Source organism: Girardinichthys multiradiatus, chromosome 7 (assembly GCF_021462225.1).
Source record: "Girardinichthys multiradiatus isolate DD_20200921_A chromosome 7, DD_fGirMul_XY1, whole genome shotgun sequence".
In the NCBI taxonomy this organism is placed as follows: domain Eukaryota; kingdom Metazoa; phylum Chordata; class Actinopteri; order Cyprinodontiformes; family Goodeidae; genus Girardinichthys; species Girardinichthys multiradiatus.
Window position 1 is genome coordinate 25,586,065 of NC_061800.1, and position 56,001 is coordinate 25,642,065.

The following is a 56,001-nucleotide window of genomic DNA, read 5'->3' on the forward strand; positions in this document are numbered from 1 at the left end:
CCATCACAGAAGCTGCAGCGTGCAGACAAATTAGAGGTACTGAAGATCAGAGAAGTGTGATTTAATTTAAAAACATATTAATACTTCTGGGGCTCATAACGGGCTACAGCTAAACTCATTTGACTATCTCAATAACTGCTTTCAGGTGTGCCGAGAGTTTCTGCGGGGTAACTGCTCGAGAGGGGAGACCGATTGCCGCTTTGCTCATCCCACTGACAGCCCAATGATTGACACCACCGATAATACAGTCACTGTTTGCATGGACTACATCAAGAGCCGCTGCTCCAGGGAGAAGTGCAAGTATTTTCACCCGCCAACACACTTGCAGGCCAAAATCAAATCCAGTCAACAACAAGTCAGTCAGATGGGGATGGCAGCCCAGGCCACAGCTGCAGGCATGGTAAGACAGAGCCTTATCCTTTTTGTGACTCTAAAGTACTCAGGTGCATCAGTCACTTCCACACTGTGAGCGCATTGGCTGTGTCTAAGCCAGTGTGACCCGATAGTTCATACCTAGAAAATCTGAATTGAAAATCTCTTTGCGTTTGATTTATGGGGCTCCTGGTCAGAAATATGCTGCTTCATTGTAAACATCTTCTAGTATGCCATCATACAGCCCCAGCTGCACAATTTACACCACATTCTGCTAACTGCAAAATATGTTGACATACAAAACAGGACAAAAAGGAATCAGTGAAATATGTTTATATAAAAGGACAGCCAACATTTAAACACAGAACAAATCACAGGTAAGCGAAAAATCCTTGAAAAACCAAAAATGTAGGTAGATAAGGGTAAATATGTGGACATTGCAGCGCACCAAAATACTCTTTATGTTCATATGGGACCAGTTAGGTCAAAATGCAGTGATGGGGAAGTTTTGCTTTTAGTAGATGTTTGTTGAATGTGTGTCATAAAAGATGTGCAGCATAGCCAATTAAGCTGAAATATCATTACATACATGTTATATAACTAAAATTAGTATGTTTAAAAGACGGAAATAAAACCTCTAAGATATTCCAGCTACTTGTATTGTAAACCATCTACTGTTAATTGAAGCTTAGATTTTTCGCATCAGACATTTTGAATGAATAATTATATGCATAACTACGAACTTCAGAAAATGTTATGATTTTATGTGATAGACCAACTCAAAATGGTGCATAATTATAAAGTGAAAGTAAAAGGATATGTTTTCACGTTTTTTATAAAAATAAAAATTAGTAGCGTGCATTTGCATTTTTTACACTGTCAGGATTTACTATCTTGCAAAATGTGCCAATTTTACTATGGCAGACTGTGCTGATTTCTTTATTAAACGTATGCTTTGCTAATGAATTAAGAAATTTCTATTTTTTCACAACCAGCACATCATAAATCTAAAGAAAAATCAAGTTGGAAAGTTGCCAATCCTTTTACTGAAAAAAACTAATGTTTCTGTCACACAAACATGAATAGTCTTTACCTTGGCTTATACACATTCAGAGAGCAGTGTTTTCTAGTCCTAAAGAAGTATCGCTTTAACTGCAGAAGATACTGTGAAACCATGATTGGATATAATAACAGCTTTCTGGTATAATAACAGCTACTGTGTTTAAATTTAGAGCACTACGTGTTTCCACAAAGCCATTTGCTAGGTCTTAGTGAAGTCATGTAGCGTATAGTAGATCTCAAAAGTAAAAGTTAAAGCAAACTCGTTTAAAAATGCCAGGTTGTTTTAATGCAACAAAATGTGTCAAAACCTTTACCTTCATTCATCTTAAAAATAAACAAATCAGAAAATAATCATGAAAAATAAAATCTCTGTAAAAAAAACCTGGTTTCACAAATTTCAGCAAATTATTGTTTGAAGCACACTTTGGTTGAATTTTGTTATTTACTTTTCTTGAGATCACACCTGCCATATAGAGTAATATAGAGAATCTGACCAGTTACAGAGAATTAAACGGATCTATTTGTATGAAGGCATACGTCAGTAGAAAATCTTTTTACAAAGCAAGACACTGGCGATTGTTTCTGCTTGCTTTGGTTCAACGTCATCATTAAATTTACCTTTTAAATGTTCAGAATTAAATGTGTTAATTGACTCTCCACATCGGTTTTATTGTCTTCTCTGGGTTCATTTTTTACTCTCAAAAGCAGTTGCATATTTTTCATGTACTAGTTATGTTAAGGAGGCATCCATCATTCCTCCCTAAGTTTGCAGTAAATGCAGTAAATGGAGCTCCACTCTGTGTTTTATGATGCTGGATGAATGTTTCATCTGTTGATTTGTGGCACTTCTTTTGGGCTGGCTCTCATAAAACCAAGTCATCTTTCATTTAACAGTGAACATTTTCAGTGCCTGCTGTGTTTTTTCATTTATATCCCTTTCTCAGAGCCATAAGATTGGCATTTTGAGTCTAAAATTCTATTATACCTGCAAAGCTCCTCTAATTTTACTCCATTTCGATTATATTAACCTCATCTGAGCTCATCTTAATATATCAAGTACTCACTGTGCATTTTGAGGGTATATGTACACTACACATCATCTTTGTTTGCGAAATCTATTTATTAACAAAATTTTGACTTGCAGTTTTTTTAATCATTTATTCACCTTATATATACATTTTTGTTACTGTGCATGAATATTTATGTGGTATACTGCATTCAGATTATTTTGTTTTTGTTTCCCCCCTCCTCTCACCTATCCACAATGCTGTCCTCCATGATGCACCTCTTCTTGCTGTTACCTGTATGTTAATGCGCTTGAACCCCATTGGCCCACTGCCATCATGTGCTCGCTGCCTGCTATTAAAAGACTCAGTCGACCGCCAAAGCAATGAAGCGACCCCTCGAGGCAGCTCTAGACCTGGTACTTTTCACCTTTTGCTTTGCATGTAGCTGTTGTGTCATAAGAAACAATTTTTTTTATTATTTGTGTCATTTGTGGTTTACAGCTTCTTCATGTAGCATCTTATATGTTGCACAGCCACCATCAGTAAATGCTTATATAGCCAAATTTCTTCTACATTTTGGTTAATATGTTAACCACTTCATATCTTGAAGCTATAACTGGTTGTTTTTCCCCATCATTTGTCAGTAGTAAATTGTTTTGAATATAAATGTTAAAATGTTTAGCAGTTTAAGAGCAAGCACAAAGTTGAACAGAAGGTGTGAGGATTTAGAGGCTTTCATTTCTCTTTGTGTCACTTTTCAGGCCTTTCCACCCAGCGTCCTGCAGCCCCTACCAAAGAGACCAGCCCTTGAGAAGAGCAGCTGGGCCAGCTCTCTCCTTTCACCCAGTTTATTGTACTACCAGCAGGCTTTGGCCAATACACAATTACAGCAGGCTACAGCAGCATTTTATCCCACAGGTGAGCTTTTCACCAAAGACATTAATACAGCTTTTATTTATATGTTTAAAATTAGTTTTAAGTATTATTATTTTTTATGTAAGGCAGAGTGACAAAGTTAGTTTCAGCCAGGTTTGAGGTACTGATGTCATTTAAGAAGTTGCTGGTTTGCTTTATTTCAGTACAAAAATCCTTCATGGTGTGTAGACAAGGTCTCTCTGCCATAGCACCGTTGCCATGGTTATTTCGACACATGGTGGGTGCCTTCCGGTTATTTGTACTACTTTGCGTATGTATTTATGGGCGGGAACCAGGCAATTCATGGCCTACGTGCAGCTGTGCCCTATTCACTGCAAATCGGGATGTATGAAGGCAACATTGCTGTAAAAGGTCTACGCATGTTTCGTACATCTGATTTTTTTTGTGCACCTCAGGTTTCAGAGTTTCTCCCTACCACAAACTTTTAGTATGAAAGCTGCGGACTCTTTTGTACATGAGGCCCCTAGACATAAAAATATAAAATGTTCTTAACGGTATGTCAAAATCTAGAAGCAGTTAGGAAACATTCAGTCCATAAAAACCCACTTAACATTAGAATGGATTTAGCAGCCAAGTGCAGCTTATCAAATGACCTAATCCAATGTCGTATAAAATTAGATGTTTTGTTATATAGTTCCCCTGGATCAGTCATGTACATTGTGTGTTAGTGCACTGCCAAGGAGAACCAAATGATGCTGCCCCTCCATCTGGAAAGGTCATAAATGTTCATCACAGTTGGCAGTCATCCCAGGAGTTCATGTGGCAATTAAAGTCCATTATAACCAAGAGATGTACATTCCAGGCATGCCTTCTGATCAGTTCAGGACTGGACATGGCACATTGGGTTTACGATTTGTTTTAATTTAATTTTTTAACCGTGTCCTGTTCGGCAGAGTAGCGCTCAGAATTGTTGTCTGAGGTGCCAAGAAGAAGCCCAACAGATTTACTTTCACAAGTGGAGCAATACAGCTAACGCTTTAAAGCTCTGCTTGGTATTTATTAAATAAACTTTATTAGAAACTGCTTTGAGATTATTTCAATTGTTAAGGCACGGAGACAGAAACAAAAAGGAAAAAATAAGAATCACGAAAGAGAGAGAGGTGAGGCAAAAAGGAAAAGGGAAGAGAAGAAGAAAAGAAGAGGAAAGAAAGACGGATGAAGAGATTACAAGATAACACCCTGCTTGCTTCTACACCTGCAGAAACATACAAAATCACAGCTTTTCTACCGAAAAGTGCACGGTACTTATGAATGCAAGATGTATTTAGTGGTAAATGCGGCTTAATATAGAACATTTGTGTGTCTGTTAACACTTGAATCTAAACACCAGTGGGTCTGAGTGTGAGCATGCTTGTGTATACAAGGTTTCTCCATTAAAATATGCAATAGCGAGTGTGAGGAGCCACAGACCTGCCCCCCTGGACCTGAGATAGACACGGAGGAGATCTGAACCACAGAAATCTAAAGGCCCCCAGAGCACGGGAACCCCAGGAGAACCACCGCCGGGACTACTGCAACCCCCCCAAAGAAGAGCAGGAGAGAGTCCCAGGGGAACCACTCAGCAGCCACAGTGCAGAAACCCCAGGGAGCTGCAGCTGGAACAATTGGGTTTACAATTTAGCTTCAAAACAGACCAAGACCCTGTAGCAGTTAAAAAAGGACCTAAAGGATAGTATTATCTTGAACCGCTGAATAAATACACAGTTTAGATGACAGTAACCTGTAATGAGTCCTTTTTCTTTTTTCTTGTTTCATATTGGTCTACAGGTTTTTACTATTTCTTGAAGTCTCTTTGCACAATTTCACATAACCTGGGCTGTTTTATTGGTAACATAGGACAAGTAATAGCAGGTTTGCAATACAGAAGCACCATTTTTCCCTGGTTGCTTAGGGAACAGTGCCATCAACAGTCATCAAAGTTCATTTTATAAAAATCTGGTTTTAGCTATATATATGATGAAAGAATTAAAACAGCATTCAGTTCTTACAGTATACAGGTATTGTAACTGCTTCTAAAAATAAATATACTCATTATTTCACTAATAATAACTGATTTTTACACTTATATATATTTTAAAGATATTTTTTGGCACTAGTGGCCTTTATTTTTTATTTTTTGACAGTAGGCAGACACTAAAGAGGGATAGAGAGAGGAGGAGATATTCGGCAAATGTCACCGGGTCCGGGACTCGAACCCGGGACGGCCGCTTCGAGGACTGTAGTTTCTATGTAGCCTATATGGTCGCGCGTTTAACCCCTACACCATCAGCGCCGCGCCCAACACACTTATATATATTATTGCTATCTTTAACTTTTATTTATAGGTTTTTTCAGTTTTGATTTATGGGCTTAAACAAAAACAGTTGACACTCGCTAGATTTATTAGTAGATTTAAAGGGTTTTTTGGAGAGAATGTTACACCTTGTTATGTTGCTCTTTAGAGAGCAGCAACACTGGGAGCACAACAACCTAATACTACCTGGTTAATCAGTCAGGCTATCTGCTCAGGTCACCTGTAGTCGGCTGTATAACAGACCTGCCGCTTGAAGTTTGCCAAATTGATTTTAAACATAGCTTTATCCCAATAAAGGTTCCTTCAGTTTCTGCGCCATGAGTATCTGTGTTTTTATGGAACTGTAAATATGTCCTAACATCTCAGCTTGTGTTTCTTGTACGCGAGGCAAGCTCCACTCTTTTTGTTTGAGCCAGCTAAACAGCAGTGCACAGCGATATGTTGGGGAGATGCTCCACTGCTCTGAGCTAATTTTGTTATGTTCTCTGGAATTTAACTACAGGAACTTTAAACCGCAGGAACAATATGATAGACCTCTTTAGTAGTTCAGAAAGCGTAACCTTTCAAAAACCTCAGTGTACCTTGATTCCATTAACCTGCCCACCTCTAATCTCAAAACAAGGATCTTACTGCTGCGTTCAGTTTGGATTCTGAACCCCAATCTGGTAATTGGGTCACTCCCTAGCTAAGCCAGTTTTTGTTGCTGGCTGGAAAACCATTAGAAGCTGCTCATTGTTATGTTGCTAACTACTAGTAGCAATTCAGCATATTTTGTCCATCCTATGGATTTAAACAGTATTGTATTTCCCGACTTGGAACTCATTATGTTTGAGGAAATGGAGAACTAAGCAGTAGAATGGCTGGGGTGTTATGTTAATAAATGTACATACAGAACCTTTTTTTTTAACAAAGTTTTATTTCAAGGAAGCCTGAAATATAATTTAAATGTTGGAAGTGAGATGACCGTAAATGTATTTGAGTGTTGTGTTTGCAGCATGATAAATGCTGAGCTTATAGTGGCTGCAAAAATAAAATGTATTATCTGTGCTTTCTTGTTTGTCTACTAAGGTGTACTTAAGGTGTATTTGTGTTTGCTAAGCCAGTATAAACTGATGTTAACGAGTTGGTCATACTAAATTTGTTCTTCCCGTTTTGTAATCACACAGGTTCTGTCTTTTGCATGACTCCTGCTAACAACATTGGTATGTTCCCTCCTCATCTTCTTCAGACTATGTTTTACATTCAATAGATCACAAATAAATATGATGACGTTTTGAAGTTTTAGAGAACCCAAACTTAAAAAAGTCATTGTTATTCTAAATATGAATGCTTGTGGCACAATTGTGTCATTTTCTGATCATGAAGCCTTGGGTATAAAATGTCCTGTTTTATTCCAAATATTTAATGTTCAAATGTCATCAGCTTAACAAATTCTTCGAAAGCTTAGGAAATTTGATCAGCATCCCTGACATTTAATTACATTTTGAAATCTTTTTATTATCTGTAGTCTTGTGGGATGTCAATTTCTGGGCAAATTTCCTAATTAGCGTTCTTATTAGCGCTCCTTTTATGTTCTCCCTTGCTGTCTTGCTTTGCTGTGTGATCACATGCCATCTGCTGGTCTAACCCGACGATGGCTTTGCTGCTACTGTCATTGTATATTTGCTTGGCTAGAGTACGAGAAACATTGCTATGGTTACCATAACGCTCCACCTCCCTTTTCATTGCTTCCATGGTTCCCCTCCTGAAAAAGTCCCCATGATGTACAGTGCTACGCCTGCTACTGTCTCTGCAGCAGCCACTCCTGCCACAAGTGTCCCCTACGCAGCAACAGCACCAGCCAATCAGGTTTGCTCCTTTTTAAAGCTTTCTGTGGTAAATCCTTGAGCTCTGTATCAGTGCTTCATCTTTTAAATCAGGGGAGTTGCTTCATCAGCGTTGGGGTGCCATGCTTGCTTTACAGCCATAAAGCTTCGTGTACCTGTAGATCTTCAACAGAACTGCTAGGCTGCATTTCATTCCTTTTCCCTTATTACAAACAACAGTTCTTAAGAAGTCTTCAACCTGCAAAAAACAGTGTTGTGTTTATTTTTTATTGCATGTTTTGTGCTTTTTTCATTGTCCCCTTTTCAAGTCTAAATAGTTGCCCAGGTTCTTATATTGCGGGTCTTATAATGTGTTTGACTGAGATTGTTTTTATGACTCATGCAGTCATTTTGGTGAAGAGTGAAAGCCAAAAAGAATATTAACAGTATATTCGGCTTAAACTTCTCTTAAACTCAGTCTTTTTTAATGTGCAGTTACAGGCAGAGATTGACATACACTCATCAACGGCATGGATGTCATAATTTCTTGGCTTTTAATGATACATTTTAACAATTTTTTGTCTAGGTTAGACTGATAACCCAACATATACCTTATTATTAATTAAAAACAAGATATTGGAGGACAAGCTTGAATTTTACAGGATTTATTTCTCTACAAAAAGCATATTGTGCATCATACAAACAGGCTCAGATATATACATACGCCCCCACTGATATTGTGCTTTATCAGTTTCTGTCGCCATGAGGATGGTCCTGTCGTAAGTATGGCAGACCAATCTTTTCATCAGATGGGAAGGCCTCAGAAACTAGTTTTGATGTGTGTTTGGAATCATTGTCCTGTGTTCAAGTTTCACTCATTTGACCCAAACTGTCAGGCACAGATGAAAGGAACTTTGTTTTACTATAGAAGAACAACACAGGAACTACCAAAAATTAATCTGATATTAAGCTAGATATTAAGCTGAGCTAGAATATGCTGGAACACGAGTGTCCCTGTCCACATTGAAGGAAGTTTTAACTTCACATAGATTGAGAGGGTGCTGACTAACAAATACGCAATTAAACATCAACACCTTCAAACTCAACACAAATTTGCAGCTGCCCACACAGAATGCCTTGTGAAGAAAGGTTTCATTGGTAAACGAGACAAAGATTTAACTATTTGGTCACTATAATATGAAGCGTGTTTGGAGGTGTCATTCTGAGGTTTCACACCCAAGACAGCTATCCTGTCAAGCATGGTGGTGGCAGCATCATCCTGAGGGTCTGTTTCAGTGCCAGTAGTACTGGTGCATTGTACAAATTGAAGGAAATGGGAAAGAAGGATATCTACTTCTTCAACTTTGCCTAAATGGGTAAAGCAGGTGAATGGGGCCATGTCGGGCCTTGTTCTAAATGTTTTTAAAAACAGGTCAATGCCAGGAAGCCAGCTATTTTAAAGACGCCATTAAATCAGAATGTAAAATTCATGTCCATGATGAGTGTATGTAAACTTTTGTACAGCACTGAATGTAGGGTGATGTAATAATTGTTTACATCTTGTCATGAACATCTAACATATGTATCTCTGTAAACAGATCATGCAACTGAACAAAAGATTGAGTTTAAATTGCACCTGACAACCCTGATCCTAAAATGTTGGGAGGTTGTAAAAAAAAGTACTTTTAGGATCGTTTGAACATGTAACATGTGCAATGGAAATTATTTTTAGTTTATTTGATAGGAATAACAAAAACAGTAGCTGGTGTTGGGTGATGGGCTTAACTGTCATCATGTAGAAAGTCAGGATAGCATTTGTTGAAGCTTTGCAAGAGGAACCTACTGTATTTCTTACTGCCTCTGCTAATGTAAACTGTAGCTAGCTATGCCCAAATTATTCATCTAAGCCACTTTCAAAATAGGTAAAGCTTAATGTGTAGCACCAAATAAAATTTATACTCAATGTAACGTCTGTGTTGCTGTTTGCTAATACTTACACGAATGATGGCCAGGGAGAAAAATCATGTTTTAAGTAGCCTTAACGTTTTTCCCTAAGATGTCATTCATCAGCTTTTATTTGCTGTGGCTGCAGGTGGAGAGCTGAACTGAGGCCTGAGCACCATTTTATATTCTGTCTAAAAGTCCAAGCTTAATTTACAGCACCTTGCAGAAGTATACATACCCTTTGAACTTTTTTTTTACATTTTATCACATCACAACCACAAACTTCAAAGTAATTAATTGGAATTGTGATAGACCAGCACAAAGAAATATATTATTGTCATCCCACAGTGACACGTGCTGGAGGGATCCTTTTCCTCAGCAGAGACATGAAAGCTGGTTTGGGTTCATGGAAAGATGGATAGATCTAAATTCAGGGAAATGCTTGAAGACTGGGTCAGAACTATATCTTCCAGCAGGACTGTTTGCTGAGAAAAACAAAGCACTTTGGAGGATGCTACTTTTATCCCCATTCCTAACTCCCTCACCTTCCAACCGTTTATTTACTGATAATAAAATATTTTACAATGGTTTGAGGTGTTAATTCTATACATTTTTCTTCTTTCCTTTTCTCACAATCTTTTTTGATTCCATTTGACTAAAAATTCTTAGTGCAGTGAAGTTTGCGAATAAAAACACTGAAAATAATTTCCTTTAATCTTGCATCTGTTGCAGTTTAAAGCTCCCAGCTTTATGAAATAGAGTTTTCTTTATTTTGATTTAGGGAACAGACGTACTTGGTGCAAAATGAATGTTATCAAATGAATGTTGATAAACATTTAAAATGTGTTGCTCTGCAAAAAAAAAAAAAAGCTAATGTCAAGACCTGTTTTGTGAAACTATTCTTCTGCTTTTGAAACAGATCATCCTCAAGTAACCATCAGAAACAGAGGTCACTGCCACGTTGCAGCTGTTAAAGGTCCCGAACAGCCTCCCTACAAACATTCTGCTAACATCACACACCGCATACAACAACCTGCATGTTAATAATGTTGCTACTGAAATGCTCAAGTATGACGGTTACTTTGCATCATAAAGCTTTGTTGTTAGTGCACGCTTTTATGCCTCTGTTAAAATGCATGTTCAATATTTCCCCCCTTATACCAGTTCTCATGAAGTCAAGGGTAAAAGTATTGTCTATTTATACACTTTGTACAAGAACCTGCTCTGTTAAAGAGGCATTTCTGAAGAAATGCAACCAGGAGAGTCACAAAGCTGACAACACAGTGTAAATACAATAGAAGCACGTTCTTGTGAACTATTCTAAACACAAAGATTATAAATCTTACCTATAAACCATTTAAGTATGTATATATTTATGGTTCAAAACATTCAGGTTGGTGACAGAAATGTCAGTTGGGTCCTATATTGCAGATTGCTTTTACCTTCTTGAATGTGTTATTTAATTAAAGTTTTTTTTATAACGATTTCATAGTGCCAGATTTAATTGTATTTAACAAACTAGTAGAAAGCACTTATTCTAGCTTTTAACCTCATGTTATATTGTGTAATATGATAGCTGGCTTATGGACATCCCTTTAAAAAGCTCAGAGAGATGCCAGAAAACTGGATCAGTGCCCCACCTTCTGGTGTGCCTTTGCATTGCATAGACAGGTTCTATGCTGAGAGGAAATGCTGTATAATCCATCTGATGTCAAATGATCTCTCATGAGCCACAGTAATAGACCCATTAACAAAACTTTATGTACTTTCAACAATATAAACTTCATATTACAAGTCAGATGTTTAGAAGATACGGTGTAAAAGTAGCTATAGGTATAAAAGACAGCTGAGATTACAACTGCTAATATTTAAACTAAAGGTGTTGTGTGAACATTTTCACTGTCACTGCTTTGTTTGAATGTTCCAAGTGCCTAAACAAGTGTAGGTAGAACTGCTTAATACAGTCCATACTTTCCCAGAACGTAGAGGTTACATTTAGAAACGTTCCTGGAACTTACCAGGCCCTTTCCAGAACTTACCAGGAACTTTCGTAGACTTTCATAGAACTTTTGGTCACTTTTCCAGGACTTACTGTGTACTTTTAGAAATGGAGCTAAATTATGAGGTGATTTGTAACTTTTCTGGAACTTACCAGGTTCTATATAAGTTTTACAAAGTACAATGTAAGTACCTAGATACCAGTCACCTCACTATACACTCTGCTTCTTTAAAGTACCGAGTAAGATCCAGGAAAACAACTAGTAGGTTATATAAAAGTTCCATTAAACTAAGTGGTAAATTCTATGAAACTTCTAGGAAAGTACTTGGTAAGTTCAATTTAGGTACCAGAAAAGAGAACTTGGTAAGTTCTGGGAAAGTAGTGGACACCTAGTATATTCCAGAAAGGATCCGGGAAAATTTTGGGAAAATACCTGGTAAGTTCTAGAAGACCTTCAGAAAAATGTGTGTCAAGTTTCAGGAAAGGTTGGTAAAACGATCTCAAAGTTCCTGACAGGTAACCTCTACTCCCAGGGAGGTGGAGGCTGTGCTGCGTGGTGCTACTGAATCAACAACATCTGAAAATCTTTAAAAAGTTTTGCGTGGAAACCACTTCAGTAATGTACTAATTAAGTCACTGTTTAAGATAGATTTCCATGTGTAGGTTGCAGTGCCATGTCAGGGCATTTTCTTTAAATCCAGATAAGATTTAGTCCTTGAATACATTTCTCACCAGTGTTAAAGCAGGTATGTACTGTGCATAGGACTTCATATCCAGGTTTTACCAGATTTAAAATGATAATTTTAAAAACTATATTAAAATACTTTATGGTATGATAGAATTTCAGAAGAAAATATAGTTTTGGTGAAATGTATTTGTGTGGTTAAACCATCACAGCAGCCAGACTTGACTATTGTTTCTGTTAAAACAAGCATTTCTGTCTTGTATATTTGTATTTTCTTAGACATCTTTTAGTTCTGTATCTTGCAAACCTTAACACTTCATTAGTTGATATTAAAAAAAGTACACATTAATATTTTGATAGTTTAGGACACTTAAAATGTATTCTATTATATTTTATGATGAATGTAATTTATTAGGCTGACTTTGGATCTGTTCAGTTCCTTTAAAAACCTCAACTCATAGTTTTAGCCTATTAAAAAATAGATGAATCAGGATACAGAAGAAACTAAAAGCATTCAGTCCATGTCACTGCCTTGTTACCTGTAAGAGACAACGAATGTCTGTGTAAGCAAGGCTTGTGAGTTGCTTGTTATGTGCAGAGGTGCATTGCACCAGTTGTACAAAGATGTAATGCTAAAACAGTTTGTAGTGTAATACTATTCAAATTATTTGTACAGCACTTTCTTTTAAAATGTTACAGAGTGCTTCTTCACATGAGTAAGTTTGACGAACTGGTTCAGAAAGATATTTATAAGATTAAAACAATAACAAACTTCAGTGTATTTTACGGGTGTTCATTTGATAAAGGAACAGTACCGCATTATTAAGTGGACAGAAAAAGAAAACATGGTTTTGATTTTTTTTTTTACAAATGAAAATCAAAAAAGTATGGAAAGCATTTGTTTTCATCTTTTTGTACTCTGAAGTAGAACATTAGCCCTGAGAAGCTGCAGAGACCCCAGTGGGAGAATCTGCTGTCAGCACATCTACTAGTCTTTATGGATGAAAAGTGGAAAGACATAACAAGTACAGTTTGCAGTTTGTTACAAGCCAAGCAAACATCTGTAATAAGGTGCTCTGGTAAGATGAGAGTAAAATTTAACTTTCTGGCTTACATGCAAAGTCGTATGTGTTACGCCTCTGAGACAACAGAGGACGTTGTCACAGCGTTCTATCCACTGATTAATTTAGGGGTGAGCCATCTTCCAGGCTCAAAGGGGTGAAAGATCGACTGAAGGTCAATCTGTGTGACCAGCTCGCCTGCAGTTTTACAGCAAACCCACCTGGAATTGGGGCAGATCTTTCACGTCACATCATTTCTTGGTTTTAACACACGCCAGAAGGGTCATGCTGGAGTGGACTGAGATAGGACAGATTACTGGCCTTTATCCAAGGGTAAATAGGACAAAACTGATGAGGCATTCTTGCTCCAAAGTGTTTAACCACTTAGAACGTTTGATGATGTTGAACCATCATTTTGGAGTTTACACTCCATGCTGCCTTTGGTTCTGCTTTATTTTCGCAAAGTATATTCTTGACTTGATTGGTGATTTATGAACCGTGGTTATGCTGGTTTTTAAAATAAGTGGTTTTTTTGAAAGAAGATTCGAACTCATCACATTGCCCTGAACACACAATCTGCGTGTGAAACATTTTGATGGCAGCATCAAAAGAAAGAAACGCTGTTAGACACTGCACAGGTTTGAGACTGGTCACATTACAACAGGACGACTATCAACATACAGCACAAAGCTACAATTAAGTAGTTTATCGCAAAGTATATTCATGTGTTAAAATGTCCCAGTGAAAGTTCAAACCTAAATCTAATTCAAAATCTGATCCACGTAAATCCAAAAAAATACATTGAAGTTTGTAGTTGTAGAGCAGCAAAATGTTAAAAAAAAGTTAATACATTGGCAAGAAATTTAATTTGTAAATTTTTTTAAATTGTTACTAGACATTTATTTACAGCAGTCTATGGTGGACCTAAACACAAAAGCTTTCTGCATACATTGACTCCCAAATCAGCTATCCTGAGACTCTATCAGTGTCTTTAAAAGAAATACATGAAATAAGTAAAAATCTACCCTTCCCTCTTAAATGAGAATCACAAATCTTGTATAAGTCACTGTAACTAATAACCAAACTAGATTATAATGGTTTTTAAAACCCCTGATGTCACTAATCTTAATTAAATAGATGTTACACACTGCTCTACTTAATGCTGACATGTCGATAGTTCAGAAGACGTATTCAGTTTTAAAGTGCGATTGCTTTAAATTTGAGTTTATCACTAGCTACGGATATGACCTTTTTTTCCCTTTTATTTGGCCTTCAAATGTAAAGCATATTTCTGAATATTTGTCTTGTTTTTTCGTATTAAGAGCTTAGAAGGAACACACATTGAGATGTTTTAGTGTTGGATATTGAAGACGTGATGATTTGGACAGTAAGAATGTTCAGTCTTACTGAAAGGAACACCTCTTCAGCACTTTGTCAACTGTCAAATGACTGAGAAGATTTATTTGTTACCTTTGCCTTATCTTTGACCTATCCTGAGTTTATATTTGTTCTTAAACTATTGAGGTCAGTGAAATAAGTTTGACAGTTTTTGTTAATGTTGAATATGTTTAGAGTTTGAAAATGTAGTTGCAGAATGTATTACGAACCTAAATGCTGAATTGCGTGACGTTGATAGGATTGATCAGCTTGGCATTGTTTATGATTAAATTAAAGAGTTAGCCATCTCTTAAAGCAGCCATGCTGGTGCAATCGGGTTGCATCCTGGTGGGAGTTATTTGTGCATAATTATACATTTCATGTGGACAGTTTTGTTCATGTAAATTCAAAACTGTGTAAAATCTGAGATATTTCAAATAAATTTATGTCCTGTACATGCAATTGTGTGAAATCTTTTTTTTCTACATATATTGTAATGTTTGTGGCATTATATCATAACAAAAGTATCTACATTTTATTTGGAACTGAGTTTGGACTCCAAGTTCACCGTTGGCAATGTACAAAAAGCTTGCAACATACTTTTGAATCATACATTCACGTGTTTAAAATGAGCTGGTGAGTTAAATTATAACAAATTAGCATTAAAATTAAAAACAGGTTTTTAGTCTGCCTATGTGGTGTAATTTTTTGATGTTGACAATATTTTTAAGTTTCTAGATAGACTCACTTTGAATATAGTTTTTGATCTTTAAGCACCATGACATGCTCAGGTTTCCTGTTGTTTTGCTGCTTTGTTCAAAATTGTTATTAATCAAGGTAAAATGTACAGCTATCAAAAACAAGCTTTCAGGCGGACTTGCCTCTGGTGATGTCACATGAGGCAGGTATTTTTTTTTTTTTTTTTGAGAATGTCCATTTGTAATTTGATTTTTTTCTCTTTATTAACATGTTTTCCCACTTCTAAGGTGTTCTATTGGACTCCATACAGCTGCAGCGAAACATTTGAGCCATAAGGCAGAACGGCATGGATTTCAGGAAAATTTGGCAACAACAAAACTCTGAAAGTAGTTTGTAAAGAGGACCAGGGCAGACTGAAATGGTCAGATTTCATTATTAAAGATCTTCAGTGATCACTGTTTTAGAAATCTTATACTATGCTTTTAATCCATACTATAAGATTAAATTGAGTTTATCGGATCAGCTTAATTCTTGTGGCTTTAGAGATTCCATTGACCCAAATACATACAAGAAATATCTTTTTTTTCTTCACTTTGTTTTTTTCAACTTTGTATGTTGTGATAAAAATACAAATCCACACTTTATTACCCAAATCTGTTTTCATTGGTATTGTTGGCGAACAAAAACGCACCACTGGTGCATTTTCAGCACCACTGGCATTAGTGCTGAAAATACCTTTAAATATGAAGTTATATTGTGTTATTTGGGTTTATTTGATTATGTGGTTTCATGCTCCCATTTTGCCAGCAGGGAGGCCTCCAGAAAGTTTTGTAATTGGTGGCCAGATGGGGAACACTAATTATCTTGTAATGGCACACTAAAACCAGAATTCATAAAAGAACTTAAGAATTATTTGCTATAGTTTAGCCCACAATTATTCATGCCCCTGCCAAATTTAGGTTTAATGTAATCTTTTAATTTTACCCAACTAGTTTCTTTTGACTGGAAGTACTTGTAAAATGTCCTAATGACTCCTGATAGAGAATTGGTGGAGGGAGCTAAAGATTAGGGTAATGGCAAGGAGGCCTTCCAACCTTGGAATTGTCAAAATGCTGGTCATCAATTATAAGAAGGGTTTGATTGCTGTCATGCCATAAATAATTTTTCAACAGATTATTGAGAAGGGTATACATAATTTTCTAGATCCCATTTGCGGTTTAAAAAAGAATAACATTGTTTTGTTGTCTTTTTAAAAGATGCCTCATTTGCCATCAGAAAGAAATGGAAATAATTTGCAATCTAAATCTACCAATGGTATGAATAATTTTGGGTTAACTGTAGAACCCCCAACATAAAATATAACATCAATTAAATAGTTTTAAAACATGCTTGGTCCTTCCTGGGATTTTTGATAATAATTTAATAATTCATGTTTTTAAATATCTAAGGTAGGATTACCTAGGTTATCTAACAAAAATAATACTCTGTATAGTTTAGCTGTAGCATCTGCCTACACCTTTTGAAACATTTATTAATTAAATTTAAATGTATAAATGTACTTGAATGTTGATGGATTGTTGATTGAATTACTACTACTACTACTACTATCTATTAAATCTTTTTTATTTGAATTATCAGCACATTTTTCTGAATTTCAAAACATTGTCCCTGTCAGTTTTAGCTCCTTCAAATAACAAAAAGCTGTGTCGAAGTTTTGCCAGCATAACATGACCAACTTAAAAACATAAAAACATTAAAGACAAAATTGCAGCCCATCAAAGTTTTTCTCTCTTCATCGCATATTAATAATAACTTATTAAATATGTAAAGAAATTGATTGGGTGTACATTGCTCAATGCCTACCCCCCGCCCCCGGACCCCCCTTGTCGGCGCCTCTGTGTCAGAGGCAACAAAATGCAGCGTTACCATAGCAACACCATCCGGAGTCACCCCTGTGATTGGCTGAGCCCTCATTGGATGTCACCGAAGCAAACGAATGACGGGAATTTTAACACATGAGCGGAAACGACTCTGCCAAATCTCACTGGCTCGCTCATCGTGGCTCTCATTCAGACCCGAGTGAGGCGTATGAACCGCGGAGTCCGCCATTGGGCTGTTTCCTTGTCCGTCCGATGAGGGAGGGCCACTGTGTTTTTCGTTTTTTAGTTTGTTTTATTTTGTTTTTTATTCCCCTATTGCCTCGGTACGGAAGCCGAGCGGGGACCAGCTGGTTACACAGCGACCGCGGGTCTCCACCCGAGAGTATGGCGGCTGGAATCTGCTCCGGAAAGCGGTGAAGGGGGTGAGGGAGAAGCAGAGACATGCCAGAGATGGTGAAGAAAAAACAAAGAGACGCAAGTTCTATAATTAGGTGTAGCTGCAGTTTTAGTTTGTGTTGCTTTTCCCCACAGCTTGAGAATTTGTGCGTGTAGTTTATTCTAACACCCCACCTCCCCCGCGTCCTCGATGGACCAAGTTTGTTTTTTTCTGATGCACACACAGGGCACAAGCAGATGAAAACCCCGCACGGTCCACATCATCGGGCTATATTTTCATCCTCCCTGTGCGCGCTTTTTGAGGACAGCTCCAGTCCACGGATGCCAGCGTGTGGCCTGCCTGCGACGGGGAAGAATTTCCACAATGAAACCCTCCGAGTCTTTGTGCTCTGCATTAGTTGAGCAATGACAGCGCTATTGACGAGCCCGTTCAAAATGGGACGTGGATGGTGAGCGCAGTACCGTGCAGTGGGGGGAAAACATTTTGACTTTATTTCAATGACGCGCGAAGATTGATATCCCTGACCAGCTGATTAAAAACCCACGATGCGCGAGTATAAAGTGGTGGTCCTGGGAAGCGGTGGGGTCGGGAAATCAGCCCTCACCGTGCAGTTCGTCACCGGGACGTTCATCGAGAAGTACGACCCTACCATAGAGGATTTCTACCGCAAGGAGATCGAGGTGGATTCCTCGCCCTCGGTGCTGGAGATCCTGGACACCGCCGGTACCGAGCAGTTCGCCTCCATGCGGGATCTGTACATCAAGAACGGACAGGGGTTCATACTGGTCTACAGCCTGGTCAACCAGCAAAGCTTTCAGGACATAAAGCCCATGAGGGATCAGATCATAAGAGTGAAAAGGTTGGTACAATGTTAAAGCCACTTCCTAAACTCACTTTAGAGTTAGTTTCCCATGTATAAAACAACATGCCATTATCAGGTTTTGCTATTTATTTTTGCCATTTTGTTGCAAATCAAGGTATTTAATCAAAGTAAAGCCCAACCTCTCAGAAAAAGCTTAGATGACTCTAGTGACATCACATGAGGTCATGGTTCTCAAACCATGGTTACAAGTAGAATACCATTAGTGGTGGCTACCTTTAGTGTTACTAAGAACAAATTCCGGTATTCCGATATTTTGTTTTTATGACGGCCATTACTACATTTTACATGTGAGGCACCCATATTGGATTTTGAAGTCAAGTTGGTGAGAAATCTCAGGTATTCTGACTTGGAAATGTAACTTAATGTCAACGGTTCTATTCATTTTTCCAACTTGAAACTTATAAAATGTAAATTTCAGAGTATTAATGGAATGTGTATTTAAATCACAACCGTCATCCAATCATGCACTACCAATAGTTAGGAATTGTTTTTTTCTTGTTGTACTTTCATTGTAAAATGTCTTGACAACACTTTATGTATTTACTGAGGTGAAGCGTTTTACAAACATTTTGAGAACCACTGACAACTAGGCAACTGATCTATGTACTTTTCAGTTTGTTCACTTTTATTTTATTAGTTTTTTCTTTATTTTTTTAATCAAATTCCTCCTTTAAAAGGTATTTACATCTATTTTGTAATGCTGCAGCAAAACATTAGCAAATTTCATGCAGTGTAAGAACACTGCATGGATTTCAGCAAACTTTTGCAATAATTAAATACATGGAAATGTTTTGTGAAGAGGATAGAAGCAGACTGGAATGGCCAGATTTAACTATCATAGATTTTTAACAGTCAATTTCAGGCGAAGGTTTTATAAGAACCATTTGTGATTGTGCAATCTTCCTCTGTGGCTTTCCAATGCTAATCTCACACTCTTGGTCCCATAGGACTGCGTGTGATTGGCATTTAGCCCTTAGCTGACGAGCTAATGTTGACGCTGAAAATGCCGAAAAAATCTAAAATGTTATATGCTACAAAATTATCATTTTAATAATAGGAATTAAATCTTTTTGAATGTAAAAAATATACACGTCATTGCATTGCACCAATATATTGTTAAAATTAAGGCGTGAACTGGGTCCAGATTGAGAATGGGTGGCGTTTACTATTCCTATCATTCTAGTCAACACCAGAAGGCATAAGTAAGAAAGAAGTCCCACTGCTCAACAGTCAGAAAGTGAGAAATTGTTTGGTAAGCTAATTTAATATGAGTTCAGACTGCATGCAGGGAGGAAAATGCACAAGCAGAAGGAAAGATTCACACTTGTACCAGTTGAAGTTCTAAAGACGATTATCTCTCTAAAGACTATCATCACCCGTGTTTTTTAATTTTGGCATCCCTGGTAGCTTAATTGCAACTCAAATGTTTCAAAATCTACTTAAAAATCTGTCAAAAGTCACCTTTTATTTGAATGTTCAACTAACGCCAGCTAATCATCTCGATTCTTGTGCCTCTTGTGATGTCATAGACCCAAATACATACAAATCAGTATTTTGTAAAACTGAGCTTTGGAAATCCATGGTTCATTGGGGTTTTATTGCCAGTGTGCATTTATTGGTGATAAAATACACCACTGGATAGTATCTTTAAGTAAAAATGTTAAAGACAAAATTTCAAACCTAAAATGAATTTACAAGTAGGGCTCTTAAATTTGAGGTGGTCACTCTAGGATCTGTAATGGCATCAGGAAGCTGTTCCTATAGTTCAACTCACGCTTTTAATGTTTTTTGGACCCACCCACAGATCCTGTAGGCGGGTAAAAGTCCAAGCAGGACAAACATTGGTGTCAAGTCAATTCTCTAAACTTAACCCCCAAGGTGTTTTGGTGAAGTTTGTGCTCAAAATAACATGCCCAGATCTAATAGTTTTCTCAGCAATTACAAACTCTATATAAATAATCTTGGTATCAAATTAAAGATTCCAACAGAAGCGTAAATATCACAGTAGCTGCTATTTCTTCAGAGATAATAAGAATGGAACAGAGAAAAAAAATTATTTTCCCTTGCCAGACGTTTTTCTGTATATACACCTTTTAGAAATATCATGAATAAGGCTACAAACTTTTGCAAACCCTACATCCACTTGTGGACATTACCTGTGCAAAAATTGCAGCTGAGGTAAAGTAAAGCAAAGTTACAGAGCTCTTTTAGTAAAGACATACCTTGGCAAGTATGGCACATATTGGCACCATTTACAAAAAATTTTGATTTTACTTGCAAAACTTTTTTTTACATGTCTAAAATGGTTAATTCCTTTTTTAATTACTGACATTTATTTTCTATTTTTAGTAAAACACGAAGACCCGGGGCTCTCTTTCACTTCAATTGCAGTATATTCACTTACAAGCAGCTCTACGCAGAGAAATAACTCGAGTTTGGTTTGTCTGAATTGCACAAACAAGCTCTCCTTTTCATCCGTAGGGCCAGAAGAATCAGATTATACTATACACGTTCATGTCAGTCCCGCCAATCACTAGCTGTAAAAAGACAAAGACCTGTGACACAGACTGAGTGACTTTTACGTTCGTCCAATCAAGACGATCTATCCGAAACCAGGAGGCAGAAAATTTGCTAAAACCGCTTGCAAAGCATACTGGGATATGTAGTTACTCAATAAATACGAAAACAAAACTTTTGGGGAAGAAAAAGACAAAGGTAAGAAAGTTTTTAGATTATGTTTTTTAATCGTGATAATTCTGGACTTCTTTTGCTACTGGTCGAGTAAATCCTGGGTGGATTGTGACAAAACTTATATTTTCATAATCATTGAATCTGCAGTTTGACATGTAGTTCGAGTGTGTGGAAGTTGTGGGGCGTGCAGCTGAGACCGAGATTTGATGACATTATGTGGAGTTTTTACTTTCTGATTCAACTGCTGGTAGTTTTAACTGTGTTTGGTGTTTGTAATAATGGTTTATATCAGCTTTTAGCCAAGAGAGCAATAAACATATAAAAAAAGTAACATTCCTCCTCCAGTTGCCATTTAAAACAGCTTAACATTTCCATCTCTACCATTTGTTGGTTTAAAAACCTTTTGATGATATTCCAGAAAAAGCACTGGAATGACTGAAGTCTTCCCCAGCTGTATGGTGCAACACACTGCCAGAAAGAAGGCCGCTTGAGCTTTTCCTCGTGTATAAAAACAACAAATTTGTCTGTTTAGTAATATAGCTAACATTATTATAGTTATAAAAATCAATATTTAATATTATTTTTAAGGAAGATGGAATAATGTTTTCCTTTTCTGTTTTAAATGAAAGAAATTAGTTAGTGTGATACATGCGTGTTTAAAACTGTTGACTACTGTGATTTGGTGAACCCGTTGTTCTTACTGAAGGTTGTCATAGTACGAAAATCTCACTCTGGCCTATGCCTAATGTCCACTGTGCCAGATGCTGCAACTGATACCCAGCCAGGAATGCTGTAGAGTCGGTGCCACAGAGTAAGCACAGATTTCACTACTGTAAGGATGCATATAGCACTCGTTCTCATGCCAGGTTCTGCAGAGGAAAGCCCATGCCCAATCCCAGTTGGATGAGTAGATGATTCCAACATGAGGTCATCAGAGACAGCTGCTGATTGTCACTATGGAGATGATAGTGTTACTGTTGCTGCTTAGCTTTAACCCCCTGTACTGTGCAAACATTACTGTATGCTTATGGTGCATAATGTTGTAAAATCCCACTGATATCTTAAGTGTGAATTAGCTGCCTTGCTGTTTTTATTTGATCACTTTGTTAGTTTTAGTGTGCAGGCACCATTCACTTAACTGCCAAAAATGAAGGTTCATAAGACACTGGAGTTGTTAGTATGAAATAATCAAGGTATGATGACCTTAGAATTACCACGGTTTCACTTTAACTGTGTACTTGCACACAAATTCAAGACGAAAGGTTACAACATGATCTAATTGCTTTCATTTAAAACAGAAAGGCAATAATTGCTCCAAATGCTGCTAAAACCATAAAATACAATTATTGTTCAAGAAGACTAATGTTATTTATTTATTGTTATTTTGTATGAAGATTTTGTTATGATTCTGGCACGTCTGCTCTACCCTGTCTCCCTGGCTGCAATCAGCAAATTAGATGCACCTGGTGGCTGCTGCTGTGCAGTGCAATCTGTGGCATGCCATACACCTGTGTCTTCCCTAATATATACCGACTCTGACAAGCAGATGGTGCCAGATTTTTGAAAGCCATTGTGTGAGTAGATATCCAGCGTTCCTTCCTGTCTGATCATTGTTCTTGACCTTGCTTTGCCTTTTGGATTTATGCCTCTGCCTGCTCCCTGTCGGACTATTTGGAGTTTGGTTGTCGACCTTGTTTCCTGCATCTGCTTTATGCCTCTGCCTGCCCCTTGCCTGACGCCTCTTGTTCCGATCGTTGACCCTGTTTCTGTCCTTGGATTATTGAGCCAGCCTAGCCCTCGGATTATTCAGCCTGGAGTCACTTCTTACCTGTGCTGGGGAGATCACCGCCTGCCGCCCACTGAGGTTTCCCCTCTGGGTTTCAAGTTCCACTCAAGACAAAAGCAGGTTAGTGACTTTTCTGATCCCTGCAAAATCTGGAAAAACTACAAGTCACTAATCCCTCTTTCTGCCTCAGTGATTCTTGGAAGCTGTGAGGAGTGTTACCTGTGTGACGTTTTCCTGTGGCTGAATAAACCTTTTAAACTTTCAGTACTGTGTCTGGCTGAATCTTGGGTCCGCCTTTTTCTGATTTCATAGCGGATTTAAGTGACCGTATGGAATAAACTACTGCTAAATTTGGCTGTAGTTTACAAGTGCCTATTGCTTAAAACCTATTGCCCTTCTGCACTTCTGCTCTCTATTGAGTAACACTGCAAGTATTACCTGGCAGGTTAATTAGTCAGACTATCTGCTCTGGTAGCCAGCCTACAGGCATTTGCAGGCATGCTGCCCATAGTTTTCTTAAGTGTTAGCTTAATAAGACTGGGAAGTGGTGATTCTTTGTTTTGCACAGGTTGACTGTTTAACGACGTCTCTCTCCTGAGCTAAGCCATTGAAAGATTTTGTGTTTTTACATAGATTGTACTAAAGGCTTATCTTGTACTAAGCTTATCTTAGAATTTTTTTCTTTCTTAGAGAAGGGCATTAAGAGAGGTACTACTCCCATTAACTCTGTTTATTTTTTTTTTTAACATAGAAAGTACTCCTGGGGCAGTGTGTTTGTGTTTTTTTTTATAAGTCTGGTCTCATTAAAACGTCTTTAAACTGTAGTAGGAATGGTGTGATGGAATATTTTTAACAAATTTGCAATTGTAGCTATTTATTGCCTTACTATACTTTGATACCAGAAAATGTCTCATGCCAAAATAGAGCTCATTATTTTGAGCCTCATCATGTGGAGTTTGCAGATGAATCTGATGTGAGAATTGTAGTTTGTCATCTCTTATGACATCCTGTCAATATCTGATGCATGATGCTTTCAAAAAATGTAGCAGTCAACATAAATCTGCTTCTTTTTGTCACTTGGCTGGATTTAGACTTGGTGTGGTGTACTCCCCGAGCAACCCTGTTGCTTGAAAGAATGAGGTCAACATGGTTTCCCCATATGATTTAAAAATGGGAAAAGGTATGTTCAGCCTGCTACTATGTTTATATGTAAATATGTATACTTGCATGCTCACAATTCAACTGCAGTCAGGCTTTTGGTACGAACACTGTCTTGCGCTGTTTACTATCACTGAAGAATTTTCTGGAGCGAAAACATCACACCTCACACACGTCTTCTATCAGCTCATTTAACACCCCTGTGCTTTCCAGCAGTTAAAATATAAGCCTGGTGCATCAGTGCATTGTCTTGATTTCCATTATAAATATTTAACCCAGATTCTACATCGTATGCCTTTTTAACAGAGATTGTTCTCCGTAGTAGTATGGACATTTTCTGTTTAAATTGTGCAGAAAGAGTTTTAGGATTTATGTTTACAGACCTCAGCATCTGTCTAGCAGGATGCAGCAACCTTGCTTGCAACAAGCCTTGCAACAACATATTTCAGTGAGAGATTTTATTTAAGGATTTTAAAGGCTTTCTTGTGCTCTTGTTTTTTAATATACACTGGTTTAAACAATATATTACATTGAGCATAGTGTCATAAGTTTTAATGTCATAAAGATTGCAAATTTTTTTCTATTCTTAATCCTTTTACTTCTATACAGCTACAAAACACAACCTAATACAGACTAATCTCTTACTGAACAGGATTTCACAATTATGATAGATAGATAGATAGATAGATAGGCATGGAAGCCATCGAACCCTGCCAAAGAGGGTAATATTAATTTTTATTTGGAAAAAGAGGCCTTCTGGATATTTTACCTAAAGAGTTTACCTCCTACAGGTATGAATGAAGATCTATCCATTAATGAGTTTCTGTGACTGACCCCATTGTTACATTTATGTTTTTTAATTTTTTTTAAATGTCTTAATTTGATATTATAGAATCTATATGTAGAAATAAACTTGTAGTGGTGTGGCCTATTGCTGTTATCAAGTTGATAATTCTTATCATAATACTATTTTTTTGTGCTCTTATGGGTGCAATGTGTGTCTTTTGTTTCATTGAATTTACTGTGAAGTTGGTGAAGTTGTGCCAGAAACATTTGGATCTGAACATTGCATAAACTATGCCCCTTTGGTTCCGTAATCTCAGAGCATGCTGTGTAAGCACACACACACGACACATGATCTTGACAGACTGACTAAGATGTGAAAGTTCCTGTGAAAGTTCATTCTTAATGGAGGGGTTCGTGGTTGCATGTTTATTGCAGAACTATCATCTGACGGGCGGTCCACAATGTTATATAACTGCCCTGCATAAAACATGCAGCTTTAAGTAACTTTTTACCATTGCCTTTCTACGCATTGGATTCTTTGGGAGTGTCGCAATTTCAAGATGCCATTTATACTGCACATAGGTGCTACTGCTACAGAAGTTAAGTAAATAGGACGAGATGAATCCTGCAAGACTATTTCAAAAAGTTGCCTTCTGTTCTAACTTTTGCTATTCTGTAAAACACCATACAAACCATTGACAGTTTTAGGTAATATGACTTGGAGCTTTTGCTGAATATCCTGAGTTATAGAGGGTGAACTGGAGAGCAGAGAGTGTTGCTTCTCTGTTGCTGACCATCACATTGATCAGGAAACTCCCCAGCCGCACAGGCTTATGCCTATCTGACAGACAGGCGTCAACCCAGGAGACAGTAGATGCGCTGACCCATTCTGAGCAGCTTATCACTCAGCAGAGGAGGCTGAATGGTGTTGAAGGTATTGGAAAAATCAAAAAGGGTAATCCTCATAATGCCATCACCCCTATCCAGGTCAAAGTATGAACACAGCAGCTGATATGTCTACCCCTATATGGGGGTGAGAGGGATATAGATTGGTTAGGGGAGAATTTCAATCAGGTGTCTCTTGTTAGAAAGGCAAAATATTAGATTTAACTCATTTTCAGCCTAGAAACAATTATAAACCAGTATGTCTGGTAATGTTAAGCTTATTTCAAGACAGTGATCAAATATTCCTTTCAGTAGCAACGCCTGCTTCTTACCACCAGAATCACAGTGATAAATGAATAATTAGCAGCAAATGTTCTTGATGTTTTTAGTTTAAGTTTGCTGTTCTACAAGTTTGACTCACAGGATATTATAAAAACAGCAGATTACAGTTGTATTACATGGCATTCAAATCATCTCTACTCTGGGAACAGTCATTGGAACAAAATTCATAGAAATGTACTAGAATCACTAGTTAGATATTTGAACAACTTAAAGGCAGAATAACTTTAAAACATTTTTTTTCTCTTTTAGTAAACTAACTTCAAACTGTTGTCAATCACACATCTAAGCAGGAAGTTTAAAAAAATAAAACAGATTACCGACTAGCAGTTGATATATACAGTAGATACTACTTAAGTCTTTCTCGCTTGTTCTCTGCATTTGAATAGGCTAGCCCTGAATTTGAAAAAAAGATGAACCCAGAAAAACCAAAAACACTAAGGTGTCGCTATTGAAAGTAACCTGAAAGTAATAAAGTTATATTTCAGCACAGTTTTCAAAGACGTTTTTTTAACAATTTCCCACCAATTTGAGGTTTCTGGCATGAATGTGACTGTGACTAAATGTTTTCTGTCTTTGGCAATTTTGTACCTCTGCTCTATATCTGCCTCTCCGATGTTTAGGCTGTCCTTCTCTGAAATTCATTTGCAGTCCGTCAGCGCTGAATGGAGACAGCTGTAACGCCCAGCTGAATGCTTGCATTAGTTTAAACTATAAAAAGACATAGGTCTTTGCGTCACAGACTGAAAAAATGAGAATTTTCTTGACTGCATTAGAAATCACGAGAAATGTACCTCCTGAGCCAAATATTTCTGCAGTGATTAGAGGTATCTGTTTCAGACTGAGGTTCGCAGCCCCATTAGAAGTGTTTTTGAGCAAACTTCACTTGTTAGATTAGTCTTGTGTTTTTGTCTGTTGCTGCCAAAACACTGATGACCATTCACAACCGTATTGGCATTCGCTCAGGTCAGAGGCGCTGTAGTGTGTCACTCTCATTCTGAACCCTGTCAGCATCTATCAGTGTGTGCACATAACGGCACAGGCAGGGCTGTTTGCACAGAGGCCGTGAGAGCTCGTGATTACACCCTGGATTGCTTGTTTGCCAGGGACATCATCACTCCTTTCTCTAGCTACGGTTAAGGTTACACAAGGGATAAATTGTGATTGGTAACTTAACAGACCATGGCCGAGGACAGCATGGAAGACAGAGGTGAAACAGGGTACTATAATTAACCATTCTGTCCTGCGAAATCTCTTATATGTGCAGTTCATATGCTTGTTTTTTGACTTTGTAGTTACCTCTTAGATTGTGCAAAGTGGTTGTTTAAAGTTTTTTTCATGCACCAAATGCTTGAAAGAATCACTGTAAGAAGCATCAGTCACCTTTACTGTCTTAGGCTAGAATCTATGGAAGAAACAATGGTCTATAATAATTACAAGAAATTTGGCTTGGCATTCAGATACTTTGTTTTACAGAACTTTCCACACTTAATAATCTTTAATCTGTTAAAATAAATTCATCTTTTAATGCAGCAGCCTAATCTCACATTGAAAACCTCGGATTAATCTAACAATTTGGGCAAATTTTTACACAGTGGGAAAACAATCCCCTACGGTGAAAGCATTTTTTGACAGTGTTTCTGGTGCCACACTTGCTAGCACCCCCTAACAGTTCCTATAAAATAAATGCAACTGAAACATTTTTATGACCTCTATTTTAGTTGTGTATAGAAGCTTTTAATTAGTAGTCCACAACTTTCTGTTTCCTTGAGTTGCAAACATAACAGAAAGGAACATTTCACTTATGTACTCTTATGTGCAAAATGGGAAAGACAAGAAAGCGTGCCAGAAAACTAAGACAGATGTGTGTTGATTTTTTTATAAGTCATTAGCTAATGGGGCATGTTTAGCTACTAGCCTAGACTTGCCCAAAATCTACAGTACGAGTATAAATTCAAAGTTTAAAACAGCAGCCAAACAAGGCTCAACAAGAACCCAATTTTATTTTGCAACCACACACTGTGAGGAGGATGGTAGGAGAGGTAAGAAAAAAAAAAATCAAGACTCACGTTATGCCCTGTGTGACACATACTCTGACTGCCGATTTAGAGATCCCATAAACAAAGACTACCCACAACAAATCTACCAGTGTCTGATATTGTCTAGGAAAATTGTACAGTGTGACTGTTGCTGCGACCGATGTTTTTTACCCACCCATGAGTGTTTCTACTGCTGTCTCCTTTCCCCCACACTCCTCTCCCTCCTTCCAACATCTGACTGTAAAAATAAGTGTCATAACATCTTAAACCTGGCTACATGAATTAATGGACTGGTACATCTGTGGGATCTGTCTGACTCGATTGTGCTGCAGCAACAAGTCGTGCAGTCTGGCATAATCTATCCTGCAGTGTGACAGGAGTTACCGTCATATCTCGCTGCGACAGTGTGACACCTTCAAGTCCTGTATAATTTTTAGAATTAGATGGTGGGTGCCAGGCCTTAGAGAACTAGAGCCAAGAGTGTCATCTTGTTGTCCCGAAGTCTACATAATGACTACTAGAATGCTAACTACATGCCCATCAGCTGTTTGAAAAGCATGCCAAAAAAAAACTTTTTCTGTCTTATTATGACAATTGTAAATGTTCAGACTTACTAAATTCTCCTGGTGACTTTAACTGGAGCAGTGTTGTTTTTGGTCAGATGGGGCTAACACCAAGCTTTACTGCAGCAAACACTCCGTGTCTGGTGAAAAAAAGACATGCCCACTGAAAACCATGGTGGGGAACATGTGATGCTGTGACCTTTTTGCCCTGGGAACCAAACTGGGATGTATGGCATCACAACCCCTTTAAAATACCACGACATTAAAAAAAGGTGTCTTTAACATAAAACTAAAAAAATTGCACATGATGGGTCTTTCAGCAGGATAATGATCCAGAACTAAATCAACACAAGAACATAACCAAAATTAACCTTCTTCCATTGTCATCACGGTTTCTAGACCTGAACCTATATAAAACCTGTGGCATGAGCTGAGGAGGAGAGATCATAAGAGAAGACTAATGCTGCATTCCATTTGTACTTGGAGGATGCAATTTCCAACCTCCAAGTAGGAAATTTCAACTGGAACGCCTGCCAAAGTTGGAATTACAAGTTGGAAAGTCTGGGCAATGCGACCATACCCGACTTCCGCATTCAACATGGTTGCTACTCGCATCGATAGTAGTAAAACGTTCTTACAGTGACTGTTTTTAGCAGTTTATTATTTATGTAACATTTAGTCCGTTGTACACACACTACTTTTTAGTGTTTATAAGACAAGATGTTTCAGCGTCATGTATTTGCATGAAATACCACATAGAACAGTGTTATTGTCATTGTTATTGTTGTAAGACTGCTGTTACAGTTGCTAGCAATACGAACGGAAACAAACAGGATACTGGACCGCTACAACTCGGAGGTGACATAAACTCCAACATCCCAGTTCCAAATCCCGAGTTTAATGAAATGCAGCACTAGGAGTCTGGATGATTTAGAGATATTGTTCAAAGAGGAATGGTGAAATATCTTCCAATGAAAACAGTGGGCTGTAGTTTGAACACCACGTTGAAAACTCTTTTTCTGTTTCATTATGGAAGCAGTTTTGGATAGCATCAGAATGGCTCCAGGAAATACCAGAAACTGGAATGTAAACACAAGCCAATCCACCCTGAAAGCAAGAAGCACTTTAGCCATGCAGGGTACCTCTACTGGATGAACTGTGCCTAGAATTCATAGCGATAGTTAGGGAATAGGTCCTACTGACGATTATTTTCAGATTTTCTTTGCTTCACCACCACTGTGAAGCTGAGAGAATATTTTCCAGAATATTGCTACAAGAGGCATTCATACTCTTACCAAAGTTTCATTGCTTTGACAATCCAAGGACTTTTTTTCACCCCAGGCCATAAATTTGAATGCTCATATACTTTGATATGTGACATTTTAGTCAGACTCAGTGTGATATTTGGCTAATTCGGAGTTCAAAAGCTCAATTAAAATGCTGATCATGTCAGAAATTGTATGTGACATTGTAAGTGACAATTGACATTGTGAGTGGCTTTTGGGCCGTTATGACTCAGAGTCATTACAGTTAGCCTCTGTAGGCTCTAGGCTTGTTAAGCACTAGCTGAAAACTGAACTTTTGCAAGCACATATTAGCAGGAAGGCAATAAGATGTTACTCATCTATAACTGAGGTCCGATTTTATTAATTTCTGTCTTAGAGCAGAGTTAAAGTCATGCCGAGCTCGGTAAATTGAGCAACACAAATAGAACTGGAAGTGGAAAATGAGTTTAACAGTTCTCTGTAAACATAAAGGACCTTTCTGATATGGAATGTAAACATTTCCCTCGCTCTCAGCTGCTCGAGGCCACAATTTAGCACGAGATGAAGAGCCAGGCCAGCAGCAGGTCAGGGATTCTCCATCTCACTGCTTCCATGTGATCTATTGTATGATGAGTTACATTACAGCTCAAGTTGTTTCTTCCATCACATGTAAATGGTTTTACCACCTTCAAAGGGGACTGCAAACCAGAGAGATATGATGGTTTACAATAGAAAAAGCCCAATGCTTTCTGTGTAAAACTATTGATAATAACAGCTACAATAGAGAAAATGAAAACAAAATGGAAGGCTCACTGCATAGGCTACTTATTAGAGCTGTACGATACTAGGAAAATATGAAATTGCAATAATGTAAATAATATATTTGTTGTGATTGAACTACATTTCCTTTACTCTTTCAATTTGTTACCATCATCACAATTTCCCCACCTCTTTCCATGAGCTTTATCTTCCTAGTCACTAAAATCCATCTCCGATTTGGGCATCAACAGTAGTAAAAGTCCATCCAGCTGGTCTAAGGTGTTATTTGCATGCACACTGTAAATCACTGTAATCACTGTAAATGTGTATATCAGTGCAGCGGTTTCTTTAAGACACAGGAAATAATAAATTAACCAGTCAGGATGTTTTTTAATTAGAGCAGATTTGTTCAAAACAATTTTGGTCTGCTAATTGAGGAACTCTGCAGTAGGGAATATACAGGGGTTGTACAATGAAACTGAAACACCTGGTTTTGGACCACAATCATTTATTAGTGTGGAGGGATTTTAAGCCATTCTTCTTGCAGGATAGTGGCCAGGTCACTATGTGATACTGGTGGAGGAAAACGTTTCCTGACTCGCTCCTCCAAAACACCCCAAAGTGGCTCAATAATATTTAGATCTGGTGACTGTGCAGGCCATGGGAGATGTTCAACTTCACTTTCATGTTTATTAAACCAATCTTTCACCAGTCTTGCTGTGTGTATTGGTGCATTGTCATCCTGATACACGGTACCGCCATCAGGATACAATGTTTGAACCATTGGATGCACATGGTCCTCAAGAATGGTTCGGTAGTCCTTGGCAGTGACGCACCCATCTAGCACAAGTATTGGGCCAAGGGAATGCACATTTAATTCTTCCGTGATTTGGGCAGCCGTGGTTTTATGTTTTTTAGATACAATCCGGGTTAGCACCCGAACATCCCTTTCAGACAGCTTCCTCTTGCGTCCACAGTTAATCCTGTTGGATGTGGTTCGTCCTTCTTGGTGGCATGCTGACATTACCCTGGATACCGTGGCTCTTGATACATCACAAAGACTTGCTGTCTTGGTCACAGATGCGCCAGCAAGACGTGCACCAACAATTTGTCCTCTTTTGAACTCTGGTATGTCACCCATAATGTTGTGTGCATTTCAATATTTTGAGCAAAACTGTGCTCTTACCCTGCTAATTGAACCTTCATACTCTGCTCTTACTGGTGCAATGTGCAATCAATGAAGACTGGCTACCAGGCTGGTCCAATTTAGCCATGAAACCTCCCACACTAAAATGACAGGTGTTTCGGTTTCATTGTCCAACCCCTGTACATGGAGATTGCTGTTTAATAGGGTTAGCCATTCTAAAGATAGTTTAAACATCAGCTTTGTAATGATTTTGTCTTTGTTTTCAATATTAGTAAAATTCAGTTTAATGGTGACTGTCTTCTCCTAATATAAATAATTATTAAAATGTCATATCAAGGAGGCTAGAAAAATATATTCCTGTCATATTATTGTTCTTCAAGAGAAATCGAAATCGGCCAAACTCGGCTAGTTGGAGCTTTACAAAAACAGGAAATTGGCCACAGATTTCTGATTGGTGAATCTTTTATTCGAAGATATTGAAGCAGAGACTTTCTGAATGGAAACTATTAGGAAGAGAAATGAAGCGTTAAAACCGATGGAAGAATATCGTTGGACAGGCCGAAGGTGCAACAAAATTAGAGAATATCTAAAAACAAGATTAGTGTCCTAAATCAGACTCCAAACTTCTGAATAAGTAAGTTTTTGAGTTGGTTGAGACTTGACATTCTCAAATGTATATTTAATCTAGAATGGTGATAATTTCTTTCTGCAGTGCATTCCCTGAAGGGGTCAACAAAATCAGACTTGCAACATGACTTGACCGTTAACTCTCGTGACTTTAAACCCTTTTTGAACTTTACTCAGATATCCCAGATCCTGGCCCAAGAATAAAAAGCAGAAAACGTCTAATGTAACTCATGGAAGTTTTTGAGTGACTCTTACTAGTTTTAATTTTACAATTATTTGGCTGTAATTGTTTATTAGTATCCAGCGAATCTGAATGAAATACCAAATTCATGACTTATTGAAACAGAATATAATATTTCATTCAATCTTAATATATATATATATATATATATATATATATATATATACACTGCTCAAAAAAATAAAGGGAACACTTAAACAACACAATATAACTCCACTTAGGAAGCAACACTGATTGACAATCAATTTCACATGATGTTGTGTAAATGGAATAGACAACAGGGGGAAATCTTTGGCGATTAGCAAGACACTCAATAAAGGAGTGGTTCTGCAGGTGGAGACCACAGACCACTTCTCAGTACCGATGCTTTCTGGCTGATGTTTTGGTCACTTTTGAATGTTGGTGGTGTTTTCACACTCGTGGTAGCATGAGACGGACTCTACAACCCACACAAGTGGCTCAGGTAGTGCAGCTCATCCAGGATGGCACATCAATGCGAGCTGTGGCAAGAAGGTTTGCTGTGTCTGTCAGCGTAGTGTCCAGAGCCTGGAGGCGCTACCAGGAGACAGGCTACTACACCAGGAGACGTGGAGGAGGCCGTAGGCAATAACCCCGCAGCAGTACCGCTACCTCTGCCTTTGTGCAAGGAGGAACAGGAGGAGCACTGCCAGAGCCCTGCAAAATGACCTCCAGGAGGCCACAAATGTGCATATGTCTGCACAAACATTTAGAAACTGACTCCATGAAGATGGTATGAGGGCCCAACATCCACAAATGGGGGTTGTGCTCACAGCCCAACACCGTGCAGGACGCTTGGCATTTGCCAGAGAACACCAGGATTGGCAAATTCGCCACTGGCGCCCTGTGCTCTTCACAGATGAAAGCAGGTTCACATTGAGCACATGTGACAGAGTCTGGAGACATACTGGTCCTTCTCAAAATATTAGCATATTGTGATGAAATTCATTATTTTCCATAATGTCATGATGAAAATTTAACATTCATATATTTTAGATTCATTGCACACTAACTGAAATATTTCAGGTCTTTTATTGTCTTAATACAGATGATTTTGGCATACAGCTCATGAAAACCCAAAATTCCTATCTCACAAAATTAGCATATCATTAAAAGGGTCTCTAAACGAGCTATGAACCCAATCATCTGAATCAACGAGTTAACTCTAAATACCTGCAAAAGATTCCTGAGGCCTTTAAAACTCCCAGCCTGGTTCATCACTCAAAACCCCAATCATGGGTAAGACTGCCAACCTGACTGCTGTCCAGAAGGCCACTATTGACACCCTCAAGCAAGAGGGTAAGACACAGAAATAAATTTCTGAACGAATAGGCTGTTCCCAGAGTGCTGTATCAAGGCACCTCAGTGGGAAGTCTGTGGGAAGGAAAAAGTGTGGCAGAAAACGCTGCACAACGAGAAGAGGTGACCGGATCCTGAGGAAGATTGTGGAGAAGGGCCAATTCCAGACCTTGGGGGACCTGCGGAAGCAGTGGACTGAGTCTGGAGTAGAAACATCCAGAGCCACCGTGCACAGGCGTGTGCAGGAAATGGGCTACAGGTGCTGCATTCCCCAGACCTGGGCTACAGAGAAGCAGCACTGGACTGTTGCTCAGTGGTCCAAAGTACTTTTTTCGGATGAAAGCAAATTCTGCATGTCATTCAGAAATCAAGGTGCCAGAGTCTGGAGAAAGACTGGGGAGAAGGAAATGCCAAAATGCCAGAAGTCCAGTGTCAAGTACCCACAGTCAGTGATGGTCTGGGGTGCCGTGTCAGCTGCTGGTGTTGGTCCACTGTGTTTTATCAAGGGCAGGGTCAATGCAGCTAGCTATCAGGAGATTTTGGAGCACTTCATGTTTCCATCTGCTGAAAAGCTTTATGGAGATGAAGATTTCATTTTTCAGCACGACCTGGCACCTGCTCACAGTGCCAAAACCACTGGTAAATGGTTTACTGACCATGGTATCACTGTGCTCAATTGGCCTGCCAACTCTCCTGACCTGAACCCCATAGAGAATCTGTGGGATATTGTGAAGAGAACGTTCAGAGACTCAAGACCCAACACTCTGGATGAGCTAAAGGCCGCTATCGAAGCATCCTGGGCCTCCATAAGACCTCAGCAGTGCCACAGGCTGATTGCCTCCATGCCACGCCGCATTGAAGCAGTCATTTCTGCCAAAGGATTCCCAACCAAGTATTGAGTGCAAAACTGTACATGATTATTTGAAGGTTGACGTTTTTTGTATTAAAAACACTTTTCTTTTATTGGTCGAATGAAATATGCTAATTTTGTGAGATAGGAATTTTGGGTTTTCATGAGCTGTATGCCAAAATCATCCGTATTAAGACAATAAAAGACCTGAAATATTTCAGTTAGTGTGCAATGAATCTAAAATATATGAATGTTAAATTTTCATCATGACATTATGGAAAATAATGAACTTTATCACAATAAGCTAATACAGGTCCTTCTCAAAATATTTGCACCCTCCATGTGCTCACCAGAGGTAGCCTGACTGCCATTAGGTACTGAGATGAGATCCTCAGACTCCTTGTGAGACCATATGTTGGTGCGGTTGGCCCTGGGTTCCTCCTAATGCAGGACAATGCTAGACCTCATGTGGCTGGAGTGTGTCAGCAGTTCCTGCAAGATGAAGACATTGAAGCTATGGACTGGCCCGCCCGTTACCCAGACCTGAATCCGATTGAGCACATCTGGGACATCATGTCTCGCTCCATCCACCAACGTCACGTTGCACCACAGACTGTCCAGGAGTTGGCGGATGCTTTAGTCCAGGTCTGGGAGGAGATCCCTCAGGAGACCATCCACCGTCTCATCAGGAGCATGCCCAGGTGTTGTAGGGAGGTCATACAGACACGTGGAGGCCACACACAATACTGAGCCTCATTTTGACTTGTTTTAAGGACATTACATCAAAGTTCGATCAGCCTGTGGTGTGTTTTTCCACTTTAATTTTGTGGATGACTCCAAAACCAGGCCTCCATTGGTTAATACATTTGATTTCCATTGATTATTTTTGTGTGATTTTGTTGTCAGCACATTCAACTTTGTACAGAACAAAGTATTAAATGAGAATATTTCATTCATTCAGATCTAGGATGTGTTATTTGAGTGTTCCCTTTTTTTGAGCAGTGTATAACATTATTAGTTAAAGAGCAAATAATGGCTTGTTTACCAACTGAAACTCAAAGTTAGTCAGATTATTGAGTGACATTTGACAACAGACTGTTGCATTGCTGTAAGTCACTTTTAGAAGATACCCTATGCATACCGGGATGGACATCGTCAGCATTAATACTCTGGTTGGCAGTTTGCATTTCGATGATTCTTATGTGGTACTAAGAGTGGCAAGAAAATATCCCCCACACCATGACACCACAAAAGCCAGGAAGAACCCTTGATGCAAGGCAGGGTAGGGTCCATGCTTTTGTGTTGTTTACTTAAATTTTTGAGTGTACCATCTGAATTTTGTAGCTGAAATTGAAACTCAGACTGGACAGTGTTGCTCGATCTGTTTTTGACAAGTTTTGGTGAGTTTGTACAAATTTTGTAGCCTCAATATCTAGTTCTTAGCTAACAGGAGTGACACCAAGGGATGGTCTTCTCCTGCAGTAGCCCATCTGCTTCACGGTTAGTTTGTTGTGCCTTCAGAATATGTGGTCTGGAAACATTGTTCGTAACCAATGATTATTTGAGATACTGAGATGAACTGCCTTTCTAATATTGTTGAATATTGTAATTATGAGATATGCTGAGTATGCTGATGTCCTTTTCAGACATCTGAAGACATAAAGATTGAGGCCCAATTCTGTGACGATAACCCTAATATATGAGGGTGTGAATTGTTTAGATCTTCTTTTTTTTACCACTCGCTTGGTGTGAACAAATTTCCAGTAAAATTATACTTTGCATTTCAGATTTATTTGGTGATGTCCTTTTTAAGAGCATGAGCCCATGGCAGACAGCATGATTACCCCCATGGAGCTTAGAGTGTGCCATCGCTTTTACTGTTCTGTATCACATTCAAGGATATACTGTGTATGCTGTTTTTCAATTTCAGTGTCCATTTGTCCCATCCAGTTTGGTATTTGTTGGCCAGTGTTTTTCATTAGAGTTTAACTTGATTAAGGGAGATGCAGGGAATTTGTTTTAATAAGCTTTAGGAAATCCCTTAGAGGCTCTCTGCAGCTTCTAATCAACGCTTGTTTGAAAAAGCACAAACCTTTTAATCCTTTTCAGTAAGTGTCAGTAAAACCGAATTGGGCTCGATAAGGAATATTTTCCCTTACTTTATTCATTCTTATAATGTTGGCCAAGATTTGAAGCAGAAATGCTAATGTCTCTGAGCTCCACTACTCATCGGCTTGGCTTGTGTGAGATGGTCTGCATCATGCATTATAGATAAGATGTGTCTGGGTGTTTGCAGTCTGGGTGTTTTTCTGCCTTTTGGCATCAGGCTCCAAAGCTCAAAGCTAAAGTGTGACACATGCTGTTTTTGTCCCAGCACAAACACAACCGGCCTCGGTTATTCATCTGTTTTTTACTGTTTGAAAGAGTAGCCTTGCTGTAACATATAAAACCCTGTTGAGTCCAGGGACTGAGTGTTTGACACCCTTTGTGCTCACGCCTTGGGAGCCTCAGTATCCGTGGCAGCCATCATGTCAGACCCCTGAAACTGCTGGTTTTCTCCTCTGTTATTATGACTATATATACACACTCTTTTTATATACTGCATGTTTACTGTTTTGGTGCAGCCCAAAGGAGCTGCATGGGATGACAAAAAGACTGCACTGGCCTTAAACCAATAGCCTCAGCCAAGAACATTAGGGTGGAACATTTTAGTTTTAAGTCCTAATGCAAGGTGAGTGTTACATAAAAATTTTCAGGGCTTGTTTTATTCTTATATTCTTATATATGATTTGTATTAAAGCTGCACAATATATCACAAATGTCTCGCTATTATGCAGACTGCAACCTAGACTGCAATAAGTGTTAGCTAATTATTCTAGTACCTTGCATGCAGTCTCTCTGTGCCTCTAACATATTTGGTTACAATTGTTTAGGCAGCATTGGAAGTCAAAATGGTGATAAGACACTCAAGTCAACTATAACCTGCAAGGACTGCAATGGCCAGAGCGGGTCAGATCTAAATATAATTTTACAATTTACAAATTATAAACCTTGCCTGAAGGCTGAGAGAAAAGAAAAAGGACACATCAGCTTTCTGAATTACGCATTAACATCCTAAACCAGCTGAACACATAAAATCAGCTGTTCAGACGCACAAACATTTCCCCCAAAACACTCAAAACAAAACCACCAAGAAACAGGTGTTTTTGACCTCAGAGCTAATTTTGTGACACTAGTTACAGTTTATCCCAAGGGGAATCTGAGAACAGAGTCCAATGAAGACATGGACTTACAGGAAACCTTTATGTAGCTAATTTTCAAGGATAGCTTTAGCGGTGTGAAGATCAGCAAGTCAAAGACGCCCTTCACAACGTGGACTAACATTTGTCCTGGTCAATCTGATTGATTCCAGACAGCTCTAGATGCAAGTGTGGCCACACTAAAACATTTTGAGGACAATTTTACGCAGGCCATCTTTATAAGTGGCTATTAATGAGACAATTTAATTTGCATTTATTTTGCCTTTGGCGGGTCCCTTCAATTTGTACTTCCCCTGTGTCCTCTGGACACAATAAAAATAAGAAATAAATAAATATATCTTAAAGATTGTCACAGAAATATGAGGTATCAATATTCCCAATTTTCGAAATGAAATTTGGATTCTTAGATTAGCCCAAGGAAAACCATTGGTTTTTGTACTGTAGCCTGCAGTAGAAATAATGATTGACCAACAGAACAACAAGCTATTCGCTCATTAACTGAAACAAAGATACAACCAATTCCAAGACCTTTTTAAAGCCATTCTGCTGGTTTTAGATTAAAAGAAATTGTAATATGGCTGATGAATGCTTACTGACTTCTTTCTTTCTTTATGATTTTTTTATTTCAATACTCCTGATGGGTTGACTTGTTTACTTGTTTCGGGTTGGTGTGGAAGTATATGTTCTTTAAACCGCAGCATAGAACATCTAATTAAACAGGTTCCTCTGTTTGGGTGTCTTGAAGTTTCCTTGCATCTGAGAAATCAGTCTTTCAAGGTTTACACCAACTTTACTGTCAGGGATGCTATAAAGTCTGGAAAAGTTTGGAATGATATTCCACTATACTCCCGGTCTGGATAAGCATGGAAAAAGAAAATACCAGCTTGGTTGTTTCCTACTTTCATCTCTCCCTCCTATCTTTCCTTTCTTCCTTGGATTCTTACTTCTGTCTGTCCTTACATTTTCCCATCATGTCTCTCTTCTTTCCGTCATTCCTTCCTTTTGTCTTTCCATCTTTTCTTCTTGTCTTTTGCATCATGTGTCATTTCTTCTTTCCTTAATTGTGCCCCTACTCCCTCCCTTCCTTTTTTGCCTCATCTTTCCTTTCTTATACCCTGCCTTTCTTGCTTTCCATTCCATCTTTCTTTTGTTGTAACATTCCTTCTTTCCTTCCTGTCTTTCCGTCCTTGGGCCCTTCCTTCTTTCTTTCCGTGTATGTTTTATTTCTTTTTTTTTTATCTTGAGTCTTTTTTTTTCCCTTCGCTAGTTCTTCCATTTTTTCCTACTTGTGTCCTTTCCTTTTGTTTCTGGTACCCTTCCTTCCTTTCTTTCCTTCTTTGTGTCTTTCTTTTCCTTTTTTCTTTTTGGTGTCTAGTAAAGTCTGTTTACAGTAGAAATTTCTGTCATAAATTACGTTTTAAAATGAACATAAAGGACAGTAAATTTGGGAAAGTTGAATCTGGAAAAGTACACAGTTTTTGCTTGAAAACTTGTAGAAAAGTACTAGCTGAGATTATGTTTGACAAATGTTTTCTTCCCATCATCCTGGTGGATTTATCAGTAAATGTGCTTGGGCTTTGAAGAAAGTAAGACAAACGTCTCCAGATTTTACACCAATTTTATTTACGTGAAACCAAAAATTGTGATAAACATGCTGCCCGCTTTATTTTTTTGCAGCAAAGACTAGATTGATTTTTTGAGATAAGCTAAACTAAAACAATAGTCCTGACCTGTTTCAAGATTTTAATGCTGCTGCAAACTCAGTCATTTGTAATCCTGGAACAAACCAAGTGTTTGGATCTACCCATTGATTTTCAGCATGATCTTTACAACAGACAAATGTTAATGTCTCCAATAGGTCTGTAATTATAGCCAATTTTATGCCTGGTGAGTGTGACAACCTGTTAATATGTATATAGATGTTTCTCAAAGCTGTTTCACACTGAGATAAAAATATTTTTATTGAAGGCAAGCTATCTACTTAAAAAACTCATTTTTCAAACAATGTAATGCTAATTCAAGGGAAGCTGACTGAGATCTCCATGAAAATTAGACATTTGACATCAGTTCTGTCAGGTGCAGCAGAGAGATTTCTGCTTGAAAATGCTGACTTTTACATTCTTTTTCCTTCGGGTTTTTTTATTTTGTTCCTTCATGCGCTGCTGCAACAAAACAAATTTCCCTCTGAACTACGATAGACAACTTTATTATTTGGTTCTTTTGTAGTTTATGATTTGAATTAATGTTGTTTGAATATAGAAATAGTTTATAATTAGTTCCAAATCCTAATTGTTTTGAAGTATTTAATTCATTTTCTAACTGTGCGGTGATTTTACATGGTTTGTAACATATCAGCCAAGTAATTGCTAGTTTGCTATAAAAATAATGTCTCAGATGGTAAGAAGGGTGTTAACCTTTTTTCCTCTGAAAGATTTGAACCGCAAATGGCTTTACTACCGTGGTAGCGATACATTACGTTGCAAAAGTACTGACACTTCTTGCACCATTTTTTTGCATTTCGTTACATTACAACCACAAATTAAATGCGTTTTACTGGGATTTTATGTGATAGACCAACAAAAAGTAGTAAATAATTGTGAAATGAGAAATAAACATCATTATATTTTTTTACATTTAAAAGTCTGAAAAGTATGGCATGCCTTTTAATCAGCCTCTCTTAGTCAATACTTTGCAGAGCCCCATTTCACAAAAAATACAGTTCCAATTTTTTTGGCTTCTTCTCCAGCTTTGCGAGCTAGAAACTGAAATTCATGCCAGTTTTTCTTTGCAAAATAGCTTATAGCTCAGATAGATTGGGTGGAAAGATGGAGAACAGATATTTTTAGTCTTGCCACAGATTCTCAATTGGATGAAGGTCTGAAGTGGAACTGGGCTGTTCTAACATATGGATAAGCTTTAATCTAAATCATTCGTCTGTTGCTCTTAAAGTATGTTTAGGGTTGTTGTCCTGCTAGAAAGTGAACCTCCACCCGAGAGTCAAATCTTCTGCAGCCTCTGTTTTTTTCCAGGAAGCCCTGTATTTAACTCTATCCCTATATCCATCAACTCTGACCAGCTTCTCTGTCCCTGCTGCAGAAAAACCTCTTCATTGCATGATGCTGTACAACCCATGTTTCACTGTGGAGATGGTGTGTAGAAATAACACTTTAATTTTAGGCCAAAATGTTTAATTTTGTTCTCATGACCAGAACTCGTGCAGTTGTGGAATACTCCTCAGATTATGGGATGAACCGTGCTATGCTGGATGTCCAACACTTTGGTAATTGTTTTATAATCTAACTTTGCTTTAAGCCTCTCCAGAACGTTTTTGCTGAAGTGTCTGATGTGTTCCTTGGTCTTCTTGATGCTGTTTGATCACTAAAGTTCTTTAAGAAACCTTTGAGACCTCCACAGAACAGCTGGATTTATATTATATCTAAATTACACTCTGGTGGACTATATTTACAAATTAGGTAAATTCTGCTGTTTTATTGCACCGGGGTTTTTTTATCCTCTATCTTCTACTTCAAAACTATGTGCTACCTTGTGTTGTTTTAGCACATAAAATCCCAATAAAATACATTGAAGTTTGTATTTATAAATGTGAATATGTTAAAACTTTTTACAAAAAACCTAGACAGTGTCTATTTTCTTCTTCTTAAATGAAAACAGTTATAAAAGTAAACGTCCTGCTGCTCGATTATCCTCAATGTCTACTAATTTTTTTTAAAGGGAAATGTGGAAAGAGTTTAACATTAACACCTTCTACCAACGAATGGGGTCTAAAGTAATTATGAGACCTGGGTTCCATACACCCAATGTAGTACTTTCTCATTCTAGTAGACTCCAAGATGAAATTGGATTTCTGTCATGCTTTTGGTCAAGCTCTGAGTTCAACCCCATAATTCCTGGTGGTTGGTCTCCGGCTGGTGAGCCAATCCAGGGAAAGGAGATGGATAGTTGAGAATAAAGTTCACAGGATAATGTATTTATGAGTAGATCAAAGTCTTGAAGTTCAAGCGTATTTAATGCTGAAATCTGGATTTCTGACCTCTGAAAGGCGCTCAGACTGCGGCACCTGGAATAGCGTTAAAGCTCTCTATATGGAATTAGACATTTTCTTCGTCACTCTGGCAAACAAGGATGGTGTTTTTTCTTTCTGTGAATAATTCAGCTCCATGTGTATTTCATAGTATGGTAACAGAATGTGTAAAACGTGATGCTAATGTCTAAGTTTAGAATTAACATATTTAATGGAAACGACAGGTGAAGCAGCTGCTTTGTGCACAGAGATGGATGAAAGGAATAACATGTTTAGAGGTTATGAATACTCTTGATCTGTGTTCTCTCTGATCATTTGAGGTGTGTTATTCCCTCTGATGTGCATAAAGTGTCTTGCAGAGCTGCCATGTTCCTCATTTTCAAACTTGATGCAGGGATGACATTATTAAAACTGTATCTCAGTTCCTTGTTTTGTGATTACCAAGCTGCAGCCCATTTATTTGACTGTCTCCTCTGGATGTCAATAAAGTAGCGCAGCTCCACAGTGACATGCAAAGGATCATGGATACATTCTGCTCTCTGGGGTCACAGATCTGCTGCCCATGCCCTGCATTATTCTAGGTCAGGCTTAGGAGCCAGCACTGACCTGAGGCTGACCAGATGGAGGTTTTTGCCCCTACAACAACTCATTCAACGTTGGAAACATATTTAAAAACCGATAGATCTTCCAGTCACCTGCTACTAACTTGTTTGAGTGGTGACAATTTTTTCTACAGAAAATGTTCCAGACCTAAACATTCAAACACCTGGAAAACAGCAGAATACATGATAAAATTGCTTGCCATAAACCAATATAGGAGAATAAACATATGCTGCATCAGAGTTTTATGGCCAGTCTCCGATTTCCATTCTTTGTAAAGCTGTTTTCTCTTTAACAACTACAATAGCAACAAATATTGTGTAGTATTTCTATTTAGTCATTTTTATTTTAGGAGCAGCGGTGACATCACACCGTGTGTGAGAGATTATAGAGTTGAAAATTCAAACTGTGTTTAGAAACTTGTATTAGTGATTAGCAAAGTTAGCCAGGTTAGCTTTAGTAACTGTAAACAGCAGATCCCTTAAAAATTAACCAAAGAACAGATTTTTCTGTGCGAAGGAACAGCATAAAGAAGGTGCAATAACCTTCATTAGTGTGAATACAAAAATGATTCTGTCTTGCAACACTCCCCCTGGTCCAGATATATTGTTACATGTACAACAGAACCAGTCCTTGTTGCTGTTGGACCCATGGCCCACAACCTGACCAGTTTTAGTCTCATATTTACATCACTTTTGGAGAAATGTACTGAATGTCCTGTGTGTTTGTTAGCATAATAATTGTAATCCTAAATTATATAATAACTTATTAAGCACATGCAACCAAAATACCAATAATGTTGAGAGTAAATCATGTTTGAATTGAAATGGAATAACGTTTTGGTGCTAATTATAACAAACCTTAGGATAATTGTGTTAATATCACTAGTCAACCTGATAAAATGGCAATGGTTAACAGACATTACTAATTTAGCACTGTTCTAGTCATACTGACTAGTCAAAGCACTTTGCACAAAGCGGCATATTTATCTAGCTGTACTCACAAACATGCATGCATTGACGGACTAGCAACTCGGGATTAAGTGCCTTGCCCAGTGGTGCATCAACATGTGGCAGTAAAACGCTGGAATTTGAACCTAAAACCTTCCAGTTGAAAGAAGACGTCTCTTCCAATGAGCCTTCTAGGTCAGCCACAACTCTGAAAAGGAAATGATCATACTCATTATATAAGGTTTTTACCTCTGATATTGTGTCTTGTTCTGTTTGTTGGTTTGTTTTTTTAATTCCTAGGACCAACATTTCACCTAATAATAAAACTAATAAAAAAATAAAACTTTTATAATTTTGTTTTTTAAGAATGTATTGGCATTTTTTTTTAGTAATCCATGACTTCATGTTTTGCTATTCTGTAAATAAGGCCTGACACAGAAGCCCATTTCTTTTAGCTACCCTTAAAATGGGAAGAACATGCCATTCAACTAAGGCAGATATATGCTAACTTTATAAGTCAGTAAATGTCTGCAATAAAATTGCTACTCATATTAACTTGATCATTTGCAGTTAGAGAAGGAAGTAAAAACTTTTGATTAGCTGGAATTGCGACAATGAAGGCTGGACAAGGAAACACGTTTATCTTGCCAACCTGCAACAGATAATAGGAGAATTAAACTAAATCTCCTCAGCTTTCTGTTAAGGGACTGCAGCATTTTTTATTTTGTATTGTGAGATTATGCTGCTGCAGTAAAATAGTAGTTTCTTTTGGGTCTATTTGCACATCTGTTCCAGGCCAATAAATGCAGTGTTATATTTAAAAAAACCACACTGATTGCAGTTAAACTCCTAACGAGCTTTAGTTTATTTTGTTTGTGTGCGTTCTTAGGTACGAGAAGGTCCCCGTGATCCTGGTGGGGAACAAGGTGGACCTGGAAAGCGAGAGGGAGGTATCGTCAGGCGAGGGCCAGGCCCTGGCCGAGGAGTGGGGCTGCCCCTTCATGGAGACCTCGGCCAAAAGCAAAACCATGGTAGATGAACTGTTTGCTGAAATCGTTCGACAGATGGACTACGCCGCCCAGCCAGACAAGGATGACCCCTGCTGCTCCTCGTGCAATATACAATAACACCCTCGGGGTCATTTGACTTACAGGAGACAGTCACACACATGCAGACTCCAGTTACATTTAGGACCAATTCATGGTTAAACGCAATTGATATCAGCTCAGCGGAGCATAAAAACTCTTAGACATGACAATTAATAATGAAGTGAGTAAAGCATAAATCCTGAATGAGAAAAACAAAGAATATCCCACAACAGAATTTGACAAACAACAAAATGGAACATGTCCACACCTTATGTTAATTATTTTGTTGTTTGTTTTGATCTTTTTTAGATATAGAGGAGGTAAATCCTCTGCAAAAAATCACAGACTGCAATCTTTACGCAGAGATCCATTTCTTTTTTCATGACTTTACTACACATTAATCCAATACAGCTTTTCTGGGAATCAGCCGTTTCACATATTTCAGAGTATTAGAGATGCTATATGGTAATTTTTTCTTCCAGTTTAGTTTGTGCATCGGGGGTCTGGAGCTTTTTCTACTCATCACAGGGCTGAAATACAGAGGTGACCTAAAGGCACCTCATTTTGTTTTATATTTTTCAGTTGATCAAAACAGTAATAGAGAGAAAAATGGGTAAGTCGGTGTCTTTCTTTAAAACACCGGTGCAGTCATCTCTTCCATTTTCTCACATAGCATTCTTTCACGTATCGTGTGATGTTTCTTTTCTCCTCCCTGGGAGACTCTGACAGCAGATTGCTGTGTAGTAGTATAACTAAATGCTTCATTCTGATGGGACAAAGAGTGTTTTCATTCTTTGAATTTCCACCAAAGACTATCTCCACACATTTCATTCAAGAATGATTGAGGCTCGAAGTGAAGATGCCAACTTTTCTTTCCCTCGGTAGTCTGAATGAAAAGAAGCCCTCAAGAGGTCCAGCATCCTTATGCCGCTCTTTCCATCCAGAGGGGATGTTGATGGGTTGTAAGGCGTGGAGGTTGATAACAATAACAGTTGTGTAAATATTTTGTATTGAAAGTGCCAGCTCATACAAAGACACTGACTCAACATGTGGATTGTATGAATGGCTAGAAAACCAAAAAAAAGAAAGGACTGTTATTGTTTGAGATGAATATAGGCTGTGGAAATGTGCATCAAACAAGTCTGGCTCTGGACACTGTTCAAACTATACATTAATGTTGGAACGGGGAGCAAATCTTTCCACCGTGTGGCCATTTTCATTGTTGATTTTCTATTTTTTTATGTGACCATTTACTCTCTATCCCTCGACAAATGGTAACACTGTTACATTTAATCAACTGACCAATAAAGGTGCGTTCAACTCAGTGGAGCTCTGGCAGCCTTTATGTACAGTGAAATGAAGTGAATGACTGGACACCTTCAAATAAATCCTCTTTGTGTTTCCTTCTCTTTGAAGGACTATATATATACAGAGCATGGCAGAAGTATTCATAACCCATGAACATTTTCACATTTAGTCACATTACAGACGCAAACTTCAAAGTCCTCAATTGGGAATTTATGTGTCAGATCAATAGAAAGTAGTCTGTAATTTTTTAATGGAAGGAAATGATACAAAGTTTTCAATTTATTTTACAAATGAAAATCTGAAAACTGTGGCATGTGTCCGTATTCAACCACCCTTTACTCTGATATGTGTGAATAAAGTACAATAAAATACAGTGCAACCAACTGCCTTCAGAAGACACAAAAGTAGTAAACAGAACCAAATTCTGAGCATCCATAGAGCATTGTTCAATCCATCATCCAAAAATGAAAAGACAATGGCACATATCCAAACCTACCAAGACCATCTAAACTGACAGACCAGCCAAGGAGAACATTAATCAGAGAAGCAACCAAAAGGCTGTCTGTAACTCTGGAGGAGCTCCAGAGGACCACAGCTCTGGTGGAATAATCTGTCTACAAGGAAACATTAGTTGTTGAAGATTGTTTGAAATGTCGAAGAGAAGCTGAATGAATTCTTGTTTGTAGTTTGCCACAAGCCATGTAGGTCACACAGCAAACATGTGGAAGAAGGTGCTCTGGTTAGACCTAAACTGACTGCTGGAAAAACTAACACTACACATCACCCTTAACACACCAACTCTACATTGAAATACGGTGGTGGCAGCATCATGCTGTGGGGAGGTTGTTCTTCAGCAGGAATGGGGAAGATGAACAGAGTTGATGGGAACATGGGTGGAGATAACTAGAGGGCAATCCTGAAATGAAATATGTTGGAGCCAGAAAATGATTTGAGCCTGGGTGTAGGTTCAATTTCAAGACTTACAACAACACTGAACATACAGGCAGAGTTACAATACAGTTGTTTTGATCATAGCATAATAAGGTGTTAGAAAGCCCCAGTCAAAGTCCAGACCTAAATCTAAATGAAACATTTAAAAGCCAAAAAAGAAAATCGCTTTTTACTGATTTCTTCCATCCAGTCTGACTGAGCTTGAACTCTTTGGCAAAAAAGCTAAGATTTGAGTTTGTAGATGTGCAATGCCTGTACAGACATACACCAGGATACTTTCAACTGTAACTGCTGCAAGACGTGGTTCTACATAGCATTGAGTCACTGAATACATGTTCTGATTTCTTTTTGCAAATAAAATCCAATGAAAACAAGCGATGTAGGGCACACATGGTTTTACAATTGGGTTCTACTTTGTGTTCATCTATCACAGAAAATCCCAATGAGACATTAAACATATTACTATGAGAAAATGTGAGAGTTTAAGATACTTTTTTGCAAGGCTCTGTAAAAACTTCTTTTGCGCACACAGCTGACATTCCAGAGGTATTATATTACAAGGTATCCCCAATGTTTACTCTGTGATGCCAGAAAAAAGTAGTCTGTGTCTGTGATGTCGACAATGTTGAGGGCAAAAGTATTTTCAGCATTTATGTATAAAATAAAATTTAAAAAAAATGTTTTTTTTCTGCTTCAATCTTAATACAAACACAGAGATCACTATTTAGGTTGGAATACCTATAAATTCACAGACGGACGGATGGATGAAGCACATTGTTCTTTTTCAAAGATAAATGCCCAGAGCTAACATTGCTGTAATTTAAAATTTTTTAATTAGCCGTTTGCCTGCTTGGCTGCTGCGGGTAGCTGCTGGTAGCTGAGTAACAGAGGACACCACCATCCATCAGTCCAGCTGAAGCAAATCCTTACATTATTTTCCTGCAATTATCCCTGTTATAACAAGGTGGCTTCTCCTTTCTTTATGCTGTGCTAAGCTGAGGTTTAATGCCACACAGGTAAACCACTCAGATTCCTGTGGTGAACGTTATAAAAGTAAAGAGTAGTCTGGAAGTGGGTTCTCTCCGGGTACTACGGCTTCTTTCCACAGTCCAAAAACATGTTAGGTTAACTGGTCTCGCTAAATAAATGTCCTTAGCAAGAATTCTTACTGAAGATACAGTGCTATGAAAAGTGTTCACCCCACAGATTTCTTCAATTTTTGCCATTTTTTGTCACGCTTAGGGCCTGATCTTCAAAGATCCCAAATAGCGCGTCTTAATTTGCGTTTACTATAAATAAATTGCACCTGCAATAAGTGGGCATGTTGAATGCCATCTTCCAAGATTGCGCTTGCAATGGATATTAGGTGCTAAACAGGTGCAGACCGCCCTGTTTAAATGAGGACATTGCGTGTGCTACTGGCTGGAACAAGAGGAAAAGCAAACAGATCCTCTGCTGTGTTGCTGGAAATATGCAGGAATTGTTACGCTGCATCATTATAAATGATCCAGTTGCTGATTTTGCCTTCTGTTCTGTTCGGCCCTTGCTTTTCTGGACTGTTACAGCTTGTTAACTTTTAATACTAATAATAATAGCAACATAAAAATAGTTTGTTGTAGGAGTTGGCAGTCGGTATGTTATAGCTTTGCTAATTTTGAAACATAACGTCATAACTGACCTGCAAAGAATTTAAATCAAACATTTATGTACATAAAAATAAATTATTTTCCAATGATTTTACTGAATTTGTTTTGTTTGTTTTGCCAGACCTTTAATTATATACAACCTATTTGATTGTTTAAATTGTTTTTTGATGACACAAAATAATTTTTAACTGCATAAACAAAACCCTCCCCTGGCATATCTTCACATTTAAACAACGTAATCAAACTGATCCAGCTCCGATTGCTCTGCAATGACACAACAATATATGTCACTAATGCAGTGTTTAGTTTAGTGACAAGGTTAAAGCATACACTGTCTTTCTCACCACATGGAAAAGCTGCCTTAAAATGGTGATTGTTCACCTACTAAGAAGTGATTTTTAGCATCCAGTTTGCAAATTAATATACTATAATCTCTTTATTTCTTTCCTAGTAATTATATTGTCAACATCAAAGCACAGTGGGTCTTTTGCATGATGCGCGATTAAAGGCTGTGCGCGCTTGATCATTAATGTTCATATTTGCCATGATCTTTGTGCGCATTCAGCAGATAATCACTGACAGCAATTTTACGCTGGAATGATCAAGACGCAAGAAAAAAGTGTTTCAAGGAGTTTCTGTCAGGACTTGCGAAATGGAGGACCAGCAGGCAGCTTGACTGTAAGTAAAAAAGGCTTTAATTAACAAAAACTCACTCATAAGAAGAGGCAGGAACAAAACAATAAACGGGCAGGCAAGACAGGCTTGGCATGATCCAAAAAACAAGATGTGAGCATGATCCAGAAAATGTTTCCGCGAGGAATAAACAGAACAGGTGTGTATATTGAACCGGGTGAAGCAAGACAGATTAACTATGTGCAGGTGAACCGAATAAAGTTGATTAACAGACAGGAGAGAACAAAACGTGACTGGAACAAAACAGACTCTTGAATACAAACTAACAGAAACTAGAAAAACATGAAACTAAAGCAAAACCACATCCAAAAACCAAATTTGACAAAACATGAACAAGACTAAAACATGACCAGAAAAATAAACAAAAACATGATTCAAAACTTCAACTGTGAAATAAGACCAACAAAACCCCAAAACACCCACAAATCATAACAGTTTCTATATCATGGCTTTTGTTTGTGATTGGCTCCAAATCAGAGCTTAGATAATCATACATAGAGTAGTCTATTCTCATCTAATTTTATTATTTTTGTTTGTTGGCACATGTACAGAAGATTATTTCTCCACATCATCTGTCATTTTATCTATGCATCCTTTTGTCCAAAGACAGCAAACATTTTTGCGTCCCAGTTAGCACCTGCATTTCAAATGTGCTAAATTCACATGCTAAAATTGCGCCCGCAATTCCTTTCAGGTTTGGAAAATCACATTGCGGGTGGTAAATGATTAATTCTCCATAGCCTCCTCCCATAAATTTGCGCGTTGGGATCGTTATAATGTGTTCTGCATATTCAAAAATGTTTGAGCCCGCGGTTCTGCTGATTTTGCACACGGAATCCGATTACCACGTCGTTTAGATCAGCTTTGCAGACGCAAACAGGTTTGCGTGCGGTTTAATACACGCAACCCTTTTGAAGATCAGGCCCTTATTGTTTCGGATCGGGTTGGAAGTGAAATCAACCCTGTCTCAGCAACTCTTAACGCTCTAATGAAATATTGTAATTATACCATCACTGAGATTAGTTTATAATGGGATTCTAAATGTATAAATTAACACATTTTACTGTAAAAAGCAATTTGGAGGTCGTAAAAACCTGAAAGTCTTCTGTTTTATTTTAACTCTTTTACTCATTTTGATTTTGTCACAATCAAATAAATGAATCCCTAATGCTGAGTGGTGGTAGTGGAAAAATAAACACCTCTTCTGAGAGACCTGTAAGTTCTGGTCATCCTACTCCCTTTGCAGTCACCTTATGTAAGAAAGCCAACAAAGGGCATGAATGTGTGGTCTGAGCTGGTTTGTCACCCTGCGCTTTATCCAGCCTTATAAGACAGGGTCTGAGCGGTGGAGGACCTGATGGTGAGCGAGGTCTCTGTGGGGTTCATTAGGAGCCACAATCCCTGTGGCATCACTCAGTCTGCTGCAGTATCGTTTGCACTGGTGGTAACATATAGTCACATAAAGCACAATACCCATGACTAGTAAGGCGGTTTAATGAGAATAAACTACCAGATGTATACAGAGTTCAGCCTAATTGTGCAGTTTCATTTTGTTACATTTGTTCCACAATCCCCCTAAGTCCTGGCAAAGTTAAAAGCAGGAAAACCCCTTGAGGATCTTGATACAGTGTCATGAGATAATTCATTTGCAAAGGGTGGGGGAAAAAAAAACTAAAATCAGCTTAAAAGCAAACCCCTGAGCATCACAGCGTAGGTGTATGAATTAAATTGGTGCTGACTCACTGTTACCTGTTCTCAGCTCTGTAAGCCAGCAGCTTGGAGGCTAAGAGATGCAGCGGTGACACAACACAGCTTTTTTGTTATCCTCTACATCATTGTGTCAAATGTCAAGATGAAAAAGGAAGGGGGGTTGCATGAGTCACCATCCCCATCTGCCCCCTTCGCTGCATAAGTGTACCTCCCCCTGGATATCTGTGTAGGAGACATACTACAAAAATGCAAAAAGAAAGGGTAATTTCTGACATTTCTGCTTTCTGGCTTTGGGGTCACAAGAGTTCAAGAAGTTGTTTTCCCATGGAACAAATGAACACCCTGCAAGCACAGCACTTTTGAGGATAAACGGAGATTCAAAAAGAGGGGTTTTAAAGGCTTTAACCGCCTCATTGATCAGTGAAGCATTAAAGTCTTTGAAAAAATCTGGGTTTTTGTATCTGTGCAGCTCACAGTAATGGTGAAAATCAATACAATGCAATGTATAGTGCTGTGAAGAAGAGCCCGTAAACACAGCTTCTGTTTTTTTTCCACACTTAAATGTTTCAGATCAGCAAACACATTTCAATATCAGACCAAGGTAGCCTGAGTAAATACAAAATCCATTTTTTAAATTATGATTTTATTTATTGAGTGAATCCTGTGCCATCAAGCAATAACTGACAAAAAATATTTTACACTGTGGAGGAGTTTTTGGCCCACTCTTCTTAGCAGAAATGATTTGATTCAGCCACATTTCAAAGGTTCTCATAAACAGCCTGTCTAAGGTCACACCATTTCAATCAGATCTGTCTGGACTTTGACTAGGCCATTGATGGTGTGCTTTAGATCACACCATCAATGGTGTGATCTAAAGCTACAGAACTATGGATGCTCGAGCTTAAGGTCACAAACTGATGACCTGACAGTCTGCTTCATGAGTATCAGCTGGAGAGCAAAATTCAACATTCCATCATTTACAGCAAGTCATCCAGGTCCTAAAGACTGGCGACCCGTCTAGGATGTTCCCCACCTCTCACCTGTAGACAGCTGGAGATAGGCACCACCTCCCCCGCAGCCCTCTACAGAAGAAGTGGATATATAAAAGTGATGGATGGTCAGCAGTGGTTTTTTGCTTACAAATCTCCTATGGATGCCATTTTTGTCTATTTTGTTTCTTATTGTTAAAATTTGAACACTTGCCTTAACTGAGGGAGGTCTGCGGTGCTTTAGATGTTTTGGGTTCTTGTGTGGCCTCCTAGATGTGTCACTGATGCAGTTTTTCAGTTTAGGAGGCTGACCTCTCTTGGAGAGGTTCACTCTTGTTTCATTTTCTCCATTTGTGGATAATGTCTCTCACTGTGGTTCACAAGAGTCCAAAAGCCTTAGAATAATAATGGCTTTATAACGCTTTCCAGACCGATGACATGCCTTTGTTTTCATCTGTTCTTGAATTTTTCCAATTTATTGTAATCACAATAGATACCGCTAAATATTGTGATAAATCTTTAAGTCCATATTGTCATTCCTAATTTCCATTTCTCTCTGCAGGTTCTGCTTCCTTGTTGGCTGCTCTTAACAAGTTTGCACTCCTGTTTGTGGTTGCTTTGCTCTGGAGATTTTGTAACTTTCATGCTTATTATTCCCATGTTTGAAGGTATGTTGCTTGTTGTCATTTATCCCTTTTTTGCCCTCGTTGTAATTATGCATTTTTTTGCAGAATCTCTTAATTGTGATTGTGAGATTTGAAATATTTTTAAAAACATTTCAGTCAGAAGGTCACGTCCTGTTGCCCCGGACCTGCAGTCAATTGCATCATGGGAGAATTTCAAAAGGATCCTCCCATTGTGCTGCACTCTGGGTTTTACTAATGTCACTGTGCCTCTGATGGTATTACGTAATCATTGTCAAGTGTTAACTGCTGCCTTCCTTTTTTATTAGGGGTAGGAGGGCTTTTGGCTCAGATGTTCCTCCACATCACCCACATCTGGGTGAACGTAGCTGCGTCCAGTGACAGGGATAAAAAAGACAAACGGTGGGAAACTCTTTTTCATGTCCGTCAGTCACCCACCTTCACACTAACAAAAGGAAGTGTTTCCTACGCTTCACTGGTGTGGGACTGACAACAGAGAAATCACACTCGGTGTCTTAGCAGCTTCAGATGCCCTCTAGGGGCTCAGTGCTGGAATGGAGGCAACAATGAACATAAAACTGAGAAAGCTGCAGTTAGAAAGGGGAAATCAGATCAGAGACAATGCTGGTTTGGATTAGTTATGTAAACAATCAAGATTGAATCAATCAGGATTAATTCAATCAGGATTGAAAAGTGTCAGAATTTACTGTGAGAACATTTGGATTCTGCAAGGGGCCACAGTATTTTCTAGGAATGTTTCCTACAAGAAAGCACTAAAAGTGAATGATATCTACAGGGAATCGCACCAGAATCTTTTTTATATTTTGTTGATTACAGCCACAAATGTCAAAGTCTTTTATTTGGAATTTATGAAATTGTCCGGGACTAACTAAAAACAAACTAAAAACTCATTGTTCTGGAAGCCGAACCTTAGACCCAGTCTCAAATCATTTACAGCCTTCAATAGGTTTTCTTCTAATATTGCCTTTTTATTTAGCTCCATCCATCAACTCTGAACAGTTCCCTTGCCCTACTGATGAAAAGCATCCCAACAGCATGAAACTGTCACCACTGTATTTCAGCACTGGTAATCTCTGTTCAGGGGGATGTGTGATGTTAGTTTTCTACTGCACACAGCATTTTGCTCTCTTCTGACCAGAGCAGCTTCTTTCAGGTGTTTGCTGTGTTCCCGAAGGCTTGTGAGAACATGCAAAGGGAACTTTGTATGTCTTTCTTTCAGCAATGGTTTGCTTCTTGTTAGTTTTGCATAAAAGCCGGATTTATGGAGTACATGTCTCATAGTTGTCCTGTCAACTGATTCTCCCACCTAAGCAACTCTTCTAGAGTAACCACAGGACACTTGACTGCTTCTTAGATTAATCCCCTTCTTTACTATCCTTAGTTTAGTTTTTCTATACTCGTATTTTTAAATGATGGACTGAATGGTGCTCTGTGAGATGTTCAATGCTTTGGGTAAAGTTTCATAACCTAACTCAGCTTTACACTTTAAACAGTCAGACCCTATTTCAGTCTCTAGAGTAGCATTTTGCTGTCTATACCAGCTCTGAGTAAGAGGTTATTAGAGTCAGAGTCACCAACAGAAAAGCATTTATGCACTCACACAGAGCTGTTTAAGTCTGCAGACTAGTGATAAATAATGTGAAGCTGCGTTTGAACATATGCAAATGTAATAGTTGCTAATATTTTATCACAGCTTTGATTTGATAAAAGATGCTGGCAGTGTGCATGTGAGGGCGGTGAATCATTGTTGTACAAAACATACAGTTTGTAGTCTAATTGTCTCAGTGAAAATAAAACACTTCCTTGCTAATCCGATTCCAAAAGTGAGACAACATAAGGATTCAGGACAAGAAAGAAAGAAAGACTAAATGCAGTTTGTTTAACTACCGGGCTTCAAAGATACTGACTCTGATCAGTTTTGCAAAAAGTGGATGTTTATCCTTCCCATAAATGGAAATTTGAAGACTGATATAACCCATGCACGAATAAAATGTAGAATAAAAAATAATAAAGCATTTTCTCAGGATTTTAACATGCAGGAATGAAAAAAAAGAAATTGCAATTGAAATTGTGTGTTTAAAAATGCACTTCACCTTCCCCAGCTTTGAACATTTCAAGGAGCATTGTTCAGTCCATTATCTGAAAATAGAAAGAGTGTGGCACAATAGCACATCTAGGGCAAGGAGAACATTTTCAGAGAAGAGGCCAAGCGACCAATAGTATCTCTGAAGGAAGATCCACAGCTCAGATGGGAGAATCTGTTGACAGGACAACTATTAGTCATGCAGCCAAGAGTGACGCAACAAACATGTGGAAGATGGTGCTCTAGTCAGATGAGGGTCAAAACTCAATGTTTTGATCTACATGCAAAACACACTATGTGCTATGGGAAAACATGATGGTGGCAGCATCGTGCTGTGGAGATATTTCCCTCAGCAGGGGCAGGGAAGATGGGTGGATCTAAGTACTGGGCATTGCTGTGTAAAAATGTAAACACTTTAAACGCTGTATTATGTTAGATTTAGGGCAGCACAGAAAATGTAAGATAAAGCAAAGCAAAAAGACTTCATAGTTTAAACGTCGCTGCTAAATTGTGATGTCTACATAATCATCAGTGGGATTCACTCAAGCATGAAGAAGCACTAGAAAGCAAATAAACATACAATATGGTGATATGGGGAAACTCACATTTATTTCAGATGGTTACTGATGAGTACAAGATTGTGTAAATTATGACAGAAAGACACCTATTCAGTAAAGACAAGGCTATTTTTTTTTCTCTTCCCACACTCCAGCGGCAAATTAGTGTGAAATTGACAAGTCATGTGTCGCCGTGTTTTTCTGCCATGACGCCTAGTTATTAGGCCCTTTGACAGTCTGCCTTGTTTGCTCCATCGCTCCCCCTCCGCCGCACATCGATGCTGTTTCCACTATGAAAAAGCATGTGACATCAGAGGGGGGTTGAGAGTGTGGGCTGATAACAGCTTTGCTTCCAGGGACAACAAGCTGAGGTGCAGAGAGAAATATACACTCTTTGAAGAGCATATCAGAATGTTCAGAGAGCATGAAAATAATAGAAGAGGAATGGGCTGAAATGCAACACACAATACTTTGATTTAAAGAAATCCTAGAACAGATGAGAAATAGTCATTGATATTTGACAAAACCGATTTTAAGACTTTTTCAGATAAGAAAATCACAGTGAAAGCTATTATTCACAAATAGAGAAAATGTGGAACAGTGGCG

At 38.3% G+C, this 56,001-nt stretch overlaps 2 protein-coding genes across 5 annotated transcripts in view; both read left to right on the forward strand.

The window, feature by feature from the left end:
• LOC124871185 (muscleblind-like protein 2a) overlaps window positions 1-14,996 on the forward strand; it is a 25,918-nt gene extending 10,922 nt beyond the window's left edge. For 3 of the 4 annotated variants that reach the window (XM_047370277.1, XM_047370278.1, XM_047370279.1), the window contains 6 exons: window positions 1-36; window positions 146-400; window positions 2,804-2,857; window positions 3,203-3,359; window positions 6,837-6,872; window positions 10,339-14,996. The exon at window positions 1-36 is cut by the window's left edge and continues 171 nt beyond it. In XM_047370277.1, coding sequence (XP_047226233.1) covers window positions 1-36; window positions 146-400; window positions 2,804-2,857; window positions 3,203-3,359; window positions 6,837-6,872; window positions 10,339-10,463 — 663 coding nt within the window. In that variant the 3' untranslated portion in view covers window positions 10,464-14,996. Of the gene's footprint in view, window positions 37-145; window positions 401-2,803; window positions 2,858-3,202; window positions 3,360-6,836; window positions 6,873-7,423; window positions 7,519-10,338 lie in introns of all 4 variants that reach the window. The other variant, XM_047370281.1, reaches the window with a different exon arrangement.
• Window positions 14,997-17,268: 2,272 nt separating this feature from the next.
• LOC124871194 (ras-related protein Rap-2a) lies at window positions 17,269-46,117 on the forward strand. The gene is made up of 2 exons (XM_047370292.1): window positions 17,269-18,376; window positions 44,595-46,117. The coding sequence occupies exons 1-2, from the start codon at window positions 18,063-18,065 to the stop codon at window positions 44,830-44,832; spliced, it is 552 nt and encodes a 183-aa protein (XP_047226248.1). The 5' UTR covers window positions 17,269-18,062; the 3' UTR covers window positions 44,833-46,117.
• Window positions 46,118-56,001: the final 9,884 nt, after the last annotated feature.

Excerpts from the sequence above, each read along its gene's own strand:
- LOC124871194 (XM_047370292.1), top strand. The coding sequence starts at position 18,063 with ATGCGCGAGTATAAAGTGGTGGTCCTGGGAAGCGGTGGGGTCGGGAAA. Across the intron at positions 18,377-44,594 it reads CAGATCATAAGAGTGAAAAG|GTACGAGAAGGTCCCCGTGA; the intron begins GTTGGTACAATG and ends GTGCGTTCTTAG.